This window comes from Lutzomyia longipalpis, chromosome 3, assembly GCF_024334085.1.
Source record: "Lutzomyia longipalpis isolate SR_M1_2022 chromosome 3, ASM2433408v1".
NCBI lineage: Eukaryota > Metazoa > Arthropoda > Insecta > Diptera > Psychodidae > Lutzomyia > Lutzomyia longipalpis.
The window spans coordinates 11,078,854-11,129,775 of NC_074709.1; the positions used below are offsets into that span (position 1 = coordinate 11,078,854).

The window sequence follows — 50,922 nt, forward strand, 5'->3', positions numbered from 1 at the left end:
GCACCACATTCTTCTGTTCACTAGCGACGTTTCGGCAATATATTTAATTGCCATCTTCAGGCTCTATTGAAATACAAAGGTAAATTACAGGTCAGGCTCACGGAAAAATACAAAATTATTTAAAATCTCTTTCACAAGCGCAGCAAAACACTTACAGAAACAAGTATGTAGCACTATGTCATAGAAAACAGGAGGAAAAGTTGGAAAAACCAACATTGAACACGACAAAACTGTGAGCATTGCTCTTTGTCACACACACACGCACACATACATGGAGGCATCGCAGATCCCGCTGGATGCTTTGGTTCACTGTGAGCCAATTTCGGCCACTCAGTGACTCTGCGACTTGCGCAATGGAAAGATTGCTGGAAATCCGTCTGATTTCGCAGCTTTTTGTATTTAGCATTTTAATGTAAGAATTTTAATGTTTTCTCCAAGAGATGCTCACAGTTTTGTCGTGTTCAATGTTGGTTTTTCCAACTTTTCCTCCTGTTTTCTATGACATAGTGCTACATACTTGTTTCTGTAAGTTTTTTGCTGCGCTTGTGAAAGAGATTTTAAATAATTTTGTATTTTTCCGTGAGCCTGACCTGTAATTTACCTTTGTATTTCAATAGAGCCTGAAGATGGCAATTAAATATATTGCCGAAACGTCGCTAGTGAACAGAAGAATGTGGTGCTTAGTTTTTCTGGCTGCTTTTCCGAATTTTCCCCAAGTATCAGTAAAAGATTCGGAAAATTTAAAAAAAATTCTACTAAAATGCACCATAATCTAAGAATATTTTTTCTGGATTTTTATTATATTTTTTTATATATTTTTTGTAATGTAAAACAATTTTGTGAAATAAAATCGAGTTCATTTATTATTTTTGTTTAGAGCCAAATTATTTTTTTTTTAATATTTTTTTTTCACTTATAATGATTTTTAAGTATTTTTTTCTTTAAGAAGCTATTAAAAATATATTTTTTAATTTTTTAATAATAAATATTAGATTTGTCCAATACATTGTCCTGAAATTCCGCAGACAATGTCGGCGAAAGTTCTTTTGCTGGGTGCAATGAGAAAACTCGGTGACATTTCATGTCAAAGATTTTCAATTTCTGTCTTCAGAAGAAGAAATTGATCTATTTTCTTGCTAATTTCCAGCAATGCATGCCATGTAATGCCATGAAACATTGATCCAGATACTCTGGATTCTATGCTACCTCATATTTGTCCACAGCTAGAAGAAAATTCGCTGGGAAATTCCCTATTTATGTGAAGCTTCCCATTGTTTACATTTTTGGGGACGTTGCCGCGAGGTAATCGCTACGTAATAACGCGACGTCGCAAAATTACCTAATTGGTCGCGAAAATTACCAACGAATACATCTTATGATTTTATGCATTTTTAGCTATATTTACGCCCACGAATCCACTAAAATATCCTTGCTCTCCCATAAAATGAAGATAGAGCAAGTAATTTGATTAAATAATTAAATATTTGGGCTATTTTGGGAAGGTAACAATCTTCCATTGCGAGTGTGGTCGCGGTTACGTCGCAATATGACCATTCGGTTACCATGCATTCATGAGGTCGCGAGATTACCAAATTGGTCACAAATGTTACCATGGGGTATGCTTCATTATTTTTAGCATAATTTATCATTTTTATGCCAACCAATGCATTGAATTATCCTTGCTCTTCTATAAAATGAATATCTAGCAGGTTATTTGATGAAATAATTAAATATTTAGTCAGTTTTTGCAAGGTAACAATAGGTCATTGAGAGTGTGGTCACGGCGACGTTGCGCGCGACCATATTGCGACGTTATGCCTACCATTTGTTCACGACGTCACAAGATTACCAAATTAGTCGCAAAAATGACCAAATGTTCTATTTTGATAAAAAACTAAATTATTGAAGTATTTTTGAGGATAATTTGTATTGGTAATTCATATTTTCTCATTTTATGATTTTTACAAGAAAAATTGCATTAGAAATGTGAAAATTTTGTACAATTTGCACAAAAATGTTTTCATGGTAATTTTTGTGACGTAAAGGTTTCGTAACAGCGACGTCGCAGCCGCTACCATATCGGTTGGTAACAAGGCGACGTAAAGGTTACGTCGGCAGAACGTTGTGTGACCAAATCAGCTCTCTGGTGGTCACAAAATGTTACATGGGATTTAGTCAATTTGTTACACCATAGTTTGACAGGGTCAAGGACTTTGCTAAAATCTTTTTTTTTCCAATTTATATGAACAAGAAAAAAAAGAAAAATCAGACTCAAAAAAATTTTTTGTGCGTGATAAAATTAATGTTCTTTTATAGGGGAAACCGGGGTAATTAGTTGTAAAAAAATCAGTCAGATTTACTCTAAAATTAACAGTAGAGCCAGAAAGCTTTCAAAAAAAATTATGTACTTCATTCACAAAGAGAAAAAAGTAAAATCCTTCGTACTCGAACCTGTGACCTTTTGGATGCTAACGCGAATGCTTTACCCATTGCACCACAAGCTTCAAACATTAAAAATCGAAACAACCTTCAGTTTTTTCTACAATAATTGTTTATTCATTGAAATTTTGATCATTTTGTGATATACAACTAACAAAAATATTCCATTATCGAAAGCCAATGCAATTTACATGTAATTGAATTTTATTAATTGAATATCTACGTTTTTTGGTATCATTTTTTTTTCTTCAAAGAATTTTCATGAGAATAAAATAAAGTATTTTTTTGTTCTTAAAATTGTTCTTTAAAATTTCTTTTTTTAAATATGAAAAATATAACACAAATATCAAACACGATAGATTGGAAACGTTTAGTTTGTTTTTTTTAAGTATTTTTTGGTTATTCAATTAGGGCATTTTTTTAAATTTATATTTTGCATTCAACAACGGAAAAAGGAGTATTTTTTTTGTTATTAAAACGTGTATACTTTTTTTTGTTCACAATTCTTCTTCTTTACACAATTAATTGTTATTTACAAATATCTAAAAAAAAATATCATACTTATTTCTTTTAATTCATTCTTTTTTTCTTTCTTTAATTTTTACAAACAAACAACTAAAAAATTATTTTTAAAAAAAATTGAATTTGAGAGACAAAAGATTATTATTTTATAAAAACCACAAAAAATATCTTTTCTGAAAAAAAAAATATTGCAAATATGGCAAAACATGAGAAAAAGAAAACTTTTATCACGGATTATAATGCATTGAAGATTTGATTAATTAATATTAATATTTATTATTAGTTTTGTTCTATATCGGATTAAAATGCGGCTTCTTGTTAAAATCACGAGTATTTTCCTTTTTAAAAAAAACGTTCTTTTCACATCCTTTTGTTGGGAAATAATAAAAAAATAAAAAGATCAGCAAGGATAGGATGGCTAAGTAAGAGATTTTTCTTCTTCTTTCATTTATCTATTAAAATCTTCACTGAAATATTGCTGGAATTATTTTATCTTCCCCACACAGGGTGGTTCTTAATTCTCCTTTCACTTCTTCAAAAATGTATAATACGAAATATTTTTTTAAAATGTTGTTTTCATTTAAAAATTACAAAATTCTGTATTTGACTTTGTGACGCAAAATGCTGTCGAGGGTGTATTTAATGGTTAAGATCTTCTGCATTAGCTTCAAGCTGGTGCGCATCTTCTTCCCCGTACGCTGCTCCGGCTCCCGCCCAATGCGTGGGCATCAGATATTGTCGTCGAAATTTGCAAAATTCTTCTCCCACTTGCACGCTGTCTCCTTCTTCTTCTTCTTCCCCTCGTCCTTTTCCACCTCTGCAAAGAAGTCATCATCCTCAAAGGGATCATCGACTTTCTTTGCAAAAATATTAACTGATTCGGATTTCTTGAGGTGCTCCATATTCCCACGATTTGCCGTAACTTTGAGTGATTTCTTCGGCAATTCAGCACTCCATTGATCCTCATTCTCCCCACTCAGCTCAGCTTTGCTGAAATCATCCTCAAACATGTGCTGAACATTCTCATCGAAGCGCAATTTTGTATTTGACGGCGTACTAAAGCCACCGGAATCAAATGAATACGTCCCCCCGGCGGTGTGGGGACGCGGGGACTCCTTAGAGTCGGAGAAATCATTTGAGAAACGATAGGATTTCCCATTTGACGGTGAATTGAAGTCACTCTCAAATCCCTGCTCTTCGTCAAAGTTAAATTTGCTACTTGTCGTACTTCGGGGTGTATCTTCGTATTCCTCAAAGTCAAATTCACGCCTATAGTGCCCCTTTGCTGCCTTCAGGGCACCCTCGTCGAATGTTGCAAACTTCTGCGGTTGCTGCCCAACAAACTTCCCCTCCGCCACCGGTGGGACGACTTCATCGAAATACGCTTCACGATGCTTCTTGAAACGCCTCTCCGACGACTCCTGCCCACGCAGTGTCTCCCCCATTGAACGTGTCTCTGACCTTGGGGTGGAACTCTTGAAGAATTGTTGCTTCGTCATGCTGTAGTAGGACCCTTCGGGTTCCTGCGCACGCACATCATCAAAATCATAGTAATCATCACTCCTACCGCCACTCCGTGTATACCGGAGTGATGCATAATTGACCCGTGGATCGACATCCTTCCCACGGACACGTGTCTTCTTCCTAAAGCGCCTATCCTTCTCCCCGTCGGACCCCGAGAGCGCTGTGGCGTGGCTCAGCATTCGCCTATTCTCCGCAAGACGCCTCTCGGATTCACTTGCACTCGCTGGACGCTTCCATGCGGCCACTGATGGTGCCTTAACCACCTGCCCCGTTGGTGTGAGATCCTCCCCATCCCACGGTGATGATCCACTACTTTTCCTCGGTCTCGGCACACCACCCTGCGGGGGACGCTGGAGACTCCTTGTATCACCCGGACGACGTGTTCCCATGTCCCCGTCTGAATCCTGCTCATACCCATCATCTTCAGTACTTCTACGCATTCCCTTCCTCAAACTTCGTGTTTTCTCAGCTGACAAGTATCTGGAAGGGAAGTAAATTCAATTGAATTTATGAAATTAATTTCTTTATAGTGGAGGTCGTAAAAATTGAGCCCCTATTTGCAGAAATAGAATCTTATAATAATTTCATGATAAAAATAAGATTTATTCTTTTCAATGTTATATTTCAAAGCTTTCAATAGTTTTTTCCAAAAAAAAAATTGAAATAAAAAATGAATTTTTGCAAGGAAAAAGTAGTAGAGGGCTATCGGTATGCATTGAAACGTTAGAGTACTTTTTGCACATGTAAATGTATAAGAATACATAGCTAAAGAATATTTGAATGAATCTGATTAAAATCTTTTAATTATGCCGTCTAATCTGTCTTGATTCTACTAAAAAAAACTTTTTCTTATAATAATCAATTTTCTATTCTTTTGCAGAAGTTGTCAAAATTGAGTTCTTTGTTTGTTTTATTCTCATTTTTTTACTTCAAAAATAACCTTAAGGAGGGTCTCTTGGGAAATCTATTAGAATTTACACATTTTTAATGTTGTCATTTTTTTGGGGTTTTTCTTAAACTTGGATATCCGATGATGGTTACATTTGTAGCCTAGTTATTGAAGTGTAAGAAAATCACTTTTCGCCATCTTAGATGCGACGCCATCTTGAGATTTTCCTCAAAACACAAAGGTAGGTTTTTCTCAGGATCTACTGGATGGATTTTGATGGGGTAAAAAGCAAATGAAAGAGGACATACCCGTGCAGATTTTGATGTACCAGAATTTTGAATTTCCATTCTGGGGCTGAGAAAAGTGCAAAAATGTCAAAAACTTGTGAACAAAAGTCACATTTTTCCACTTTTCTCAGCCCCAGAGTGGAAATTCAAAATTCTGGTACATCAAAATTTGCACTGGTATTTCCTCTTTAATTTGCTTTTTACCCCATCAAAATCCATCCAGTAGATCCTGAGAAAAACCTACCTTTGTGTTTTGAGGAAAATCTCAAGATGGCGTCGCATCTAAGATGGCGGAAAACGATTTTCTTACTCTTTAATGCTAAGTCTTTAAATGTCACCAACACTTGAAAACCGAGTTTAAGAAAAACCCCAAGAAAAATAAAAATATTTAATTTCACCAGCTCTCAAAAGAGACTCCCCTTAAATGCTGCAGCTTATGCTCTGTAAGAAATATTTGCAATAAAAGATCAAAATTTCTTTATTTCTTTTGAAGAATTATGTAATTGAATAAATTATTTTGAACAATTTTCAGGCTCTTGGATCAAATTACAAAAATTACTTTTCTAATCATTAACAATTCACAGTAAATCAAATTATTCAGATCTTCCTCTTTTAATTCTATGGAAAGGGTTCTTGATCCTTAAAGTGTCCAAAGACAGGTAGATACTAAATGTTGTCATACAGAATTTAGATTACTGCTTACCTGGATTTTCTTCTTTTCTCACAAAAAGATGTTTTATTCCACAAAAATGCGAAGAAATTTTGCAACAACCACCAGTAACCTTCACACACAGACTCTTCATTAAATCTTCACCAATTTGAGCACACAATAAAATGAATTTCACTTCAACTTCCTCACTTCACTTCAATTCAAATAAATTATTGCTCCATTTCAACGACCATCACTATGATTTTTACCTCAATTTTAAAAGATTCGCATTTTGACGATGAAGTAAGATTTATTATTATTGCACAAACTCTCTGTGGAATTATTAATAATTTATTGAACTCCCATCCATTCATCACGATCATCTCTTATCGCACGAATTTTGCTGACAACAAACTTTTTGCAGTGAATGAAAAATCTCTTTGAACGATTAATAAAACATCCCGCAGTTGGGAATAGTCGTCAGTCATACAGCTGCACTCCAACTATGAGGATTCTCTTTGTGATTTTAGCCATTCTTATGGCAGCTTGTGCTGCTCGGCACCACCATCGTGGCCATCAAGTTCACATTCAAGCTTCGGTGAGTTTGATAAAAATCTTTCTTCTAATTCTTTTTAGTGCAAAATATTCAGTGAAAGTGAAGAAGAACAAAAAATTCTATCTGTAGCACGAAGTTCATGCAACAAGAACCTTTCCAAGCTCACAACATCGACGTTTGAGCACTCACAACGGTGGTGGTGGACTTTCGCATGATTATATAAATCAGTACACGTCAAATCTGTGGCAAACGAAGAATTTTCTCTCCAAGGATCAAATTTGAATGAAATATCCTTTAAAATTTGTTTTTATTTTGTGAAAAATATATAAATTTGTTTCTCTTTTATTTGTTTCTTTTTTTTTTGTTAATTTTTGAATGATTTTTTCTTGTAGCACGAACACGAAAATCATGCAAATGCGAACAATCATCATGTTGATCATCATTCTGAGGGATCTAATTGGTGGTACAATGTCCCCCACTATGACTACTACGGACGTGAGCACCTTTCCAAGCCCTGAAAGGACTTCTTTGCCCTCCGTTTTCCCTCCAATAAAATGATGTGAAAATAAAAAAAAATCCCCAAAAATCGTCTGAGGGGAAAATTCGAATATTTTCTTTCTTTTTTTTCTCCGCGATCTTTCTTTAAAAACTCTTTGAGAAAAATAAATAAATAAATAAAATCATACCTGGTACGATCGATGTAGTCATCCCTCATCATCTCCAGACTCCCGTACGTTGCATCGCGTGCGCTGAATTCCCGTTGACTCAACCTTCCGCCGCAACCACTGTCGTAGGACTCTCCACTCTCGCGATCGAAGCTCTTGCGATCGTAGTAGTAGTCTCGCTGCTTGATACGATCGCGACTACTGCTCCGTTCAAATGCCCCCGCAGCTGTGCCAGCCTCAAAGACATCCACATAGTCCTTCCGCGATGCCTTTCCGCGTGCCATTTCGTAAGCTTCAGCATCGTCGTACGCCTCAAAGTCATAATCCCCCCGCCCGTAGGAGCCGCCGCCCCCGTAGTACTTCCTCTTGTCATACCCACGTCCCGGATAGGTGCTCTTGTGTTCCCGCTTCTCATACGGCGGCCCATACGTGCTGCGTTCGTATGAGCTGCGATCGAACGACCGTGGACGCTCATCATCCTCCGTGGGGGACCAATTGTGGGGATCTGCATGATACCACGCCCCATCGGCACCCTCGAATGTCTCCCGGCTGCGTGTCATGGGCATCTTGGGGCGCCGTTCGCGCTTCTTGTTGAACTCCATTTCGTACCTGTTGCAAGAACAACAACCAAAACTTTCTTCTCGTTCCTCTTCGGCCCTCCCTTTTGTGCATTCTCCCGCCCCATCTATACTTACTCGTAGTCCTCATCGCACGAATTCATCCGTCTGCCGTGACGCATGTAGTGCCCATGACGATCCGTGGCAAGAGGTGGTCGTCGGCGGTAGTCAGCTGCTGGGGTGTCTTCATCCCACGGACTGACATCACGCGACGATGACGAGGTGTGCCCACGTGGGGGCCAACGACGCCCAAAATCTCCTTCACCCTTCCAATCATCCTTATCCGATGAGCACGGACTCTCGCCATTCTTTGAGGGATCTTTGGGGTTTAAAATTAAAGTTTAAAGAAAAATATTTTTAAAAGTTTCTTAATTTAACGTTTGAGCTCTTCAAGAGATTTCTTTTTAGATATTTTTAGAGTTTTAGAGATAGATTTTGACAAAAATCTTTTATTTTCTTTTTTTTTTTTTTTACAATTCTTCAGTTATTAAGACTTTTTGACATTTTTTAGAGAATCTTTTTTTTTTCTACAGATTTTCAAAGATCTTTCTATTTTTTTTGAACAACAAATTCTTTGTTTTTCTTTTATAGAACAATTTAAAAAAATATTAACGAATCTTAGAAATCTTCTTTAAGAGAATTAAATTTTAGGGTCGATTCTGATCAAAATCTTTTATTTATTTTCTTACAATTCGTCAATTCGTCAATTCGACAATTCGTTGAGGATCGAGGTTTCTAACCTCAAAAGTTTGTCCTTGATTTTCTCTAAAAAGAAAATATTTTTTCAAGTTTTCTTTCGACGATCTTGAAGTAATTGAACTTCCCTTAGTACGAAATGTTAAATAGATTTTAATTCTGCGACGATTGAAAAATGTCGAATTGGCCACTTTGTCCAGCAAAATCCTCCAATGATTAAAAAAAATGATTTTAAAGGATTATCACAATTTGTTTCTTTCTTTATTCGTGATTTATGTGAAAATTGAATTTCTGGAGCTTTTTAAAGATCTTTCTGACTCTTTTTTGGAACAACAAATTCTTTAATTTTCTTTTTCATCAACAGAAAGATTTAAAAACATTAACTGTCAAAATCTTACAACAACTTTTAACTTGTTAGAAAAGAAAAGAAAAGATTTTTAACAGATTCAACCACTTAAATTAACTTTCCAGTCAAAACTTTTTAAAGCCGTTCAAAGAAAATTATTGAAATGTTATTTTGTTTTTTAATTCTTTTTAAATGACCTCAAATTTAATATTTGACACCCAAAGACGATTTTAAGGCTTCAAATTTTTAATTTAAAAGCAAAAATCTTTATTGTGGGAGTCAAACGCGGGATCTGACCTTTAGAAAATACTCTTTTATTACTTCTGCGACGTTTCGGAGCTTTATTTCTCCGCAGAGCCTGAGGAAGGAGAAATAAAGCTCCGAAACGTCGCAGAAGTAATAAAAGAGTATTTTCTAAGGGTGAGATCCCGCGTTTGACTCCCACAACATTGTAAATTGACCGAATCTCCAACATTACAAAAATCTTTAATTATTTTTAATTGAATTAAATGAAAATTATTAAAACACAAAGAAAATGAAAATAAACTTTTATAAATTGTCTCATTTATTCCTCACCTCGTGGGCTCCTTGCTTGGGGTTCCTTATCTTCAGATGGAGCATCAAAGACAGCCCAAGAGTCGCTGTTAACTGGTGTTGGTTTCCCTTTTTGGGCATCTGCAAGATAAATAAATTTATCATTTAATAAAATCTTTTAAATTTCTTTCTTTTCAAGCTTAATTTTTGCGTTTTTCGGGTAAAAATGAATTTTTACCTTCACTTCTGTCGATGTCTGGTGACGATGCACAAACCACGTCACTCAGAGAGCCAGACTGCCGATGAGTTTCGAGGATATTGCTGACACCCTGAGATTGTGGGATGGTGGGAGACTTCGCCGTTGATCCCTGTTGCATGACTAGACCATCAATGGGGGATTTCGTCAGTGGTGACCGTTGCAGTGGTGATCGCGCCACAGGGGACTTCTGAATGGGAATCGGAGACGTTGACATGTCCGTCACTGTAGTCTTGGCCGGGTGCTCAACAGGCTGATGGGATGGCGCTGTAGTTTGCAGCGTTGGGGATTTCGCTTGTGGGAGAATCGGGGTGGTTTGTTGCAAACGAATCGGTGATGTGGAAGCATTCTGGGCTGTGGCAGCCACGGGAGATTTTGACGGAGACAATCGACTGTCGAGGGAGAGATTCGAAATTGCCCTATTCATCAGCTCATCAATCTCAAGATCATCCTTTGCCCCACCTGTGAGGCTACTACTGCTCACTGCGGGTATTGTTGCATCCAGCAGTGAGGGCATTCCTCCATTCTTCTGCTGCTCACCCATTTCCTCGTGATCTTCCTCTTCCTCCTTCAATTCACCCGATTGCTGCTGCTGCTGCTGATCCTCCCCATCTGAGAGCTGCGACGTCACCACCGTGGCAGACGTTGGAGCTCTATCGAAGAGATCTTCAACGAGAATTATATCCCTCAGGGCAGCATAGCGATCTTTGGCCTGTGCAATAGCTTCCGTGATTTTTGTATCAATCTTCGTGGGTGGAAACATCCCACCACCACCCCCCTCCTGACCACTTTCCGGGGAACTCTCAACCGTTGCAATGGGACTAATTCTCTCCAGAGTATCTTCGAATTTATCCTCTTCCCTATCTTCCGGGGTATCCTCATCCTTACTCACGGTATCCATTATTTCCCGGAACACCGCATACCTATCCACGGAGGACATCTGCAGAATGGGCTGCGGGGGCTTTATGTCAACCCCCTCGAAGTTTGCCACGAAAGTCTGCGTGCCAAAATTCTCATCGTCATCGAATTTTGCCACAAACAGCTGATCATCGTTCTTCTGGTCGAAGTTCACCTTGAAAACAGCTGCCGGTGGTGGTGGTGCTGGCTGCTGTGGGGCCCCCAGGGGTGGAGTCTTCTTGGCATTCTCCAGAAAGTCCGACAAGTACGTTGTCAGCTCCACCAGGGTCATTGTGCTGAGTTTCGTTACGGGAACATTGAGTTTTGTCGCAAGCTCATCAATTCCCAGCGTTAGAAGTTGGCTCAGTGTAATGTCCGGAAGCACTGGTGGGGCCTCCGTGGGGGCTTTCTCTGCTTTCACCGGGGCACTTCTCACTTCAACCGTTTCAATCTTCCTCCCGCGTGTCTTTGTGCCGCTTTTTGCTTGAGGTGGTGGCAAAAGAATCGGCATGTCGTTCTTTGGAAGTGGCGTGAGGTAATCCTCATCATCTGTGGGCTTCTTCTCTGGCCTCCCGGGGCCCGGGTAGTTCCCATCTGAGCGCCCAACACGACGAGATGGTAGCGGAAGGGGTGGGGCACCTGCATTGGATGCCTTTGTGCCTTTCCCCAGCACATAGTCGTACCTCTCACGACTCCCAGATGTCCGGGAACTCGGACGAATGACAATATCCCCAAATTGCTTCTTTGGCGGCAGTGGTGGTGGCTCAACGTGCGACGCATCCGGACGTGGTGGCGGTTCCGGAGCTGTTTCCGTCTCACTCATTGAATCGGACTCCTGCAGACGACGCATGTTTATGCTATTTGAGTCGCGCTTTGAGAATTTCTGCCCAAAGAGATGTGGCTTCATCATCTTCTTCGAACTTATGCTACTAATCACATCCACGGTGTTCTGCTTGAAGACACTCGGGCGATTCCGGATGATGGCGGACGCCGATGTGGGTGAATCGGAATTTTGACGATCCACCTTCTTGGGGCCACCCATGTACGATGGCCAACTCTCCGGCGGCAGGGACACCTGAAGGGGCCCATTGAACACCCCATCGCGCGCCTCATCATCCTGCTGCGGCGGCATCTTCGTGTCTTCAGCTGAGATTTTGGTATCAGGCAATACTGTTGTTGTGTTGGTCTTGGACGAAAAGCTCGACTTGCGATCGCCGAAGGAGAAGTCAAAGGGATCAATGGTGACCTTGGCAAAGTCCTCATCATCCATAAAGGGATCAATGTGTCCCTTTGCGAAGGGATCAGCAATTTCCTTCGCATCATCAGTCTTTCCGCCATCGCCGCCACTCCGATTCACATCATCCCTCTTCTCCTGCACCGGATGCACGGATTCAAACATGGCGAGATCAATGTCACTAATCCCACTATCATGAGCCACCACCACCCTACTCTCTTCCCCATCTACGGGCCCCCCACTGCCACCGAGACTCGAGAAAGTCGCTGCAAATCCCACCTCAGGGCCCGAAAGCTCCCGCAGAACCTTCTTCGGGGGATTCTTTAGGTCCTGAAAGAAGAATTTCTTATCCACATACGGCCTAGTACGTCCTGTACCCAATGGATCGAGATCCGTAAATGCATCAGAGAACTTCGACAGCCCATCATTGCCACCCAAATTACTCCCAGTACTCGTGGAAGTTATCAATGCCTCCTCAAATCCCTTCTCTTCCGCCCCATCATCTGCTGCTGGCACTGCCTTTGGCTCCTCAAACACCGCTTCTGCCTCTCCTGCAATCCAATCCTCATTACTCGTCTGCCCAGCAGATGAAAGCTTCTCCTCCACTCTCTCCTCCGTGGGGGGTTTAAGGGGTTTAGAATGACGCGATCGCGAAGATTCCGGTGGTGGCAGTAAATTGTATGATTGATGCTGAACCCCCAAATAAATTATGGAAATTAGCGGAAAAACTTTATTTTCTCTGCAGGGATTTTTTTCCCCTCCAAGACTTACCGGAAATTTAGTAAATGAATCCCCAAATGGATCCTCACTGTCCACTGACTTTGATGGCACCTCATTTGGCGTTATTCTCTCCATTTGCGTTATACCACGCTGAATGGAACTCAACTCTTGCTCCAAATCCACCAAATCTGCCACTGATTCCGGAGAAAGCTTTTTTTTTTACGCGAAATAAATAATTTTATTTTCTTAATTAATGATTTTATGTGATCTCTCCTATTGCTGTGCTTCTTCTCTTTTAGCTGTGATTTTTCTCTTTCTAATTTTCAATGTATGATCTGTTGCTTGAAAATACTAAATAATATTGTCGGGAAGTTTAAAAGTTTTAGGCCTTCTTCGGAATTTTATTAAAGGATTTATATAAAATTCTGAAGAAATTCTTCAGCTGGTTTTGATGGAAAATCAAATTCTAAAAGTTCCTGAGATGATTTTTGATTTTTAGACGTTCTAAAAATTTTTAATGAACATTTCCAGAAATTATCAGTCCAGAAATCCTTAAAAACGTTCCCAGAATCTTATTGCTAATCAAGAAGTTTCTTCAATGTTTTCAGAATTTTTCTAGGTTCTACAAAGTCTAAAGAACACTAATATTTCATTAATTTAAACAATATTTTAATAAATAACATTTCTAGTTTCAGTTAGGATTTAGAAATTCTTGGAAAAATGTTTCTAAAAAAAATATTATTGGTCCAGAAGTTCAGAAAACTTTTCCAGAATATTTCTAAGGTTCCAGACCTCGTAAACAACGATGCCTTTATCTTTAATTTATCTTTATCTTTAAAATTTATCTTTAAAATTTCTGAACAAAAATGTTTCTACATTCCAGGGGGTAGACAAATACTCTATTTCCATAGGAATTCACTGCTCACTCGCTGAGACACCCAGGAAAATGCTTCAATCTGAAAAAATCCACCACCACTGGATAGATAATTTAATATTCTATCGATTGATAGCTTTTGAGGGGTGTCTCACGAAGATTAATGCACTAAAACTGATTTTAAACATTTTGATGCACTTTTTGGAAATAAAGTGACGTCATTTTCTTCCTTTAATTTCTCTGCAAACCGTCCGCCATTATTTGCTGTGTTCGGGTAAAAAAGGGCTTTGTCTACCCCCTGCTACATTCATTACTGTTTTAGAAATGTTCTAGAAAAAAAATCTGGAAAAGCTTTTCTAGATTATTAAACGATCCAGAGGTCCTTAAAGAACATTTCCAGAAATTATCAGTCCAGGAATTACTAAAAACGTTTCCAGAATTATTTTCTTCGCTCTAAATTCCCGAAGAACGTTTTAATACTTTTTCTTCGTTCCAGAAACTTCAGAAACGATTCTAGTTTGTTTTTAAATCGATAATAGAAGCTCGTAAAACGTTCCCAGAATTTTTCTCTTGGTTCTAAATTCTCAAACAATGTTTTATGACCTTTTTTTCATTCCAGAAGCTCATGAATTGTTTTTAGATTCCCTTTAAACGATAGAAACTCTAAAAAAGGTTTCCAGTATTTTTCTAGGTTCCAGAATTCCTTGAGAACACAGCTAGTTCATTTATTTAAACAATTTTTAAACAAAAAACGTTTCTTGCTTCATTAAGATTTAAGAAATTCCTGGAAAAACGTTCTTAGAATTTTATTATTGATCCAGAAGTTCTGGAAACATTCCCAGAATTTTCTAAGGATCCAGAACTCTTAAACAACGCTGCCAGAAATTTGTTTTTAAAATTCCCGACCAAAAAAGTTTCTAGATTCATTAGTGTTTTAGAAATGTTTTAGACAAGTTTTACTTGATTTTTTAACAATATAGCAATTCTGAATTAAGATTCCTAGAATTTTATTTTATTAGTCGAGAAGTTCCTAAAACGTTTCTAGAAATTTGTTATTGCCCCAGAAGTTCCTGAAACATTTTCAGAAGTTTTCTACGGTCCAGAACTCCAAATAAATTATTCCAAAAAATTAATTTATATTAAACATTTTTGAAAGAATCTTGTTCAAGAAAATTTTACATTCATAAATTTTTGAAGAACGTTTTAGGAATATTTTTAAGGATTCAGAACTCTTAAAGAACGCTACAAAAACTTTTTTTTTTATTTTATTAAATTCAAAAATAAGGGTATCTAGATTTTTGTTTACTTTCATAAATTCTTGAAGAACGTTTCTAGATAATTTATGTTTTAGAAGTTCCGAAAAAATGTTCCAAGAATTGTTTAAAAAAAAATCTTTAAGCTCTAAATCAGCCTAAAAGTATACAACCCACACAATTTACGTTCTAAAGAAGGCCAAAAACTATTGAACCGCATTCTTATTCAACAATAGGTCATAGTTTATTGCAACTCTGATAAGAAATCTCATTTTAAATTCAGTCATATCAAGAAAACTATTTTCCACTAAAGAAGCTTTATTTTATTAATTCCATAACATTCCCAAGTGGCCCAATTCCCTCAAGTAATTAACTCCTCTCTGTAAATTTTAATGATTTTACACAGCGCTACGAATGGGAAAGACCCGGAGAAGCATTATTTATGCATTCCATAAATTCCACTAATCTCCCAATTTGCTGCCCAATGCTATGTACAAACTAGAGGTGCTATCGACTGTGATAACACCACCAATGTAGTGCTAATGAAAAGAAAAGAACCTCAAGGCATGTTTTTGGGTGTTTTTTTTCTGACTCTCAAAATTCAATTTGAGAAGTTCTTTTTTTTATCTTTTGAAACATTGAGGGAGTTATTTTCCGCAATAATATAATTTAATAATTGCCAGCAATTGCTTGGGGAGATAGCAAAATGAGTTTTTGGGCTGCCATTAATGGCCTTTGGGATGAAACCGTCGCTGGAATGTTGTGTAAATGACTCACCTCAGGTCTAATGGCACTCTTACTGGCTGCACCGGACATCTCGTGACTCTTGCCGTAGCTACTCGTGTCCACGGTGCGCGTGAGCGTGATGGGATGATGCTCATGGATGGTTTTACTCTGTATGTTCTGGCGTGCAAGCTCAATTTCCTTCTTCTTCAGCTCAAAGACCACCTGGAAGAGATCACGCATGGCCAGAACCACCTGACTGGCCGCCTTGTCGGTCTTAATGCCAAAGAAGCGATGCCCACTGTCGGGGGAGCCGAAAATGTAGCCAAATGCCCGGGAATCCGTCATATCTTGGGCAATGAAGGAAATCTTGTGGACAGGATGATGGTAGAGGGAATCACCGGTCTTTTCGTCCCGCAAACGAAGCCCATCGATGGTCACGTGAATTGTGATTCTCTGCTTGTGCTCCCCAGCAGCCCTAATGGCCATTTTGAGGTCCTGCCCAGGCACAAAAGGAAGCAAATCAATTATTGGAATCGACCACAAAACATTTACTATTCTATAGAGTCAGCAAACTCACCTGAAGGGCTTCCTGGCACATCCGATCACCACGAGCCTCACCCACTTCCAGAATCCCTATGAGTTTTGCCTTGAAGCTCACGCCATCACCAAAGAATCTCCCCGGATCGTTACGGTCTATCAGGGAAGAAAAGAGAAGAAAAGATAAATTGCGGAAGTTCTTCTCACAGCAAACTGATTAGACTCCTTTTATGCAATCAATCTCTGCTAATCTGTGGTGTGTGATTGTGTGTCAAGTGAGCGGTGCATTAGTTTACAGAAGGAAGTTCCCTGAACTCTTCAATCATTACTTTTCTGCACTTCCTGATTCACGGGCATCCTGCTTTCTGCTTTTCCGGCCAAATTACTACGCCACAACCCTCATTGTTTCTCCGTCACTTTCACCACCAATACTTGCTCTGTTTGCACGAGATCTCTCCTCTTCTGACCACTTTCCGCAGTGAGGTCAAATTAATTCACAAAATAATATATTTTCTTCTTCACTTCTTCTTCTTTCTTCCCAACGACGTCACAGGCCTCTTGTATTAGGTTTGCAAAATGCGCATGAAATTTTCAAATGTTTTCTGTGAAATGTTTCAGAAGTATTTTTTTAAGATTTCAAAGAATTTTATTTTTTGATTAAAAATTTAAAGAGTTAAAAAAAAATAAAAGATTTCATAGAGTTTCATGAAATTATTTGAAAGAAATCCTGAAAAGAAAACTTTACAAAAAAGAAAAAGAAAATCAGCGGGACATTTCCTCGCCCTCGCGATAAAAACAAAACAAATTGTAATAAATTTCCGCGACTGCGGGGGTGTTGCAATCAGTGACGTCACTGTTTCGCACGAATCCCACGCGAATCATGGCGAAGGTGCACGAATGAAAAATTCAGGAAAATTTGTGATTTTTTTTTGGTACTTTGTGGTGATTTGTAGGATTTTCGTGAAAAGTCAACAAGGAAAACACACTCACATTTGCAGGGACTTGTTTTCTTACGCAATGTCTGCATTTCGAAGTACTCCAGTTTGCTGGCTTTTCTTCACACGGAAACTCCTTGCACGAACATTTTCCACCACACACACCTTTTTGTTTCTCTACCTTCACACCCCCGAATTGGACACTTTTCCACCCCTAATGGACCACAAACCCACACTTGGGGTCCCTCGGATGCTTTTTGTGTGACACAACCCGCGGGAAATGCTTGATTTTGGGGTGAAAAGATGAAAATTTTCCGAAACGAGAATGATGGAAAACCGGCCGAGCAGCGAATTATCGATTTAACTTCTTCGCCACACATTTTCCGTTTATGGGAAATTCAATTTTCTTTGAATTTCAAATGCCCGTTTTACTAATCTTTCTATTATAAATTTCATGAAAGTTTTCATTCCACAAAATTCTAGAATAGAGGAAGTTTTAAATGTTTATTTTATTTTAAATAAAATTAGAACTTAATATGATTTCAGAATAAAAGTTCTAAATTCTTCAAAATTGTAGAGATTTTCCTGAAGAAAATAAATCCCAATTAAAGTCCATGATTAAAATTTCATGAAAAATAAGAAATTTTTCTTTGCAACGAAAAAGTGGCGCTGCCTGCGGTGAAGAGATTTGAATGAAAAACTTTTCTCCTTATAAGAATTCGTGGAAGAGTGAGATGCAAAATACATAGCGAATAGCACCATCTCACTCTTGCACATGAGAAAAGCGTGAATTCTATGTTCATTCGTCATTCGTGCGATGTGATTCGATGTGAAAGGTGCTCAAAAAAGAAACGCAGAGGAAAATTCTTTTGCATTTTGTGAAAATTTGTAGTTTTTCAGTGAAAATTCCCCGTGCAGTTGCTCAAGTAGCTAAAGAAGTTTGTGCTCATACCACTGGAGACGTAAAGGATACAGTGCAAAAATGAATAAATCATGTGCGAGATGCAACAAAATAGTTTATCCGATTGAGGAGTTGAAATGTTTGGATAAGGTGAGTTTTCCGTGAATTTTCCACACCTCATCCCCCCTCCGGCACCCAGAGTTGGTGGAAATGCACAGAAAATGCATTTTAGTGTGCAATTTGCAGCTTATTTGGTGGAAAATAAATCGGCCACATACCAAAACATCGAAAATTGCTGCTGTGGCCTTGCGGAAAACATCGTCTCGCTCACACCGCGGGTTTTTTGCAATTTTTTTTCGATTTCGTGGAATTTTCAGGGAAAATTAAATTTCTCTGAATTTGCGTACGGCGTCGCGACGGATTGCTTTGCGAATTCAAAATGAACATTTTTGACAAAGAAAATCGTGAAAAACCCGCGTGAAAAAAGACAAAAAATACGATTTTTTTTAAAGAGCAACATAGATTTTTTAAATAAATTGTTTTGTTTAAAAGATATTGATTTAAAGAAAATTATATTAAATATCTTAGGAATTGGATTCACAGAAATTGTCCGTTAAAGTTAAGCTAGTAAAGAAATCTTCCCCAAACCGCTTGACCGATTGTATTGAAAAAAAAATGTTCTGGGCCTAATATTTGAAAAATAAATCTTTTAGAAGAATAAAAAAAAATAATAAATCAAAGAAAAACTCATTTTCCATTCTCCTCAAAGGAATCCCCACAAATTGTGTCAGAAAAAACAGCCCGAGCAGCACGAACGAAGAAGCTAAAAACGTCCTTGAACTTTGCCACACAAAAAATGCCTTTCTTCAGCGATTATTTTTTCATTGCCCCCCAAGAATGTGTGCTGTGTGGGGCGCTCTACACACACACGCGGTCTGGAGGCAAGAAGAAGAAAAAAATGCCGTCAAGCAGAAAACTTCGCGTTTACGGATGGGGCATGTGAGGCTTAAAATTCTTATCTCAGCGATATGAGAAATTGTTTATTTCTTGCGTGAATTTTTTGTTGTTGTTGTAATCCCCGAGAGTTAAATTCTGCAAATAACTTTTTCAATTTGCCCAGAAAAAAATAAGGAGATTTTCTTATTAAAAAGTTCTTCAAGAAGGACAAAGTTTTAAAAATTATATATTTTAAGGACAGGGAAGTGTCTTGGAACTTGAAAGTTCTTAGATAATAGTTTTAAGCTTTATAAATTGTAGCAAGTTCAAGTGGAACGGCAGGAAAGATAATTAATTTAATTGAGATTAGTTATCAGTTAGGGGACACTGGGGCTACTTCTTTCTTACCTAATAAAAACAAATAATTTAAAATTAGGTCAAAAATAGTTATTTCTTGAAGAATTTTCCCTCAAAAGATTAATTTTATTGATAAAATGGGATTCTTATGCTTGCAAGAATTTCTTAAGAAGAAATATCATTGAGAGTGCCAAGAGGAAAACTCAAATAAGAAACATTCCACCAGCAATGATGATGAAGTAATCAAAAGCCAAAATGATACTGCAGAAGACATTCTCCCCAAAAGAGTGGCTTTCACTCTGATTGAGAGAAGAAAATAAACATATATTTTTTGAGGAGAATTATGCAAATTTGATGAATGCAGACGACAAATTTGATTTGCCATCCATGAGAGAGGTTGGTGAACTTGTGCCTTTTTCACTCTCACTCTGCCAAAGTGGAGGATGTAGCTGAAAAATAAATTTATTGACACCACTGCAGAGGAGGAGCTAAACTAGTCAATTTTGAGGGTCTGCAGAGGGACTATGTGGTGAAAAAAAATGAGCGTGTTATGTTTGATCAAATAATTAGGTCTCTCTCTCTATTGATGCTCCAAAGGGAGGAGGTGGAGAGTGTAAAAGAGTATTTTAAAACGGATGTAAACAATATGCGAAATGGGATGAAATGGAATTCCTCAATGAAGCGTGGACGATGATGGTGTGTGTGTGTGTTTGTATCTTGAAGATCGTTTTTTATTTTAACTGATGATTGATGAAAATTAGTGTGGAGGAGAAGAGAGTGCTGAAGAGATGTTTGATGAAAAAGAGGAAGTCAACCACCCATGAAAATATGCATAACTTTCACGTGGAAAAAAAAAGATGCTTTGGGAAGAAAGAAATCATCTTGTAAATCACTTTATAGGATTGGAAATGAAATCTCGTGAATATTGCATGAGAGATTGAATTTGTTGATTAAAGAAGAGTTTTGTTGAAGGCCTATCCCGCACACACCATTGCTCTACGTGCCAAAATGAACACATCAATATGCAAGAATTTGATTTTGTTGCTGCTGGTTGGAAGATACGAATCGATGTGTTTTCTGCAAATGGCAAAAAGTGCGATTTGGTGTCAGGGGGACCAGAAAAATGTTGCACACAGACACTCTGTAAACAGCAGCACAGCACCGAGTAGCATGGCTTTACGTGCGTTCAAGAAAAAATAAAACATGTTACACTACCCACAAAAAGTTTTTTGAAACAACGAAAATTGATGTTTTTTGAATCCTTTCAATTTGGATTACAGTTGAAGTCCTCATCAACGAACAATCGGATGTACTACTCTCGCGTATTAAAAATAATGCGCGAGAGTAGTACATCCGATTGTTCGTTGATGTGGACTTCTACTGTATTTTAATTCGATACACAGAGCTGTTTTTCCTGAAACTTTTAAAAAATCAAAGTAGCTCTTTCGTATAAAGCGAAGGCTACATTGTGGAAACGGCTAAGGCGGTTTGGGGCCTATACAAAGTTAGCCGACTTAGACGTTTTTACAATGTAGCCCTCGAAAGGTTTAACAAGAAAAACTCTTTATGTAGGTTTAACTCTTCTTTTAAATTGAACAGATTAAACGATTTAAAGTAGGGGAGACCGGGGTAAAAATAGTCAATTTGCATAAATACTTATCTGCAGGATTCCCCAAGGGCAAGAAAATTTCCTCGATAGGTCATTCTTATAGGAAATTTCCTGGCCTACAACTTTGTCGCAGACCAATTTTCTCTATCTCCACGGGAAATATGAGTTTTCGAGCTTTTCCTAAACCCTTCCGCTTCTGACTATTTTTAAACGCGGCGGGTAAATATAGTCACCAGTAGGCTAAATAAAGTCGGTCGAATTTTCCGACATTTCCAATGATTTTCCACCTGAGAGATTGATAGTAGTTGATAGCTAAACTTCTCACCTTTTGATCCGCGACAAGGAATTTCACTTTTATACGCACTAAAACAGAGAATTTTGCGATTTTCTCAAACACGCCATTTTGCAACAAATGAATAGAAAATATGCCAAAAATTTCGATCTCCCATATGATTTACATGGGATGACTAGATCTACCCCAAGGGGTATGTTTTGATTCAAAAAATTGTAGAGAAAAATCATTAAAAGTTATTGAAGAATACACCTTGGCAATGTTTTCTGTAGTAACCCAGCTAGTGAGAAAAATTATCAGATTGGAAAATTGCTGAAGGAAAACGCGTTTTTCTCAATACGCAAAAGTTTGGGAAATGGGCCAAAAATCTATTTTCATTTTTAACTCCTAAAGTACTGATCGGATAACCTCCAAATTACTGTCAAAAATTATAGGTTGGTAGGGCTTTGCACCCTAATTTTTTCCGATTTTTCCGATTTATATTTTGGGAGAAATTGGCATTTGAAAATTCCAAAATGACTATTTTTACCCCGGTCTCCCCTATTTGATTTTTCAGAAAAGATAAAGGTGAAAATTTGTAAATCGGTTAAGCCGTTCTCTATCAGTGGCTATTTCGGTTATCCAATGCGATTGTTTAACCAAATTGTCATTTCAAATTCTCTGTCGGCTGAATAGAATATTTTACAATTAGGAAATTTAATTTGATACCCTTTTTTACAAAGTTTTCGAAATATAGGTTTCTAAATCAGACAAACGTTTCGGTTTTGGAAGCTGTTACTTTTTAGGATGTAGTTAGCCAATTTTAAACTTGAATGTCTTCTATCTCTAAAAGAACAATCAGTTAATTTGATTCTTTTTTAATTGTTCTTTAAGTAATTAAAAAAAAACTGATAGACTTTTAAAAATCTGTTAACCACAAGACAGACTTCCGGTCAATTCGAATTTTATCTTTAAAAATCTCAATTTCTGTTTGTCTGGAAACTTTTTTATGGTAGTGTACCCTTTTATAAAACCAATAATCCAACCAATAAAATGCGCAAAAGTTACTTACCCGCCTATATTTATTTTTATTATTAAGTAAATAATATTCATCATACAATAAATTCGCACATTTATTAAATCTATCTGAGTGAATTCAAAATGAATGAATTTTTAAAATATTCCTGGAAGTAAAATTTAAACGCTAATCTGGCAAACTTCGTTATTTTTTCACAAAGTTCTTATCATATTGAATTGAGTGTTTGATAAAGCATTGCGCGAAAAATCGATAAGATAGTTTTTCGCGCTAATATTTATGGATTTGCCAATATTTTACAATCATACTTCAAACATTAGGTAAATAACAACCGTTGCTGTGTGTGATGCAATTTTACCGGCAAAACGTGCTAAAATACGCGAAAATCATGTTTGACAACAAAATTAATTTATGTTCCTATTAAAATACAATACATATTTTATTTACAAAACATTTTATAAAAAAAACAATAAACGGCAACATATTATTACGCTATATAGCTTAATTAAACATTCAAAGTCAATTTAATGAATTAATTGATACAATTTCTCTCTTTCTCTCGTATTATAATTTACTTAAACAACAAAATTTTATAATCAATGAATTTTATAAGATTTGCAACACTAATATGCATGCTAATTGGAATTAAAATATCAGATTGCGCATTGGAGATTACGCGCGAAATAGATTAAACCAAATGTAAAATCTCACGAAATGTTCTCATTCTGTGTTCTTTTCAGTCATGGCACAAGGCATGTTTCAAATGTCACGAATGTGGAATGACGCTGAACATGAAAACCTACAAAGGATTCAATAAATTGCCATACTGTGAAGCGTAAGTTCTATTCTTTTTTGTTTTACATTTTTAACATGAAAGAATTTTCAATTCAGTTCTTCTTCTAATACCCACAACTGACTCATTCACAATATTATTTATTTTTTATTATTAGAATTTCCCATAAAAAACATTACGTCACACACTCATACCAAATAATTGTGATTCCGTCAAAGTGGTGGGTCTTTGATGATTTCACCTATATATTTTCTGCAAAATAAAGTATATAATACATGCTACAATGCGGCCTCGGGTGTCACGTGGGAATAGTTGCAGAATGATTGGATATATGTTTTATTTCTCTCATACATAATGTGGTGGAGCAATAAACTTCAGTGTGTTTATTTAACATTGTTGTATTTTATGCTGCCCAAAAGGTTGAAGAAGAAATTGAAAATGGAACAATGGCATCAATATTAAATGGTGCTTAATAGAAAATTCTTTAAGCGTCCTTCTATCAAAACATAGAAAAATAACATCGAATTTCGAGGCTTGATTACGTTAATCTTCAAACAATATGGCGTCTGCAACTGATTTAATTTTAAACGACAAATCTATAACATTTTAAACAATTTCATAGAAAAAGAAAATATTTCTGTAAGAAAAATTCTTCTATTAGAAGGTAATGAATTTTAACTCATTTAAAACTCCAATCATCTCAACATAATATCTTCATTCTAACGTTTCGGCTGTTTTTTTTTGCTTCTATGCTACAAATGAGGCACATTTAAAATGCAATAATATTTTTTTGTGTTTAAAGAAAAAGAAAAAGATGTTCCATGTGTGGTAAAAGAAGAAGACATTGATGGATATTTCGCATAATCATTTCCCGTTAATTAGCGAGAAAGCAATTCGGTGTTGTTTTCTTTGTCCAAAGTAAGAAAAAAAAGTATCTCATGGTTGTTATAAATCTTCCTCAATAGCTTGATTTTTAGTTTTTTGTTCCTTAAAAGTAAATCTATCAAAAAAAAAGTAGTACCTACACAGATAAAATAAATTCGTAAAAAGTTCGTCAAATTTCTTGTGAGGTTCGTGAATTTCCCATGCATTTATATGGGGAAGTTCACCTCCAGGTTCGTAAAATTGGGTTTCAACTCCTTTTGGAGGTAAAAGTTCGTAAGAATCCACCTCCAAAGTTCGTAATTCTCATTTTACCTCCAAAGTATGTCATTTTCACCTCCAAGTTTGTAGAAGGTTTGTAATTCGTTCTGAGAGGTTTCGAGCAGTTTTTTTCTCTTTTTAACCTACAGAAATCTTATGAATCCGTCTCGCTTGTACTGAGCAAATTGAAAAATTCGGTTTGTTAGAGTTTGATTGCGCATCTCTTCCCAAGATTATTAAACCCTGGACAATCCTCTCAGAGAAAAATGATTCCAAAATATACGCTTTTTTGTAAAATTTGTCATGAGAAGTTTGAATGAGGGTCAGTGACGTCACCGAAAATTTCAGCTTTGAATTTTTGTGAAACAATCGATAGGTGTCGCTACTTGTAAGGAACAATAAAATGGATCTTTGGTGATTATTGGAAAATATTTCGCATATTTTTTTTCATGGCAATGTAAGCTCAATTAGAACCAGAGCTAGAACCATTTAATAAATCATAAAATATCTAAAAAAAAATATTTGGTTAATATTTCAACATAGATGAAACTTGAGTTTCATGGTCATCTCAAAAAGTATGTCGCAACCCTTCAAAAATGAGTTTCTGTCAAAGGAATTCGCGACGACATGTCGTAAGACAATTCATAAATTTTCCTTTTTTTGAGATTGGATAATTCTTTAACCAATTTAATCACTTTTAAATTTTTTAAAATTATTTTTTTTTAATAAAACTTAAAGAATAATTTTAAAAAAAGAATTTTTTTTTTATAAAATGTAAAAAAAGAACTGGTAAAAAGAAAAGTTCTTAATTTTTTATAGTTCTTTAACCTAACTTTTTAAAAATAAATTGAAGTCAATCGGACTACCTATAAATAGAAAAAAAATAATAAAAATTATTTTAATTATTGATTAAAAATTGATTATTTTAATTTAAAAAATAAAGTTCTTATATTGTTTTTGTTTTCTAAGCACATCTTTTGTTTTTATTTATTTATTTTTATTAATTTTATTTTTATTTTTATTTAAAAAAAAATAACTTTTTAATGATTTTTTATTATTTTTTTGACAGAAACTCATTTTTGAAGGGTTGCGACATACTTTTTGAGATGACCATGAAACTCAAGTTTCATCTATGTTGAAATATTAACCAAATATTTTTTTTTTTTAGATATATTATAATTTATTAAATGGTTCTAGCTCTGGTTCTAATTGAGCTTACATTGCCATGAAAAAAAAATATGCGAAATATTTTCCAATAATCACCAAAGATCCATTTTATTGTTCCTTACAAGTAGCGACACCTATCGATTGTTTCACAAAAATTCAAAGCTGAAATTTTCGGTGACGTCACTGACCCTCATTCAAACTTCTCATGACAAATTTTACAAAAAAGCGTATATTTTGGAATCATTTTTCTCTAAGAGGATTGTCCAGGGTTTAATAATCTTGGGAAGAGATGCGCAATCAAACTCTAACAAACCGAATTTTTCAATTTGCTCAGTACAAGCGAGACGGATTCATAAGATTTCTGTAGGTTAAAAAGAGAAAAAAACTGCTCGAAACCTCTCAGAACGAATTACAAACCTTCTACAAACTTGGAGGTGAAAATGACATACTTTGGAGGTAAAATGAGAATTACGAACTTTGGAGGTGGATTCTTACGAACTTTTACCTCCAAAAGGAGTTGAAACCCAATTTTACGAACCTGGAGGTGAACTTCCCCATATAAATGCATGGGAAATTCACGAACCTCACAAGAAATTTGACGAACTTTTTACGAATTTATTTTATCTGTGTACATAAATAATCTCTATAAGAGTTTCCTTTTGTCTTTCCATATGTTTATTGCTGAAATGATTCTTAAAGAGAATAAATTTGATCATTAAAAACATAAATCCGTTATAGATAAATTCATTCACAACATGAAGTTATAATTCTTTGAAGATTTTTTTTGTCCTCTTCTCCAGCTTCGTTTTTTTGTTTAATAAACGTGTCTAAGATGGGGCTCTTTATTCCTCAATATAATGCAGTAAAAAAGGTCAAGATAGAATCTTTTAACGTTAATGATCGAGTCTTATTGTGTGCGAAAAATCATAAAACGTTAGAAATTTGGTTGAGGGCAATTTTAGAAAAATATTCTTCTCGTGGAGGTAAATGCTTGAGAGATGAAGAATTACAGTTTTTTCCTTAACATTTGCCGTGTGTAATATTTTTTTTTGTTTAAAAAAAGATTTCATCATTAGATCATCCATAATAATCAAGGTCGTGTGGTTTTTTTTCTGTGTATAGCAGAGAAAGCGCAATGGGTTGTAGAGAGTATGGTATGAATTGAGAAAGAGAGTATGTAAGAAAGAAGGCGCCAAAGAAGTAGCATGTGGTGTGTTGTGTATAATAAGCAACATAAGCATAAAAGCAACATACATACACATATAACAACAAGATAAAATGGTTAAAGAAGTGTTTCATTGTCAATTAACGCCGCATGTAGCAAATTATATTATGTACATAACGACAAATCCGACAAATCACTTTCTAGGACAAGTGCCATGTTTGTTTGAAGAGTTTGGAGTGAAAATCATGGAATTTTTGTCCTTCAACCTCTTGGCAGTGATTTTTTTTTACAACAGAAGTGATTGTTTGCGATCTAGCGCGCACTCAATGTTGTTGCTTTCTAACTCATTCAGTTCTCTCTCACTGAACTTATTGATGCTAAAAGAATTATTCTGCAGAAAACTAATAAAGAAGAAATGATATACAAAATGCTTTCACATTTTTTTTTCTTTCTTTAACATAAAGTAACTTCTTCTTGTGTGACCTTTAAGTGGTACCACAGAGCAGCACTTTTATTGCATGAATTATATCGGGGTGCTCAAAAGCGCAAAAATACCAAATACGGGTATAATAGAGATTGAGTGGGGTATCTGTTGGTGATCTCTTTCTGGATATACATACTTGTGATATACGTACATACATACACACAGAGTAATGTACTTATGTACTATCTCTGTACACTGTTTCAGCGTTATCAGTTGTAAATTATAAACGTGACACCTTCAACGTAAAAAAATGACGTAATCTATGCGCAAAGAAAAAGTGAAACAGCGAGATTTTTCAACCGGTTTCTTCTTAATGATGTATTATTACGTGATGTAATGCATTTTTCCCAAGAAAATTTATTCTCAAATGGAAAAATCTCTTGGGAAATAATGTGAATATGCTTTGAAAAAAATCTTTCAGTTTCAATTTCAAAAATTTATTTTACTGTCACATATTTAAACATCGCAAAACATCGACAGAGATCGTGAATCTTCGTGGCGACATTTGAATGCAAAAAAAACGTTAAAGAAATGTTGGGTACTTTTTTGCAAATTCACACATTGCACGAGAAATGTTAAAAGAGTAGTTATAATAAAAGAATAAATAAAATTAAACCAAGAAGTATTTAAAATTCTCGGTCAGCACAATTTTTGTGACAGTTACAATATTTACAATCCCAACATGAGGTGACAACAAAACGATAATTGCGCGTACACATTTTAGCGCTACTGCCAGAGGAGGGGCAGAAAAAAAAGCATAAATATTTGAAGCAATTACTTTTATTTATGTATTAACTTTTGCTTTATAATATCAGGCATGGCACAACGATGTCATGGTCTTTTGCATCATTTAACGAAACGTTTTATCTTTTCTCCATTTTAGAATGAAATTTTTCACCGGTATTCTGTTGTTTTGATTAATTTGCTTATGTGCAAAATAATTTATTTATATCGATTCTCCTACTAATATTGACAATCTTTGAAGAGTTTAATAACATTGATATGAAGTTTATATTGGAAGCAAATTTCATGACACAATTTTCCTCTCTGTGTGTTCTCTACTGAAGAAATACCCCATAGAGAGCGAGGAGAGTGTCACTAAAACAATATTATACTTTGTATATTATCATATTTTCGCAATATGTGATCACTCCAAAAAGGCATGAGTTGTTGGTGAATCATGCGGTCGTTTAATTGGCAAATTGAAGAATATTCATGATTATTGCGACAGAAAGTTGAAATCATCAAGAATTTTTATAAAGAATATTCTACCATTTGAAGAACTATTTTCTATGTTTTCTTTAATATCTAAATTCTATGTTTTTTTAGTCGATGTTAAAAATGGCGTTATGCCTAAAGGACGCTTAGATAAAAATCCCCAAACTTATTTTTCATTCAAAATTATCTCTCATTTCAACTTGTGCAATCGACAAAACATTTTGAACTTTTATGCAAAATGATAATAGAATCATTAGGTAACCTTTACGTAGACTCAAAAGAACTTTTAAAGTACGCGAACGCCATGTTTTAGACCTTTTTCGTAGAATAAAAAAAAACATAATATATGTGAATTTACCTGAACAATACAAAATTTCAACAAAAAAAGGTAATGAAGATTAATATGAGTGCCATTTCATTTTCACTTGAACGAGTGAATGTTGTTGTCGTGAGAGAGTAAATAGGGGGGGAGGGGAGGGGTTTGTTGTAAATAAAATAGAAGAAAATGCTCTATCACTCTGGTGGACTTTAAAAAGTGACAACAGAAGATTGTGTTATCTGTTGAGAATGTCGCAATGATACATAAAATAAAAGGATCATGGGGTAAATACATTTTTTGAAAGAATTCTTTCGCATTCCTCTGTCTCGCTTTTTGTTTGTGTGTCGATGGAGAACTAAAAACTGATTTCCGTGCAAAGCTGTGTAATTAAATTGGAATTTTGTACATATGAAACATAATGTGAGGTTATGTAATGTTATAACTTTAGAAGAAATTTCGTAAATTCCTTTTAATCTTAAAGCAAATAATTATGATTTGATTAAGAAACTGTTTAAAAAATGTAATGTAGATAAAATATTGTTTTAAAGGTTAGCGTCCTTTCTACCTTTTATAAGGTGAACATAACCTCAAAACTAGGTTAGCTTCCTTTTTGTTAGAAGAGTCAAATTTTTCTTTCTGCGTAGAAAAATAACGTTTTTATTTTTAATATAAATTTTCAAATTCCATTTTCCGCATCATAAAATTTGAAATATTTTTTTTTAGATATAAAAAAATATATTTTCAAGAAAACTACAGAGTCATTCACTTCGTCTATTAACAGTTCTTCAATGGAATTTAAAATCTCATTGCTGTTCTTTTGAATTTAAACTTTTTCACCACAGTTGAGTTGCTTTTTTTTGCAATTTAAGTCTCTTTCCTATGGCTTTCCTCAGCATGGGCGCTCTTTTTTATATTCTGTTAATTCTATTAAATTTACCACACTATTAAAAGGTGAATGAAGCACGGAGATATATTCCACCGTCACATATTCTTCACCATATACATACAACATCATGTTATACTTGAGAAATTGTTGGCAAATTCTTGTATTTAGCATCGAGGTGTGAAAAAAAATTCAAACCATGTTCCATGTGGTGAATTTTAAAGAGTTAAAAAAAAGAGCCACACTGTCCCACGTTTTCCAGTGAAATTAAATACAATTAAAGAAAAATTTCTGTGAGTGGAATTCTGTTTTTTTTTCTTGTTTACCAAAAATTGTGGAAAATCACAGAATGGAACTACTGTAATGGGGGAAGAAGTAATGAAGATACGTAGAAAAAAAGCACAAACAGAAGAAATTAGATGCGAAAGAAACAAAAAAAAAGAGGGAAATGTCGTCATTTATTTATGAGATGGTTAAAGATGAAGAGATGGTTAAGAGAAAAAGTATATAAGATGAAAAAAAAAATGAAGGTAGAAAGTTCAAGATCATTTGAGATTTCTTCCATTCTTATACACACTCCGGTGTTGCGATGAGCTTCTTCGTCTTCCATATTATGGAAATTGGGTGTGTGTAACAGTAAAGTGGAAGGAGAAGAAATAAGAAAATAAAAGAATGAAAAAAAAAGATTGGTTTTATTTATAGATTGTGTGTTACTTTTGCAAAGCTCTCCATCCTTTGCATTTTAAGTATTTTTTCTGTGAATTTATTCTTTTACATATGGTGGTGTATTATTGCTATTTCGCAAGATCAACAAAATAATAAAAGAGAAGTAATCTTATATGTGCCTGTAGTTTGGTGTCTTTTACTTTGTCCCACAGATTGGGTGGAATTTTTTTTTGTTTTCAGAGTCTGTGCCAATTGGAAGAAATGAGTCTGACTTATTGGACAAAGGCTTGGAGCAATCCAATAATTTTTTTTTAGTTTGAATTACTTTTAGACTCTTCAGAGTTACAAATTTTGAATCAAAAACTATATATGTAGTTCAAATGGTTAAAGGACGGTTTAACGTTTGATTTCAATCGGTTTTGCAGGATAAATCCAATTTCAGACGGTTAAGAAAGACGAATAAACTCTTAATCGTCTTAAACGGTTGAATAAAAAAAACCTGTTAAATATTTGTAAATCAATAAATTTATTAAGCCAAAAAGAAACACAAGCCTAGCCTTAAAGGCGTTAGGTATAGCTAAAAAAAAAACATTTAAAAATTCTTTTAGCCTGATTTAAACTCTAAACTTTCAAAGCTTAACCTTAAAAACTAACGAAGTCGTAGACTAGAAATATTATCGTTTGGCTTAATTTAAAAATTTATTTCTAGCCAAAAACTAAGTCCTAGTTTAAGGAAACTTAAGTTGGATTTAGAGTGAATTTCACGCTCTAATTCCAACATACCTAATCAACTCTTCTAATGGACACAAATCAGTCCTAGAACGCCAAGAATCGACTAATATTAAACGCCAAGTACCTAAAGATCTTATGAAATTTAAAGTCTCAAGCTGAGTACCTAAAGTGAGATTTTCCTCAAAACTTCTTTCAAAGCAAAAATTAATTTCTTCTTTCGTGTATCCAAGACGGAGAACTATAAATAACAATTTGGACTAATTTACAAAAGAGCAATACATATTGGTCATTTCTTTTGATCATTGTATATATCGCGCACAGAGGAGGAGAGAATTTGTAAGAATAGAAAAGAGAGAAAAAAAGAGAAATATTAAAATGACCTTCTCAAGACACTTTTATGAGAGCAAAGAAAAAAGATAGTTTGTATGGTTTTATTTGAGACAATGTGATTTCAATACAATGGCTATAAAAGCAACAATTTAGCAATTTCATCATCAAAATGCTCTTGTTTGTATTTATTAAACATTTTATAGATATATAGTTTATTTTATAGGAAAGAATATATTGATTTAATTTTTTTTCTTTACGTGTGGTGCCATTAAATTTGAATATATTTTGCATAACGCAAACATTATGTTGTAAAACTGGATATTTGTGAATGAGGAAGTGTCGCTAAAGAAAAACAAATAAAGATTTTTTTTTGAAAGAAAACTTTCACTAACATTCCACAAAATGATATTTATTTGATATGAGGAGATTTTTAATTAAAACTTTTTTTGAAATAATTTGCGCAGACACATACCAAAGGCAAAGGCGACAACAATAGCTGACACACCCGAATTGAAGAGAATAGCGGAAAATACAAAAATTCAATCAAATGTTCAATATCATGCAGAATTTGAAAAGCAAAAGGGAAAGGTGACACAGGTGAGGAAGAAAAAAAAATAGAAAATTAGTATTGCTTTTGTGGGTTGGAATTGCATTGATCTTTTAACTAATTGAAGGAATTTTCAATACAAAATTCTAATAAATTCTCTCTCAATGCATGCAAATGTTCTGAAACTCAAAAAGGTGGCTGATGATCCAGAAACGTTGCGAATAAAGCAAAACACGATGCACATATCGAATGTGGCGTATCATGGTGATTTAGAGAAGAAAGCAGCAATGGAGAAACAAAGAGAAGCCGCTGAGGTATCGGATACGTACACAAGAGGTTAGTGCTTTGTCTCTTTTTCTCTCTTCATTCTCCTTTTCCCACCCCCTTGACAATTTTTTGTGTCTTTGAGTATTAAATTCCCCGCGCGAAGAATTTGAAGATCTTGCAAAATTTTCTGGGTCATTTGGTGTGGCAGAGGGACTAGAATTGACAATAAGAGAGAATTAAAAGCAATTAAATCCAACGTGAAATTTAATTGTCTAATCATCTTCAATCATACAATGGAGCTGCAATATTCTTGGATAATTTTCCCGGAAGGGTCTAAGATGATATAGTGGTGATATGTGGGTGGAGTAGACCTAAAGTGGATGAAAAAAGAGTGTGGGGAAAATTGTTATGTGGGCGAAAACAGAAAGTACACACAGAATACACCACACAGTGAGTGTTGAGGTAAGGAGACAAAGAAAAAGGTGACCGTAAATTATCTCACGGTGAGAAAGTCAGTTGAATACATACTGTGTGTGAAATTCATATCTTTTTCATTTTTAAACTTTTGGTTATATATTTGAAGAAATTTTCTCTCCCAGAAAGTAATAAGAAATTCTCGCACAAAATGACTTGAGCAATTATTTTGTGGAATGACGAAAAGAAAAAAAGAAAAAAATAATGTGTACAGAGTCCAAGGAACAAAACACAAACTTCCGCTTTATTTCACCTTCTTATTTGGTTGTTTTTTTTCTTTTGCTATTATTTCTCAGATTGTGAAAATAGTGTCAAAGGGAAATTGAGAAGTTATTAGCTTTTACAAAAACACCCAATTTTTTTTAAAGGGGTTTTAAGAATTTTCTTATCATATTTGAATGTTTTCAATCAAATTATGGGAAATAAAAAAATAATAATGAAGTTAGAACAGCCAAATTTTTAAAAGAAAAAATAAATAGAAAAAGATTTCAAACGAATTTCAAGGGTTTATTGGTCGCTGAATTATGCCCATTGCTTTTTTGATTTTCTATATATGATTTTCTAAAACATTCTAAATTTAATTATAGCAAAAAAATCTTTTAAAAAAGTGAAAAGTCACATTTTAGGCTATATAAGTGTCATTTTAAAGGCCTAAAGAAATTTTTTATTAAAAAAATCAAAACGTCGATGGATTTTTAAAAATGCAGTATAAGGGATGTTCTTGAAATTTTGGAAACTCGGAAACTTTCAAGAGTGGTCTTAGAGCCAATTTTGAAACAAAAAAATAGAAATTGGCTGGCACTCTCGTTAAATGGTGAAATACTGATTAGAATTCAGTATTTTCAATTTTGAAAATTAATTTTTGGCCATTTTGTTTCTGTAGAGTTTCCAAAATTTCGAGAAAATTCCTTATTTGTCTCTACTATAATTAAATATCAGCAAAAAACAAGATATGTATGAGAAAAAAATACTGAGATCTTTATTCAAAGTCATGTTTAGGACCTTAAGAAGTTGAAAATAAAAACCAAAACATCGCTGGATTTCCTAGAATATCGCTTCGTTTCCATTAGATTTTTCAATGAAAGCTCAAAAATATATAAATAAATTGAATAAGAAAAATTCTATATCTTTTTTTTTCTCAGACTTAAGAGTATAAGTCTTTCATAACAAAAGCATCTACTAAAACTTCTTGTTCCTTACATGACATATAGAATTTCAAAGGAGCTTGTTTTCGTCAGTTGAAAGATGATGTGAAAAGTTTACGTCGCTCTTTGATATAAAATATATAGCGCAGAATGGATTGAAAAGCTTGAAAAGCTACACAACAAACATACATATAGAATTCTGTGGGTTCCGTATAAAAGCTCGTAGTATGATATAATAATAATAATAATTTGTAAAGAGAAGTGATGAGTGAAGCGGAACCGAGATTTCAGTGTAAAACCTCCAACTTGTGCTTCCGTTTCACTTTTCTGCCTCGCTCTTCATTGTCAAACTTCTCTGACTGACTGAGAGCGCAATTGAAATTGTGTCTTGGACGGCACAACAACAAGAAGTTGAGGTTGACACTAAAATGTTTGATGTGCCTCCGTGCATCCACACAGATTGGCACATTAAATTAACAATTTACCCAAAAAAAAAAACTTTATATTTCCACAATAAACTTTTATTTTATGAATTCAAAAAGGAATAAGATTTTGAAGCTCTTTTGCGAGATTTTTTTTTTGAAGGTTTTTGTTCTCAAGTTTTTTTTTGTAGTCTTTCTGTGGACAAACAAAGACCATGATGAATTATTGCTCAAGACTGTGGGAGAATCTGGAAATTTTCTATTTTTCTTTCCATTTTGGAACGCGCAAAATTGCCCAATTACGTGAATTAATTTGCTATATCACAATTAGATGCGCACTTATCCGTTAATCAACAATTTTACTCCTTTATTGGAAATTTAGCATGTGTTTTTGTTGCAGATAAGTGTATACACAAATAATTGTGGTAATGAACCTACCATTATAAAAAAAAATTAGATAAGTGGTGTAAATGGGCTCTATTTTGAATATCTACCAACCTTTTTAAAAAAAAAAAGAGAAGAAGTCATTACCCAAATGGAAATTTTAAATAGAAAATTGTTGATTTGCATCCAAGTAGAAATAAAATGATTCAAAAAGGGAAAAGAGAAAGGAGCTTGCACGGGTAAAGAAGAATTGGATTTTAGTACAGACAATTTAGTAAGAGAAAATACCACACTGAAAATAAATATTTAAGCAGCTAAACTAAATTTTATTTAAGATATTTCTTGTTAGATTTTATTAATAAGTATTTACTTGAAAAATTTCCGTTGGATTTATTGCATTACACAAGACATGTTCTAAAAGTCACAGGATAGATCCCACCGCTGCCACCAATTGTAAAAAGTTCTAAATCCTCTCCAAAACCAATTTATTGATTTTTAATGAATAAATAGCCAAAATTATTACTTAAATGCTTGGAATAAAGGTTTATAAAAAACGATTATTGGTTAATTCTGGATAAAAAGAAGTTTTCAAATGTTTCGTTTTTATTGTTAAAATTATTCTGTCAAAGTGCATGTAATGCGTTTTGTTTTACTTTGTCTTTTTTTATGTGATGCTGTATTTTGTGACGATGTATTTTTTCTTTTATTTATTTTTATCATAAATCGTCATCAAATCATCATCATCAAACATCTTATTTGTGTGTAAACGTCCACAATATTCAATCAATGTGTCGTCCTTTAATGTTTGGTGGCACTTTTTGGTGGAAAATCATGGGCTAAATCGTTGTTGAATGCATCAAAAAATTAGACAACAATGATTCAGAGTACTTCTCTGAGCAATTGGCCGCTGAATCACTGTCACAGTATCAGGCGCCGCCTGTTAAGCAACAGCCGCCGCCACAGCAAGCACATCACCAAGCAAATCATCATCATCACAATCAGTCACAGCCATCGCATGTAAATTATCAGCCGCCACAGGGAAAGCAGGCACCGCAGTATGGGGCTCCGCCACCACCACAGTATAGTAATAATTCTTCTGCAGTTTCTGCTATACCGGGGCAGCAGCAGCAGCAGTATGGGGGTGGTGGTCAGGGTAACTACAATGCCCGTACGAATGTTGTTCATTCATCATCCCATCCATCTGGGGGGCTAATTCTTGCGCAGCAACAGCAGCAGCAAATCAGCCAAAAATACTACGATCAGTATGAAAATTACGCACGACCGGCATCGTATAGTAACAACAACCAGAATGCCGGTGGTGGCTACACAACACAACATGTTGGTGGCTATGGGAATTCATATCATCAACAGGCACCGCCGCAGCAGCAACATACACCCGGCTACACACAAAATGCATACACACAGAACAATCACTACGCCCCACAAATGGGGGCCTACAATTCAACCGGAGGTGGTGGTGGGAACATTGGGAAGATTGCGGACTATGATCCGCTAACAGATGGCCCGCGCAATGTACCGAATACACAGAGACCCACTTCAACACTCATTTACAGCTCTGATCGCAATTCCGGTGAGTTTTCTCTCTCTCCAAACTCCATCCTCCTTATTTTGCCATCAATCATCATTTTTCTTTACTTTTTTTTTCCTCTTCTTTTACTTAGTCAACACACACAATGGCTTTTATTGTCACTCTATATTATATTAGTTTCTTTTGCCTTCTTCTCCGATGCTATCCACCAATTTACATATTATGTAGTTCACTTTAACCAGCATAATTTCTTTAACCACTTAACATGCAGTCACAGCACATACACTGAACTGCTTTTATACTTTGTTAGGATTTAATTTTTGTGAAATGAAAACTAATTTATATTTTATTTTATGTTTGTTTGTAGAGAGTTTTGGGATTAACATGAATGATTTATTTATTTTACTAACTTTGTTCTTAAGGTAATTTCAGGATAAATTAAAAGGAAAGAGTTTAGTTTGATTGAAAAGATTTTTATGGGGAAAAATCAGGCGCTTCCTTCACCGTAAAAAGATTAAATTTTTTCAAAAAAATTTTTTTCAAACTTATTAAAATGATAAGTAAACATTTCTTAGCAAATAAAACTAAAGATTTCGAAGGAACCTTAAGAAAAGATTTTTTTAAATTAGAAAATAAGATTTCTGATGAATAATTAGGGGCTTCCTTCGTCGCAAAAAGGTTAAATTTAAGTTTAAAAAAAAATGTTATCAAGAACTTTTTTTTTTTTTCAAAACCATTTCTTTAACTTATAAAAATTATAAAGATTTTTTCCCTAATAAAACTAAAAATTTCAAAGAAATCTCGATAAGAAGAATAAAAAAAATTGAAACTAGAATTTCTCTCGTCAAACGATAGAATAAAAACATTAAAAGTTAAAAAAGAAATACGTTACTTGAAAAGAAAATTCTAACGTTGGAAGAAGAACGTGAAACGTTAGAATAAGAACATCAAGATTTAGAGAATAAAACATCAAAAATTACAAATCTATTACAAGCTTAATTTTTATTTAAAAAATAAAGTATTTTTCGTTTCTCCTTGAAATTTAAATATGTAAAAAAAAAAAACTTTTGGTGATTTAACACTTGGAGGACCTAATATTTGGCACAACGCGGAGGATATAATATGCTCAATAATTAATTATTAATCAGTTTATTGAACGAGGATCGACTGTTTTACTAATTCTTTATCTCCATCAAGTATTTCTGCATCTAATTACTATAAATATTTTATTGAGAAAATCGCCACTGAAAAAAATTGTGTAGAATGGATGCAAAATTGCCAATTCAAACGACTTTTTTAGCTGCAGATTTGCTTAATTTATTATTGCGCCTAAATCATCAGAAACTTTGATTCTTCAAATAACTTTTTAGTCACTTCCGGCAATAAAATTAGTCCACATTAATGATTTTCACCGGGGAAAAGTGAACAAGAGTATTTTATTTGGGAATTTTGACTTGATTTTGACTGGTACTTGGTACCAATTTTGTCCTCCGCGTTAGATTCTGACTTTGACCTCAATTATCTTCCAAATAAAAGACTTTTCTCAAGATTTTCTTTCTGCTATCTGAATGTAATTTAAATTCTCCACACAAAGATGCTAAATTCATCGAGATAAATCCAATATATTTTATTCTGTGACGATTTTAAGGTTCAAATTGTTAGCAAGTACTAGTAAAGTCCTCCAAGTGTTAACAAAGATCTTCTAAGGCGAAGAACAAAATTAATTTTATTACATTGCATGGCATTAATAGTGTAATAAAAAATTTCCTTCAATTCTAATTAATAAAAAAAATAATTTTTTGTAAAGGAAAACAAATTAAATCATAAAAAATGTTCTAACTTCTAAACAAAAACCAAAGAATTCATCATTATTTCTGGGCTCAATCAAGAGGCATTGCTTCTTCTTTTTCTCTTCTCTAACAACGGGCAATGCGATAGAAGGAATGTTTTCTCGCAGAAGAGGCCCAAAAAGGGGCAAACGCAGACACAATGTGATGAATAATTTATTTAGAGTGTGACCACTAATCGGTTCCTTGTTACATTTTCTTGCAGTGAATTCAAATCAAGCAAGACGAATTGGCTCTATTGCCGATATGGATCCAGCTAATGGTGTTTATGGATCAGCTGTAGATCAGCAGAATCACATGTATCAGCAGCAACAGCAGCAGCAGCAGCAGCACAACCAAATGAGGCATTCACAGCAGCAGCAGTCACAGAGAGCTGGAAAAATGGTAAAGAGAGAAGCTTTTACGATGAGAATTTTAAATTAAAAAGAAATCTTTTTTGTATCAGAGAGTCTTTCGGGCGCTGTATGACTACGAAGCACAAGATACGGATGAGGTAAGTTTCGCCGAGGGGGATGTGATATTCGAGGTGGATTCAATTGATGCTGGATGGATGACCGGAAGGGTTGAGCGCACAGGAAAAGTTGGAATGCTGCCGGCAAATTATGTTGAATTGGCAACAATTTAAAATTAAACAAAAAAAAATGAATGAAAAACAATCACATTTCGGATAGATATTCTCCGTATAATGCAGCTTTTCCACAAATTACTTATTTGCTAACTACCTACTATTTTTATCAATAAAAATAAATATTTTGATTATTTTTGTTTAAAAAATTAAAATGATAAAAAATACAAAAGAAAAAAAACTCTGCAAAAATTCCATTCTGATTAATTCCTAACTAAAAGCATTTTATTTTCATAAGAACACTGAAATTCCTCAGAAAATAACATTCTAAAGTTTTTTTTTCTTCAAATATTGTTTTGAGAAACTCTTAATATTAAGATTAAATTTGCAAATTTCAACGAATTTTTTTGCATGAAGAAAATTTTTTAATATAAATTCCAATTTTTTATAATAAAAGAAAGAAAAAGAATTTTTTTCAATTTTAGCGACGAAGGTAAAGAAAAGAACTGATTTTCGAAAAATAGTGCCTTTGGCTTAAAAAAAAAACGAGTAATTGGCAATCATTTTATTTAGGAGTGAGAGTGTTTAATAAAAATAAAAATTATATAAACAGTGCTGCAATTACTAGTAAAAAAATAGTTTTAATGGATTTTCCTTTTTTTAGAGCATTTTGCCCTCAATTTTTTGTCAATTGTCGCAGTAAGATAAATAATTTTTTTTTAATGAAATATGAGATTTTTCAATTTGAAAAAGCAAATAATTATAAAATGAAAAAAAATGGTGCAACATTCCATCGGCAATATTTGCACAGAAAAAAAGCCATCAAGATGAAGAGTTATCAACCAAGTTATTTTTTAAACTCTATCTCTTTTTTTCACATCTTTAAACTTATGGAAAACCCTCTTCTAAAATAAATAAAAAAAATACTTAAGAATAAAATATTATATACTTTGTGTAACTTTCAAAAGAAAAGAAAAAAAAACTGAAAAAGAAAATAGAAACAATAAATTGTAGATATTTTGTCACGTTGGAAGTTGAACCTAAAAATAATTTTATTAAATAATTAAAAAGAAGTTTTTCTTTGAATTAAAGAAAATAATTATACACGGCAACTAATATCGTAGAATTAAAGAAAAAACAAACATAATTTATATATTATTACAATTTATTTTAATAATAAACTTTTATCTATTATTTGAACGTTTTACCTTTGTTCAGTCAAAAGAAAAAAAAATATGAACTAAAAAAAAACATACAGTGTACAGAATTTTTTCTAATAAAAAAATAACTAGGTATTGTTCTCCTAAAGTGACAAAAAAATGTTATTCTGGAAAATATTCATTACAAAATAAAAAGTATGTACATGTAATGAAAATTTGACTTTTCTTTTTATTTTTTTTTAATGAGGTAGATTCTTATAAAAATCTTTTCTTTTCTTTTCTTACAATTCGTAAGTTATAAGATTTTTGGTATTCCGGAAAAAATCTTATAGGATTTTTAGATTTTTTTTCTACCTTAAATCGTATTTTTGAAGGAAAATTACTTTTTTTTACAGTTGTGCCTTAGATAATAGCCAAAGAAAAGTCAGTTGAAGGAAAGTGAAAGAAAATCAAAGAAAAAAGAGGATTCCCTTACATGAAAACCCACAGGATCACAAAATTAAGACGTTCGACGATTCCCAAACAAAGACACAATTGACCACTGAGGAAGACGCACAGTAGCGTCGAAAGCTCTGGCCCCTAAAATTGAAAGGATGCGTTTGGGTTGACCTACCGTCCTTTGGCTGACGCAATCGGAAGGATTAATCCTACAACACCAAAAAGAAAATTACTTTTCCAGGCCTCTTCAGAGATCTTTCAGACTATATTTTCTTGAACAACAAATTCTTTGTGTTTCTTTTCTAGAACGACAATAAAACGATTTAAAAACATCCATCTGTAAAAATCTTACAACTTTTCAGTTGTAAGAAAAGAAAAGAAAAAATTTTGTCAGAATATACCCCGAAATTGAAGATTTTCTATGCTTCTAACAAAGTTTTCTAATTTTTCACCGTGTCTGTCGGTTAAAAAACGGAAAATTCGTTTGAAATTACAAAAATCAGTGACTTTGAAAGGTTTAAAAACGCCCACTAAATCATTTGATATCTTATTTGGTGTGATTCATGAATGTACTCTTCTCTCTTATTGAAAGAATTACGCGAGAAGAGTACATCCGACTTTAAGAGAATTTTGTAATAATAATTTTTTTGACGTAAATCCCAAAATTTCAGAGAAAATTGCATTTTTTCGATAGTTGGAAGTGAAAAATCCACCTGAAAAGCATCAGAGATTGCGGAGGAACTCCTTGGGAATCCATCTGAGTAGAAGGAATTTGCATTTATCCAAGGATTAAGGTTGGAAATAAGTAAAATTGGGGAATCATGCCGGTTCCATCGGGAGTTTATCATTCATCTTCCGGACCTTCCTGCTTTGATAAAATGAAGACTGGCTTTGGGATTGGATTCTGCGTTGGCCTAGCCAGTGGGGCACTCTTTGGTGGCTTCTCTGCTCTCAGGTAAATTCACAAATTGAGGTTAAGTCTCCCTTTTCTTCTGCACGGAATAACGAGAGAATTTCCCTCATTGCAGATACGGATTGCGTGGCCGGGAGTTGATAAATAACGTGGGGAAGGTGATGCTACAGGGCGGAGGCACATTTGGTACATTTATGGCAATTGGCACGGGAATACGGTGTTGAGAACGTCTCCAATGGAAAGAAATCACCTTTAGTTTGTAAATAAATGAGGAATTAAAAGTTTTTGGGCTTCAAATCTAGAGAGAATTTTATCAAAAATATACAATCTACAGGGAAATTTATGCACCACCAGGATTACCAAGACCAGGAAGAAGGATTGCGATTACTGCTCCTCACTTATGCACTTCTCAACGAGCTCACGTAAATTGGGATTCTCCATGGCTGCTGCTATTCGTTCTTTATCGTTGATTTGTTTGTTGACTGACCCCATGAAAAGAGAGAGGGATTAATTAGCATTTGGGCATTCTCTGGGTGTCCTGCCATTGATACTTACTCTCCTCCTCTGTTGTGTGTGCCCCCTTCCTGATGAAAATATCCAATTTGAGTCTGTGCGGGATGTTCCGTTCAATTTTCACCCGGATACACAGCCCAATGAGCGTTGCCAGGGAACAGTGGGGTACTGTTGGGTTAAATTCCACCCGCACCACTTGAACATTGTTCGCTGTGGGCTCCTGCACGAAGATCCCATCCTCGTACACCACATTCAAGTCCTCCAGTGTTTGTGGTTTCTCCGGATCTCGGATTGTTCGCAAGAAATCTGCAATTCAGACACCAACTCATACTTTAAACATGAACCTGGATGCTCCCAGGAAACTCACCGTAGATCGTATCGCGCAGATCATCATTATTCTGATAGCCAAGATCACAGAGAAGTGCCTCCTGGGCCACGGGAACAGAATCCCTGGACGTTGAGGGCGTTCCTGCGTCACGATTTCCACTGTCAGACTCGGAAATCCTCCTCAGGAATGACAAGACCTTCTGTGCCATCCCAAAAAATCACGAAAACTAATTTTTCTCAAAGATTTTCTTGAATTCTTAATTTTTTCATGAAAACTCAAAAATGTAAACAAGATTTTGTGTCTCGTTCGCACTTATACTGATTTTGTATTTTCCATCTCACTCGAGTCCTGTGCTCAAAATTTTCCGTCGTCAATGAATGTCAACTGATTTTATATTTTCCAATTTTCATGTTTCACCATCAATTGACGGAGTGTCGCCTCCTAAGTCTAGAAAACTTCATCCGACGGGGAAATTCGCTCAAAATTGGTGGAAAATTGTGAAAAACCTTCAGTTTGAGTGAGACAAACTGCGGTAAAGCAAGTGAGACAGATAGAGGAAATGGTGCGAATGAGATAGACAAAATCACATTTCGTCTCACTCACACGGAATTCTCATTGCTCAATGCGCCATCTGCCGCCTACTGTGGTGGATATAAAAACAAATGCAGCAACGGTAATTTTTCACTTTTCAGTGAGATTTCCAACAGAAGTCACTTCTGGACGCATTAATCCCAAATCCAGTGCCTTTGTGCGCAAGGAAAAATCCCAGTTTTCAATTGGTAAGTTAATCATCTGCTAAAATCTCGTTAATCCTTCCTTGAATCCTTCGAAATTCCCACCAAGGAGCAAAATCAGCGAATCCTGGAGCAGAGGATTCGGGGATTTTGTGAAGAAATTCTTTGTGAAACCTTGTGGAGAGCTTGAAAATGTGCTCTAAACGTGTCTTCCTCTCTTCTTCCCAAGATATTCAACAAAGAGACAGAGAGATTGAGAAGAAAATGGTTGGACAAGTCGGAACATCATCAGGAGGATCCCTTCCGGAAGGGAAGTACACCATTGTCAGTGTGGACATTGATGCCACAGGACGGCGATTAATCGATGAAATCGTCCATTTGGCTGCCTACACACCGGATTCTGAGTTCTCACAGTACGTTATGCCGTACATGAATCTCAATCCGGCAGCCAGGCAGCGGCATCAGGTGCGCGTAATCACCATCGGCTTCTTCCGGATGCTGAAGAGTATGCAGACGTACAAGGTGATGAAGACAAAGCCCGAATATGCCGCCCTTGTGGACTTTATGCTGTGGCTGGAGGAGCAGAAGGCACGCAATCCCGACTCCAAGGGCATCATTATGCTCTACCATGAGCAACGGAAATTTGTGCCCTACATGCTCCTGGAGGCGCTCAAAAAGTAAGTAGCCCCCACATTTTTTTTCCTTTGTTCATTTTCTTTGTTCCGGAAGACAAAATCAGTTTGCTGGGATTTGGGGGAAAAAAATTTTAATAGAGAAAAATGGATTGAAAACGCGAAGGGAACGGTTCTTGCGGAGAGAAATGTTATCTGAAGGTCAGAAGATTCACATTTGTGATCTCTTTGAAGTTCTAGTTAGTTGGGATTTACAGTTGGGACACTCTGGGGCTTCCAGGAGGGAACAATTGGTTCAATTTCATTTAATTTTGTCAATTTTTCAACGATTTTTTATCTCTTTTAAATCAATTCTTTCAGTGTTTTATTAAATTAATTTTTTTTTAATGATTTTTTGAACATTTTTTTTATCTTTAGAATTTCTTGAAATAATTCGCGAAACAAAAAAAAACATTTAATGTTTCTGAATTGATAAAAATTAGACAATTTTTTAATTTTAGTTCTTTTTTTTAATTCTTTGCTTTATTTTTAAAAAGCTTAAAAAGTTGAATTTATTTTGTAAAATTATAAAGAATTCGTTTTCTTTTTTTCTTTTTTTTTTTGTTTTTATATTAAATTCCTTTTTGTTTCATTTATGACGGTTTATTTCTCTCAAAAATAAGAAAAAAAAATTAAGAAGTTTTTAAGGAATTTGAATTTGTTTTGTGAATTCCTTTTTTTCCTTAATTCTTTTATTAGTTTCAAATAATTTAAGAAAATTTTATAGAATTCTTGCGCTTTTAAGAGCTTGTCAAAGTATTTACAGAGAACTTAAGATTATTTTTTAATTATTTAGAAATTTCTTTTAAAGTTATTTGCAAAAAAATATTTTAAATTTGTTAACATTTTTTTAAAGTTAGAAATTTTTGAGAAATATTTTTTTTAACTTGAAGGATTTAAAACATTAAAAATATTATTTTTTTGTTTGAAAAATACTTAAAAAGCTTTAAGGATTCGAAACCCTTGTCTTTAGTAGAACATTAAGAATTTTAAGATTTATAGGATTTAAATTCTATTGATTAAATCACTAAAACTAAAGGATTTGTAAATCCTTAAACAATATATCTTTGAGAAATTTATAATTTTTAACCCTTTTATTGCAAAATTAATTTAATAACAAAGTCTTTTAGAAAAGGAAAAATCCTAAACTTTAGGAAATTTTTTTCTTTAATTTTCCTTCAAATTTCTCAAGGGGTGTTTAGCTGACGAATATTTTGGTTATTATGACGAATCAACCGAATATTTACGAAGATTAGAATATTTTAATTCTAATAAATATCGCTTGCTAAAAATTGAATTAAAAGTTAACCCTTTTCGGCTTGAATTTACTACTATTTAGGCTTTAATTAAAAAACTACAATTAAGCTTCGTAAGATTAAAGTCTTTTTAGGTTTGAAAACCAAATAATACTTTAAGATTCAAATTTAACACGTTTCAGGTTGAATTTACTACTTTTCAGCTTCAATTGACTACTTTTTTTATCCTTTCTAAGCCTGAATTAAAAACAATTTTTTTTTTAAATTTTTGTTCTCTAATCTCTGCCTTTTTAGTGCTGAAATGAAAACCTTTAGAGGCTTGAATTTAGCACTCTTTGGGTCGAATTTACTATTTTCGGCTTGATTTTAATCCTTTTTAGGCTTGAATTAAATACTTTTAAGGCTGATGCTCCTCAATCTTTGCCGTTTTTTTAAGACTAAAATAAAATATTTTGATTTCTTTAACAAATAATCCGAATATTTGCGATTATCCGAATAATTTTCTTCAGATAATCACCCAAATTATTCTTTCAATTATTTCTTGAAAGGTACGACATGCTCCCACGCTTCAAAACCTCCGTTGTAGGCTTCACAAATGTCTACCCATTGGCTGAGAAGGAATGTGGGGTGACTTTGAAGTATTTCACCCTGAAGGAACTCAAGAAGGTCATCTTGCAATGCGATGAAGATGACAGGAATGAGTTTGAGGGTAGTGCCAAGGTACGCTCAAAGATTGCCTATGATGTGTCGAAGGTGTTGGCAAATAAACCATCTGCAGCTACTGTTGAGGTGAAGAAGGAAGATGTTGCTGAAGCTGCTGCTGCTGCTGCGGTGCAGCAACCGGAAGCAGCTGTTCAGGAGAATTGTGTGCAAGAGCAGGAAGGTCAGGAGGCGAAGCCAGAGCAACAGGAGCAGCAGGAGCAACAAGTTGAGGGAGATGGAGAGGCTAATAAGGTGGAGGAGGCTGCTCAGGAAGCAGTTGAAACTCCCTCTGTGCCTGAGACGCAAGAGGAGAAGAAACCAGCTGTTGTGCCCGTTGTGAAGGAGGCAACAACGGAGAAGGAGCGAACAGCTGTCTTCCATCGTGTTATCACGGGCATGGCGACGACAATTGACGAGAATCTCCAAGAATTGGGTGGGCAGCAAACAATTCTGGACAGGCAGAATTCTCTGAGGACAATTTTTGTCAACTACTTCAAGACGACTCTCTACCATCGTGTGAGGGGTGTCACCTTTCGACGTGTCCTGGCGGAGCAGGGCTTCGACATGACAAAGCTCCAGGACATTTGGGGGAAGGAGAAGCGCGATGGCATCAGGGTGGCCGTTGCGGGGCTGCGGGAGCTCAAGGAAGATGACAAGAAGGAGCTAACAGATCTCCTTGATTGTCATTTTGACCCAGAGAAACAACCAATTAAGCCAGTATCCCGCAAGACCAATAAGAGACGCTTCCAGAGGAGACAAACTTCAAGGATTTCACGTAAGTTTCATTGAAAGATTTTCTTTTTAGGCAGAAATTCATTTTTTTTTTGATTTTTTCAGCGAGGAAGCGAAATGTTCAAAAGGGAAGAAACAACAATCAGCAGCACCACAATGGGGAGAATCATCAGGGGAACCACAACAACAATAACTATCAGCAGCATGGCAATAATCATCAGGGTGGTCGCAATCAACGTGGAACACCACAGAAGCGCTTCACTGAGCACAAGGAAATTACCCTGACTGGAATGAAAATTGATGAATTTTCCTCAATGGCAGCTGCTGCAGCACCTCCAGTTGTTTCCTAAGTATTTAACTTTTTTTTAATTCCCTTTCCTCCTTTTTTGTCGTCCTGTGTTGCATTCCCGGACAGGAAGAAAAGAATTGAGGTAAAGCACAAGAAAACAAACAAACAATCAAAAATCAATTTTCTCTCTGCAAAGAAAAATGGCAAAATTCTCCCTGATATGATTACAAAAAAAAATGAATTAATGATAAAATTAAATTTTTCCTCTTTGTTGCGCCTTTAAGCGCTAAAAGAAATTGGAATTTTTGTCAATTGAAAAAAAAAATGAAATAATCTTAAAAATAATAATTCTGAAAATTGAGTTTATTGAATGATGAAAAAGAAAAGAAAATCTTCCCAATATTTTCCCGGGGTTATTTGTAAAATAATTGTCTTATTATATTTTTTTTATCACATTGATTTGTTCTTTTGGCAAATCAGTCTGGTACTTATGCAAAAAAAATGATTAATAATTCTGTTGAATTTATGAGAGAGAGATGAAAAATCTTTAATTACATTCATTGAATGGAATTTAATATGAAAAAATATTCTTTAAAAAGAAAAAATTGTGATGATAAAAATGATTTATAAATAATGAATGAAATGATGAAGAAATATTTTTTGTAAAAATGCGGAAAAATGAAAATGGAAAAAAAGGAAAACGATTAAATAAAAATTTGCTTGAAGAACTAAGAAAAAATGTTTTATTTTCTGAAAAACTCTTTAAAATAATTTTGTGTTATTTTTGTTCTTGAATTTTTATCAAAAATAAATCTAAATTGAGATTTTTGGAGGAATTTTATGAGTTGTGTTTAACAAAATTTCAATTTAAAATCAAATTTTTCGTGATTTTTTATTGAATTTTTGAATTGTTATTGTTTTTTTAAGGAAAAAAATTATTTTCATTTTTCTTAGGAAAGCTCCTCGTTTTTCTTTCATGAAAAGCTCCAGGAAAAGCGAAAGAAAACCAAAAAGCTTTTTTTCCAAGATTTCAATTTTTTGGCGGACTTTTTTTTATATTTTTGGAGGGAAGCGATTGCAGCGCCATTCATTCTTCTTTTCACCACATCTGGCACTTGCAGCAAACTTCAGTGAATTACTAGAGAGTTTGTTTACAAAAATCACAAAAATATTTATTCTTGTTTTTTAAAGGTAAATATGATTTTTTAACATTGCAAAATAAGTTTATACCCTAAATTAAATTCTAGAAATGAAATATTTTAATTAATCAATGTTAGAACATTTAATTTCTGGGTAGAATTTGACAAAAAATATTTTATAACCTCAAAAAGAAAAACAAATTCTGCAAAATTTTCATTTTCCTCGGTTTTCCTTGTAGATGTCGAGTGATGTGCGTGATATTCTGGAGTTGGAGCGCCCCCCGACTCCAGAGGTGACCAAGGAGGCTCTTCTCAGCTCCAAGAAGAAACACAATCCGGAAAGGTGAGTTTTGTTGGAGTCTCCCGGAAGGGGTTGAGAAGTTAAATTTTGCTCAATCTTCAGGGCAAAAGCAATGAAACGTCCAGAAGGAATGCACAGAGAGGTCTTTGCATTGCTGTACAATGACAATAAGGACGCCCCACCGCTCCTTTCTACGGATACGGGTGGCATTGGGACGGGGTATAAGCAGGTGAAGGCACGTCTGGGTATGAAGAAGGTGCGCAAGTGGCATTGGGCACCGTTCTCAAATCCCGCCCGAACAGATGGGGCTGTTTTTCATCACTGGAAGCGCCTCTCGGATGAGGCTAAAGCTTACCCCTTTGCCCAGTTCAATAAACAACTCAGTATCCCCACGTACACAGCAGCGGAGTACAATACGAACCTCCGGACGAATCAGGCAAAGTGGTCGAAGCCACAGACGGATCACTTGATGGATTTGGCAAAGAGATTTGATTTGCGCTTTGTCGTGATGGCAGATCGATGGGACAAGGAGACGCATGGGCTGAAATCGGTGGAGGAGCTGAAGGAGCGATACTACGAAGTTACGGGGATTCTCAGTAAGATCCGTGGAACGCCCGATAAGAAGGTCTATGTGTTCGATGCGGAGCACGAGAAGAAGCGCAAGGAGCAGCTGAAGAAGCTCTTTGAGCGTACAGCCAAGCAAATTGAGGAGGAACAGATGCTCCTGAATGAGCTGAAGAAGATTGAGGCACGCAAGAAGGAGCGCGAGAGGAAGACGCAGGACTTGCAGAAGCTTATCTCGCAGGCAGATCAGCAGGGAGAGGTGCCACAGAGTACCCCGTCCAATAGGAAGCAGGATAAGAAGTTGAACAAGAAGAAGCAACAGAGTCAGCTGAGACCGTCAAAGGTGGATTCCGTTGTGAGTGCCGTGGAGTCGGCGGGGATAAAGTTTACAGATCTCCGGGGAACTGGAGTGTCACTGCGATCGCAGAAGATGAAATTGCCGGCGAATGTGGGTCAGAAGAAGGCAAAGGCACTCGAACAGGCGATTCAGGAGTTCAAGGTGGATCCCACACCACCGCCCACGGAGGAGATTTGCCTGGCATTCAATGAACTCCGCTCAGATATGGTGCTCCTGTGTGAGCTCCGTACTGCCCTGGCGACGTGCAACTTTGAATTGGAGAGTCTCAAGCATCAGTACGAAGCTGTTTGTCCGGGAAAGGTAAGAAAAAACTTTTGAAGATATTCCCGGAATGTTTGTGAATTGAATGAAATCTCTCTGTTCTCCTCGATAGACCCTCAACATTCCAGCATCGTTGGTAACACCGCCAGAGGACACAAAACCAGCTGAAAATGTAATTGATGTCGTTGGTTCGCCCCATCCCTGAAAACTTCCATGGAAAGCTCAACTTATGCGGCTTTCAACTGATCAAGGTAAATACAAAAAAAAGAAATGAATAAATGTGTGAAAATTATGATTTTTATTCTCCTTCCTGGCTCATAAAAATGCATAAAAATTGAGAAAGAAAGGATCCGTTCGCGATGCAATTTGACACAGAGACTCCTGATACCAGGCTGTTTTCACAAACGACATTCATTTTCCGCCCAGAGCCCGTCTTTGTAGCGCCCCCATATAAAATTCATATTTTTGACTAATTTTTGAATTTGGCGCCCTTTTTGGTACATTTTCTTGAAGAGAAAATGAGATGGATGCATTTCACCGCTATCCGTCTCCCTCACACTTTTAGTTTTTCGCAATTTTCTCGCGTTTTCCACCGAATCTTCCGGGGAAAATTCTAACGTTAATTGAACATAACCTACAAAAAATAAATAATCTCAAAATCTCTTTTGCGTCGACAGCGCCTCTGTGTGCAAAATGAGAAAAGAGTATCATGTGATTTGGAGGATTTGGAGTGAAAATTGACATAAAAAACATTGTTTTGTTTACAATTTTTCCAAGTGAAAATTAAGCATTTTTCCACCTTTCCTAGGTAAGTAATCGCGTGAAAATTCATTGGGAATGTGTGGAGAGTCAAATTTCATTGGAATACCTAAAATAATTGTATTAATTTGTAGAGAAAATGGCATTTGAAAGTACAGGCAAAGATTCACTGAATGTCCAGGAAGAAGTTGATGAGGAAGAGCCCCTGAGCCCGGAGGAGGAGCGAAAACGCAACAAAGAGACATCAATTGCCCTCTTGACACTCTTCTTCTTCAGCCTGTTGATGTTCACCCTGCCTTTTGGGGCATTCTACGGGATGAGAGATCTCCTGTCGACGCGCTTCCACATTGATGGCTTCGAAAATACCTGTTGGTCCGTCTTAGCGGCAGTAATCACAGTCAATGCAATCATCATTGGGTTTGTCTATGTGGCATTCAGGGATACGGTGCGAGAGATTGCCGAGGATAACAGTAAACGACGAGAGGAGAAGAAAAAGAAGTGAAGCCATCAGTTTTTTATTTTTATTATCGCGCGACAAGAGAAAAATTCCACACCCCATTTGTAATTCCATTTAGGTTGAATTAAATTACACTCCACCACGGTATTTGGCGTAATTGTCTCACCGGATTCTTCGTCATTTTCATTGTAAAAGAAAAAAAAGGAGACGAGAAAAATGAGCAGTGATTGTTGAGGGAAACGCCCAAGGTTTATTATTGAGAGAGACGAACGCACGGACTGCTAATTAGAAAATCAAATGCGAAAGCTCTAATTTTCCTAATGCCCCATTTTACTGCTTTCACCGCATTTTGTATTATTATTGTACCAGTAAAACCTTCCCCGCATCTCCTTCCACTTGCAAATGGTGAGTTGTGGGCGTGGGAGAAGCCACAAGTCACCGAAATAAAGTCTGACACCATTGTCGCCCAAAAGGAGCGTGTGATGCTTGTTAACCCATGAGTGTTGGACCTTTGGAGCTAATTGAAAAGGTAGTGGCGTAGTCAGGGAGGGTATTTTGGTACAGAAAAGTCCCTTAAGGTTTGAGCAGTTTTGGTTTCTTTTCATTGTAAGTTTAAAAAATATATTTTTTCAGACAAAAGAGTTGTTTTTAACGTAATAAAAAAGTCAAACGTTAGGAAAAATGTCAAACATTAAAAAAGAAATGTTAAACTACAAAGAAGAAAGGAGAACTTGAGTTAAAAATCGTCATTGAAAATAGATTTCAAATGTAAGAAAAAGAACATTGAACGTTTGAGAATAAACGTCAAAATAAAAAGAAGAAACGTCAAAATTGTCAAATCTTAGAAATGTCAAACTTGAGAAAAAGAACGTTAAACGTTCAAAAGAAAACATCGAACGTTTGAAAACAAAACGTCAAACATTAGACGATAATCGTAAATTGTTAGAAAAAAATACAATTTTGAGAAACGTCAAACAAAAT

General features: G+C 35.2%; 7 protein-coding genes and 2 long non-coding RNA genes across 15 annotated transcripts; 7 read left to right on the forward strand and 2 right to left on the reverse strand.

Moving 5' to 3' along the window:
- The first annotated feature begins 241 nt into the window (after nucleotides 1-241).
- LOC129792151 (uncharacterized) lies at nucleotides 242-669 on the forward strand. Its single transcript, XR_008750780.1, has 2 exons — nucleotides 242-525; nucleotides 618-669. It is a non-coding gene; the product is annotated as an uncharacterized LOC129792151 (long non-coding RNA).
- A 1,864-nt stretch (nucleotides 670-2,533) lies between these two features.
- Nucleotides 2,534-17,490, reverse strand: LOC129792075 (protein disabled). Of its 5 annotated transcripts, none has more exons than XM_055830798.1 (9): nucleotides 17,236-17,490; nucleotides 16,262-16,377; nucleotides 15,736-16,179; nucleotides 12,883-13,041; nucleotides 9,963-12,801; nucleotides 9,767-9,865; nucleotides 8,227-8,467; nucleotides 7,553-8,164; nucleotides 2,534-4,965 (listed from the first exon to the last, which is right to left on the reverse strand). In XM_055830798.1, the coding sequence occupies exons 1-9, from the start codon at nucleotides 17,246-17,248 to the stop codon at nucleotides 3,690-3,692; spliced, it is 5,799 nt and encodes a 1,932-aa protein (XP_055686773.1). In that variant the 5' UTR covers nucleotides 17,249-17,490; the 3' UTR covers nucleotides 2,534-3,689. The 5 variants fall into 5 exon arrangements, with proteins under 5 accessions (XP_055686773.1, XP_055686772.1, XP_055686770.1 ...); XM_055830797.1 differs by having other exon boundaries at nucleotides 7,553-8,140; nucleotides 17,212-17,490; XM_055830795.1 differs by having other exon boundaries at nucleotides 17,212-17,490.
- On the forward strand, nucleotides 6,787-7,476 carry LOC129792150 (uncharacterized). The gene is made up of 2 exons (XR_008750779.1): nucleotides 6,787-6,908; nucleotides 7,259-7,476. It is a non-coding gene; the product is annotated as an uncharacterized LOC129792150 (long non-coding RNA).
- A 461-nt stretch (nucleotides 17,491-17,951) lies between the features above and the next one.
- On the forward strand, nucleotides 17,952-39,305 carry LOC129792105 (LIM and SH3 domain protein Lasp). 3 transcript variants are annotated; one of them, XM_055830877.1, is made up of 7 exons: nucleotides 17,952-18,207; nucleotides 23,007-23,101; nucleotides 31,631-31,763; nucleotides 31,908-32,049; nucleotides 35,274-35,996; nucleotides 38,007-38,185; nucleotides 38,247-39,305. In XM_055830877.1, exons 1-7 carry the CDS (start codon nucleotides 18,139-18,141, stop codon nucleotides 38,424-38,426), a joined length of 1,521 nt encoding a protein of 506 aa, XP_055686852.1. In that variant the 5' UTR covers nucleotides 17,952-18,138; the 3' UTR covers nucleotides 38,427-39,305. The 3 variants fall into 3 exon arrangements, with proteins under 3 accessions (XP_055686852.1, XP_055686854.1, XP_055686855.1); XM_055830879.1 differs by having other exon boundaries at nucleotides 35,508-35,996; XM_055830880.1 differs by lacking the exon at nucleotides 35,274-35,996.
- A 1,268-nt stretch (nucleotides 39,306-40,573) lies between these two features.
- On the forward strand, nucleotides 40,574-41,178 carry LOC129792149 (reactive oxygen species modulator 1). Its single transcript, XM_055830937.1, has 2 exons — nucleotides 40,574-40,919; nucleotides 40,993-41,178. The coding sequence occupies exons 1-2, from the start codon at nucleotides 40,786-40,788 to the stop codon at nucleotides 41,099-41,101; spliced, it is 243 nt and encodes an 80-aa protein (XP_055686912.1). The 5' UTR covers nucleotides 40,574-40,785; the 3' UTR covers nucleotides 41,102-41,178.
- Nucleotides 41,169-42,217, reverse strand: LOC129792139 (MIP18 family protein galla-1). Its single transcript, XM_055830923.1, has 3 exons — nucleotides 41,758-42,217; nucleotides 41,433-41,696; nucleotides 41,169-41,359 (listed from the first exon to the last, which is right to left on the reverse strand). Exons 1-3 carry the CDS (start codon nucleotides 41,924-41,926, stop codon nucleotides 41,262-41,264), a joined length of 531 nt encoding a protein of 176 aa, XP_055686898.1. The 5' UTR covers nucleotides 41,927-42,217; the 3' UTR covers nucleotides 41,169-41,261.
- Nucleotides 42,218-42,364: 147 nt separating this feature from the next.
- Nucleotides 42,365-46,841, forward strand: LOC129792104 (maternal protein exuperantia). The gene is made up of 4 exons (XM_055830876.1): nucleotides 42,365-42,497; nucleotides 42,682-43,129; nucleotides 44,928-45,856; nucleotides 45,919-46,841. The coding sequence occupies exons 2-4, from the start codon at nucleotides 42,717-42,719 to the stop codon at nucleotides 46,161-46,163; spliced, it is 1,587 nt and encodes a 528-aa protein (XP_055686851.1). The 5' UTR covers nucleotides 42,365-42,497; nucleotides 42,682-42,716; the 3' UTR covers nucleotides 46,164-46,841.
- A 364-nt stretch (nucleotides 46,842-47,205) lies between these two features.
- On the forward strand, nucleotides 47,206-49,017 carry LOC129792114 (DNA methyltransferase 1-associated protein 1). The gene is made up of 4 exons (XM_055830892.1): nucleotides 47,206-47,293; nucleotides 47,481-47,584; nucleotides 47,645-48,764; nucleotides 48,838-49,017. The coding sequence occupies exons 2-4, from the start codon at nucleotides 47,481-47,483 to the stop codon at nucleotides 48,928-48,930; spliced, it is 1,317 nt and encodes a 438-aa protein (XP_055686867.1). The 5' UTR covers nucleotides 47,206-47,293; the 3' UTR covers nucleotides 48,931-49,017.
- Nucleotides 49,018-49,418: 401 nt separating this feature from the next.
- Nucleotides 49,419-50,111, forward strand: LOC129792147 (vacuolar ATPase assembly integral membrane protein VMA21). Its single transcript, XM_055830934.1, has 2 exons — nucleotides 49,419-49,533; nucleotides 49,619-50,111. Exon 2 carries the CDS (start codon nucleotides 49,624-49,626, stop codon nucleotides 49,984-49,986), a length of 363 nt encoding a protein of 120 aa, XP_055686909.1. The 5' UTR covers nucleotides 49,419-49,533; nucleotides 49,619-49,623; the 3' UTR covers nucleotides 49,987-50,111.
- Nucleotides 50,112-50,922: the final 811 nt, after the last annotated feature.

Coding starts and splice junctions, on each gene's coding strand:
- LOC129792139 (XM_055830923.1), bottom strand. CDS start 41,926: ATGGCACAGAAGGTCTTGTCATTCCTGAGGAGGATTTCCGAGTCTGAC. Junction 41,697..41,757: donor TCTGCGCGATACGATCTACG/GTGAGTTTCCTG, acceptor TCTGAATTGCAG/ATTTCTTGCGAACAATCCGA. Junction 41,360..41,432: donor ACACACAACAGAGGAGGAGA/GTAAGTATCAAT, acceptor TCATGGGGTCAG/TCAACAAACAAATCAACGAT.
- LOC129792149 (XM_055830937.1), top strand. CDS start 40,786: ATGCCGGTTCCATCGGGAGTTTATCATTCATCTTCCGGACCTTCCTGC. Junction 40,920..40,992: donor GGTGGCTTCTCTGCTCTCAG/GTAAATTCACAA, acceptor CCCTCATTGCAG/ATACGGATTGCGTGGCCGGG.
- LOC129792114 (XM_055830892.1), top strand. CDS start 47,481: ATGTCGAGTGATGTGCGTGATATTCTGGAGTTGGAGCGCCCCCCGACT. Junction 47,585..47,644: donor AAGAAACACAATCCGGAAAG/GTGAGTTTTGTT, acceptor CTCAATCTTCAG/GGCAAAAGCAATGAAACGTC. Junction 48,765..48,837: donor AAGCTGTTTGTCCGGGAAAG/GTAAGAAAAAAC, acceptor TCTCCTCGATAG/ACCCTCAACATTCCAGCATC.
- LOC129792105 (XM_055830877.1), top strand. CDS start 18,139: ATGAATAAATCATGTGCGAGATGCAACAAAATAGTTTATCCGATTGAG. Junction 35,997..38,006: donor CAGCTCTGATCGCAATTCCG/GTGAGTTTTCTC, acceptor ATTTTCTTGCAG/TGAATTCAAATCAAGCAAGA. Junction 38,186..38,246: donor CACAGAGAGCTGGAAAAATG/GTAAAGAGAGAA, acceptor TTTTTGTATCAG/AGAGTCTTTCGGGCGCTGTA.
- LOC129792104 (XM_055830876.1), top strand. CDS start 42,717: ATGGTTGGACAAGTCGGAACATCATCAGGAGGATCCCTTCCGGAAGGG. Junction 43,130..44,927: donor CTCCTGGAGGCGCTCAAAAA/GTAAGTAGCCCC, acceptor ATTTCTTGAAAG/GTACGACATGCTCCCACGCT. Junction 45,857..45,918: donor ACAAACTTCAAGGATTTCAC/GTAAGTTTCATT, acceptor TGATTTTTTCAG/CGAGGAAGCGAAATGTTCAA.
- LOC129792147 (XM_055830934.1), top strand. CDS start 49,624: ATGGCATTTGAAAGTACAGGCAAAGATTCACTGAATGTCCAGGAAGAA.
- LOC129792075 (XM_055830795.1), bottom strand. CDS start 17,248: ATGCAGACATTGCGTAAGAAAACAAGTCCCTGCAAAT. Junction 16,180..16,261: donor TGTGCCAGGAAGCCCTTCAG/GTGAGTTTGCTG, acceptor GTGCCTGGGCAG/GACCTCAAAATGGCCATTAG. Junction 13,042..15,735: donor AGAGTGCCATTAGACCTGAG/GTGAGTCATTTA, acceptor TAAAAAAAAAAG/CTTTCTCCGGAATCAGTGGC.